A 71,450-nucleotide genomic window follows, 5' to 3' on the forward strand; every position below is an offset into this window, starting at 1 on the left:
GCAAGCAGAACATTCACACTCTGCTGCTTCCACAGATGTAGCAAGCCCAGATGGTACCCGGTGCAGATTTTTTTTTTTGTCAACCCCCCCCCAGAACAGTGCCTGTGTGGCACCCCATATGGACTGCGCATGTGCAGCATCCCATGCGTGCACACTCCATATGTAATGCTGCACATGCGCAGTCCGTGCGGGCCGCTGCTTGCACGGTGGTTGTACAGGCCGCCGCGTGAGCAGCATCCTATTCAGAGTGCGCATGTGCAGCGACCGTATGGGATGCCGCACATGCGCAGTCCGTACGGGATGCTGCTTGTGCACGGCGGCCGTACAGGCTGTTGCGCACAAGAGCGGCAGCCTGAATTGATGCTGCGCAAGCTCACGCCCTCGGCCGCTGTGCAGCTGGAAAGAGGCAGAGGCCATCTTCTCACCCCTCCCAGAGTGGAACCTGGGGCGGCCCACCCCCTCCGCCCCTCCCTTCCTAAGCCACTGGCTGCTTCAACCCAAAGTTTGCACTGTTTATAGAATTATGCAGCTCCTTGCCAAATCCAGTGCTTCCCATAGTGTGCTGTAGCACCCCCCCCCGGGGGGGGGGAATTACCTTGCGGGGAGCAAAGAAGCGAGGGGGCAGCAAGAAGGTGCTGGAGGCGCGAATGACTATCAGACTTCGAAAAGCTGGCATCCCTTGAGTTAATTAAAGTAAATAGCTTTGCTTTTGAATAAATGTGCTATTAATTGTTACCGTTCTGAATTTTATTGCATCAATATCTTTCTAAGTAGGTTGCGCAAGTTGGTGGAACCATGATAATAAAATTATAACAACAGCCAAGGGAGCAGTGCCTCCTTCTGTTTGTCCCCTGATTTCTAGTCACAAATCCAAGAGGTTTTATCCCGCCACATCCTCCTGGAAAACCCACAGCTTACTGCTGAATCAGAACAAACGTCAATCAAGTTTTCTGCGTATTTATGCCTGCTCCGATTCAGTAGTAAGAAGAGGGTTTTAAAGGGGAAAGTGGCCAGAAAATAAAAGAACATCTCAGACCCATGCTTAGCATCTAGATCAAGGGAAGTAATAGTACCACTATATTCTGTTCTGGTCAGACCTCACCTGGAATACTGTGTCCAGTTCTGGGCACCACAGTTCAAGAAGGATACTGACAAGCTGGAACGTGTCCAGAAGAGGGCAACCAAAATGGTCAAAGGCCTGGAATTGTATGTGAGCTGGATCTGGTCTGTGACTGAAATTAATAAATTGTATTCTAATTGTGTACAGCTGAAAACGTTGGCAGCATATTCAACAGTGTAAATAAGCTACAATGGATGCAATAAGGCAATTTGTTGTTGCTGTTCAGTCGTTTAGTCGTGTCCGACTCTTCGTGACCCCATGGACCAGAGCACACCAGGCACTCCTGTCTTCCACTGCCTCCAGCAGTTTGGTCAGACTCATGTTAGTAGCTTCGAGAACACTGTCCAACCATCTCGTCCTCTGTCGTCCCCTTCTCCTTGTGCCCCCAATCTTTCCTAATATCAGGGTCTTTTCCAGGGAGTCTTCTCTTCTCATGAGGTGGCCAAAGTCTTGGAGCCTCAGCTTTCAGAATGCTGAATGGTATATAGTTTTTGTAAAATATGCAGGGATTTATGATATGTAAAAGGAACCATGGAAAGAGAAGAAGGGAATTCACTGATATTTTAAGGATGTATAAATGAGTCAGTGATCCATGAAGGGGACTTCAGATATGCTGATGATACAACCTTGATGGCAGAAAGTGAGGAGGAATTAAAGAACCTTTTAATGAGGGTGAAAGAAGAGCACAAAATATGGTCTGAAGCTCAACATCAAAAAAACTAAGATCATGGCCACTGGTCCCATCACCTCCTGGCAAATAGAAGGGGAAGAAATGGAGGCAGTGAGAGATTTTACTTTCTTGGGCTCCATGAGCACTGCAGATGGTGACAGCAGTCACAAAATTAAAAGACGCCTGCTTCTTGGGAGAAAAGCAATGACAAACCTAGACAGTATCTTGAAAAGCAAAGACATCACCTTGCCGACAAAGGTCCGTATAGTTAAAGCTATGGTTTTCCCAGTAGTAATGTATGGAAGTGAGAGTTGGACCATCAAGAAGGCTGATCGCCGAAGAATTGATGCTTTTGAATTATGGTGCTGGAGGAGACTCTTGAGAGTCCCATGGACTGCAAGAAGATCAAACTTATCCATTCTTAAAGAAATCAGCCCTGAGTGCTCACTAGAAGGACAGATCCTGAAGCTGAGGCTCCAGTACTTTGGCCACCTCATGAGAAGAGAAGACTCCCTGGAAAAGACCCTGATGTTGGGAAAGATGGAGGGCACAAGGAGAAGGGGACAACAGAGGATGAGATGGTTGGACAGTGTTCTCGAAGCCACTAGCATGAGTTTGGCCAAACTGCGGGAGGCAGTGGAGGATAGGGGTGCCTGGCGTGCTCTGGTCCATGGGGTCACGAAGAGTCGGACATGACTGAATGACTGAACAACAAATAAATGAGTATTTTAAATTGTAAAACAGAAAATTTAATAAGATTATATACCAAAAAAGAAAAAGAAAAAAGGAGATAAGTAACTACACAACCCTTAAGTTTCTTAATGTTTAATGTTTTATTATGTTTTCATATATGTTGGAAGCCACCCAGAGTGGCTGGGGCAACCCAGTCAGATGGGCAGAATATTATTATTATTATTATTATTATTATTATTACATAGGGCGTCCCTATTTTGATGTTGAAGGGTATGCATATAGATACGGCCAAAACGAACAAAGAATGGATATACCTCTTTCAAATTCCCTCTTTCCCCTTGTTCTCTGTAGCAGTCCTGCCATTTTTCAGGGGTGATATGGATTCCGCCCCCCCTCCCCTTCCACCCAAAATAATAATTTGCAGCTAACAAACGGCTGCTGTCAGGAGACCTCATGCCATTATTTGCTCCCCTGCCCTATTTGCATCCAATTTCCATACCAATAGATCAGGTCAAGTTGAAAGTTGAAAGGCTTCTGTCTGCTGATCCTTGGGGGGGGGGGAGTGTGCTTTTGCCGAGGCAAGTCAGGAGGGGACAAAAGGCGGTGTGGTCCCCGGGGTGCTGGCCTGCCCCTGCCCAGTTGAGTGCCTCATCTTAGCTTCTCAAAAGAGGGTCTTTGCAGCCCCGACTGTCAGCAGGCCGCTCAGCCATCTGGGGGGCGAAATGAAGAGGGTTTTTTGGGGGGAGGGTGGGTGGGGGGTGCAGGGAGGGAAGCTCGCTTCCCTAATGAACGAAAACCATTGCGCGGCAGTCGCCGGCCAGAGACAAAAGCGCCGTACCCCTGGGGGAACCCCGGTCCCCACCTTCCAACCTGACGGTAAATCTCCATCTGTCATCGAGATGGGGGGACGCCGTGGTCAGCGGACGGCGCAGACCAGACCTTGGCCTCTGACCCGGCAAGTGTGCCTCACGTCTAATGATCATGCCAGGCGGGGGCAGCCCTCAGACCCATTCTGGCTGGGATCTGTGGGGAGGAGAGCATTGTGCCCTTCGGGCTCCTTGGGTGCCACTCGCGGGTCGATAGTTTGGCTTGGGGTGGGGTGGGGGGTGAAAGGGAGAGGGAGCAGGGCTTCACCCTCCAAATTGTGCAGTGCTTGGCTACATCTGTCGATTTCACTTTCTCTCCTTCACCCCCCCCCCTCCATCTTAAATTCAGTTATCACAATTCTTCATGACTATGATATTTTGGTGGTGGTTGTTTTTTTTTAATATAAAAAATAATAATTAAAAAATCGTCCTCGTCGAAATTCGCCGGCCTTTTGCTTCTTTGTGTTACTTATTTAAAAGCATTTCTATACCACTCTGTATTGCAAAAGCCTCTAAGCAGGGAGCATTCTGAAAAACAAACATGGTTGAAACAAAAAAACATGCCACCTTGAAAAACATGCCACCTTGGGAACCCAGCCAGATGGGCAGGGTATAAATAAATTATTATTATTATTATTATTATTATTATTATTATTATTATTATTATTATTATTATTATTATTATTATTATTATTATTATCTCACTGACACATCCAGCACCCCCTGTCACCCCTTGCCTCTCTTTTTAAAAATTAGTTTGGTTTTACAAGTTCATTCCCCCAAAAAATTATTCTTGCAAATATTAAAATTTTACACGAGATTCTCTTGAATCCTAGGACTTTTCCAAGTGCATATTATAAGTCCATCCAGTTTACAGTCCTCCATTATATCCAAAGTCTATATATCATTGCAAGAGTTATTTAAAGTCTGCCAAAGATTTCAAGCGCTTACAGTGGTCTTTCAAATACAATCTATATTTGTCCCATTCTCTGTTGAAGTTTTGTTCCTCCTGATTTCTGATTTCCCCAGTTAATCTTGCAATCTCTGCGTAGTCCAATAGTTTCACCTGCCAGTCTGCCCTCATAGGTATCTTATCGTCTTTCCAACTCTGGGCAAGCAACATCCTTGCAGATAGCCACCCCCTTGCCTCTTAGCGCCCCCGCCCCCACCCCCACCCCACCAAGAGTCCCACCACCCACTTTGGGAACAAATTGAGCTAGATCAGGGGGTGTCCAGCTTCCAAGAGACTGTAATCTACTCCCACTATAAATAAACTGGCAGCGATCTACCCATTGGATTGACCAGAGTTGTTGAGCGTTTGGGGGGGGGGAGGAGAGGATGACCAAAGTTTTAATACATTTTTAGGGGGAGAGACCAGAGTTGTTGAGCTTTTTTTCGGGTGGGAGATTGCAGTTGTTGAGCTTTTGGAGATCTCGCGATTTACCTGGATCGACCCTGGACAGCCCGTGATCGACTGGTAGATTGCAATCGACTGGTTGGACTGGCCTGAGCTAGATGAATGGATGGTGAATGAGTTCTCCCACACTCATTTTTGCTTCTGCATGTTTCATGCTTCCCTATCAGCACTGATAGCGAGTGTCTATTAGCTGATGCCGCCATTCCCAAGCTGGTGCCCTCCAGTGGTTTTGGCATACAGCTCCCCAAGCCCTAGCCAGCTTGGATGTGGTCATTCGGGGCTTGTTTTAAGCAGGGCCGACGCGTCCATTAAGGCGAACTAGGCAATTGCCTAGGGCGCCAAAATGGAGGGGGCTCTGGCCAGGCTTGGGCGGGGGGCGGGGCGGGCCGGGCCAGCAGCAGCTTCTCTGCTACAGTGGAGAAACTGCTGCTTGCCTCTACACCCCCCCACCTCCCGCTAAAGCAGGCTTTGGCGGGGGGCGGGGGTGCCAGAAGGTGGTCTCGCCTAGGGCACAAGAAGCCCTAGCACCGGTCCTGGTTTTAAGAGCTCATGTTTCTCACCTGAGCAGACTGTTGTGGCAGATCATCCTAGAGATGTGAGAATACAGAACCCCCTCAAAATCTGTGTTCTTATGCACACTTACTTGAGAGCAAGCCCTACTGAGCCCGCTAGCTCTTACGTCCAAGTAAACATGCCTACACCTCTCAGCTGCGCTGGACTCTTGCAAAAGGAGCTGAGAGGTTCTTCAACTTCCAGGGTGACTTATTCAATAAACCCAGAGAAATCCCCATTCTGTGGATTGTCACTTTGCACATTCTCAGAGGTACCATCTCTTCCCCAGCGAGCCGGTAGGCGTAGCCAGAAACAGCGAGAAATCATTTTGTGGCGCTTTCAAAATGGAGTCACAGACCTGGCACCAGGAAACGTCAGTTTGGTGAGTCATGTGCAAATCTTGCTCCAAGAGTTATGAGGCAGCTCATGTTTCTTTAAGGTTGCCTGACCAGCTGCAATGATGAGAGACTTTGCAGCAACATTCCCGGAGGGCCCAATAATGTCACAGGACCTGCGCTGGTTGTTTTTAATTTCTGGATATGAAACAAAGAAAAGGTCAAGCTGGCCGGAGCTCACTGGGGCGAGACGTGACTTAATGACTTGAAAGTCAGATGGAAAAGGGAACCGGCTTTCGATGCTGCAATGGACAGAGCTCACTTTGCGGCAAAATACGATCACTTTCCTCGCAGAGATTATCTCCATTTGCATGGAGCTTTTATCCAATGCTTCTGCTGAAGCCCACAGGAGGAATCTTGCTTTCTTGGGAGCAATTTCCATGGAAAATCCATTTGTCTAATTGAATTTCAGATGGCTCTGTTTATCCTTTTATTTATTTATCGATGCATTCATTCATTCTATTTATAGCCTGACTTCATTTCCTCTAGGCCTTTTTCAGTTGCACACTTTGAATAAAGGCTCTGAATGTTTTCACCCCTGCAGGTGTTCCGCTCGCAGGTGCACTGCCTATTGGGTTTTAGAGTCTTAAAATGAAACACCCGAGCATACCAAACTATCTTGCAGTGAGTCACATTGTTTGGCAGTGACTCTCCAGAGTTTCAGACAGGTGACATACACAGTCTTACCAACAGATGCCAGTATACCTGAAGAAGTGTCTCCACCCCTATTGTTCTGCACGAACTCTGAGGTCCAGCTCCGAGGGCCTTCTGGCGGTTCCCTCCCTGCGAGAAGTGAAGCTACAGAGAACCAGGCAGAGGGCCTTCTCGGTAGTGGCACCCGCCCTGTGGAATCAGATGTCAAGGAAATAAACAACTATTTGACTTTTAGAAAACATCTGAAGGTCATCCCGTTTAGGGAAGTTTTTAATGTTTGATGTTTTATTGTGTTTTTAATATTCTGTTGGGAGCCTCCCAGAGTAGCTGTGGAAACCCAGCTAGATGGGCAGGTTGTAAGTAATATAAAGGTAAAGGGACCCCTGACCGTTAAGTCCAGTCGCGGACAACTCTGGGGTTGCAGCGCTCACCTCACTTTACTGGCCGAGGGAACTGACATTTGTCTACCGACAGCTTCCAGGTCATATGGCCAGCATGACTAAGCCGCTTCTGGTGAACCAGAGCAGCACACGGAAATGTCGTTTACCTTCCCGCCAGAGCGGTACCTATTTATCTACTTGCACTTTGATGTGCTTTCGAACTGCTAGGTGGGCAGGAGCAGGGACCAAACAATGGGAGCTCACCCCGTCACGGGGATTTGAACCACCAACCTTCTGATCGGCAAGCCCTAGGCTCTGTGGTTTAACCCACAGCGCCACCCGCGTCAAGTATTATTATTATTATTATTATTATTATTATTATTATTATTATTAAACTTTGGACCTTCTGCAGGTACTCTGCCACTGAGCTAAGTGGCAGATAAATGAGCAGGGGAATAAAATGTATGCCATATTAAACTGGCCTTGTTTTACAACTAAAGCGCTGCCTGATTAGACGAAATTACAGGAAACGATTTGGTGTGGATACGATTAAAATGTTGCAATAGGCGATATGTGGTGAAGATACCAGGCAATCATTGTCAGGCTGCTCAAACCACAAGAGGCTCTGCTGCAGTAAATCTGAATGAGACGTCAGAGGTCCTAGGAAGTCTGCCAGCGGTTTGGGAGCACAGTCCTGCTTTGATTCCAAAGCAAAACACACATTCCTGTTTATCCTTCCTTGATCCTATTTCCAGCTTACTTCTGAAACCCTGCCAAATTTAAATCTCTGGTGCAAAAGGGAGCACGAACACATCCGAGATTCCCAGGCTGGTTGATTTTGGGATTAGGAGCAACTAAACGGGATGTGGGTGGCGCTGTGGGTTAAGCCACAGAGCCTAGGGCTTGCCGATCAGAAGGTTGGCGGTTCGAATCCCCGCGACGGGGTGAGCTCCCGTTGCTCGGTCCCAGCTCCTGCCCACCTAGCAGTTCGAAAGCACATCAAAGTGCAAGTAGATAAATAGGTACCGCTCCGGCGGGAAGGTAAACAGCGTTTCCGTGTGTTGCTCTGGTTCGCCAGAAGTGGCTTAGTCATGCTGGCCACATGACCTGGAAGCTGTCTGCGGACAAACACCGGCTCCCTCGATCTACAGAGCGAGATGAGCGCCGCAACCCCAGAGTCATTTGCGACTGGAGTTAACAGTCAGGGGTACCTTTACATTTACCTTTCAACATGAAGAAGATAACCTGAGTGACTTGCTGAGGAATTTCAATAGACCTGGCTCCTAAATTAAGAGCCTAGTCTTTCATTTCGCCAGTGATATGATATTTTCTGTTTCCTCCATTCTGGGAGTAAAGGGACCCACAGGACAGGCCATGGGGAGACGTATGTTCTCTTGTTTGCTTTCAGTGACAGCTCCCCTCTTCTTCTTTCCAAGGGAGCGCACAACAAGCAGAATGGCAACTGGTGATGATTTTCCCAAGCGCAGAGATGTCAGCATGATGCAAAGAAGAAGAAGAAGAATGAACATAAAACGTCTCTGACCTAGAAAAGCTCATCAAGGCACAGATGCCAAGCCTGGAAAGGAAAAAAAAAGGAAATTGGCAGTGATCATTTAGGAATCATAGAATCTTAGAGTTGGAAGGGACGTGAGGGTCATCTAGCGCAACTCAATAAGAAATTATGATTTAAATTTTACAAAGATTTTGACAAGGGCAAATCAGTGACGTACGAAGCCGCTCGGGCACCCAGAGCGGCAAACACGATGTGCACCCGGGGGCGGGGCGTTGCTACACAGTGCGCATGCGCAGACTGCCACATATGACGCATGCGTTGTACGCAGCGATGCCGCACATGCGCGCTATGTAGTGGGTAGCTGGCGGCGCCGGGATCCTCCCATGAAATTCACCCTTAGAGAGAGAGAAAGAAAGCCTTGTTGTATTATATAAGTTACTGGACATTGCAATGAGGGCTCCCTATCCCACCCCCCACCCCCCAACACATCTATTCCTCCTACAAATTCCGGGATCAGAAACCAGGACAACTTCTGTAAACCCAGGAATGTCCCTGGAAAATAGGGACACTTGGAGGGTCTCCTTTATGCAGGGCCGTCTTAAGTATATCAGGCGCCCTGGAGCAGCCAGCGAACTCGCGCTCCTGTGCTCCGCCAGGCAACCGGAGGGTGCGGCACGGCCAGGCAGCTCACGCTCCGCTGGCCCTGCCTTTATATCATCAAGGGCCTATGTCTTATACCCAGTAGAAAGGCTTCGGGTTTCCCCCCCCCCAAAAAAAGAGATTTTAAACATCTTTTTGAGCTCATTATATATTAAGTCCCAAAATTCCCTTATTTTCCTATAATTCCACCACATGTGTATCATGGTACCCGCCACCTCTCTACATCTCCAACAAATGCTTGACCGGGTTCTGTAAGTATTTGCCAACTTTGATAGTGTTAGATGTGGGAATATACTTTTCAGGTGCGCTCACACTGTGGTTATTTGTGTTTATTTGTGATTATTTGTGCTTAATTTTACTGTATCCTTCCACCTGGAAGGAAAGGTAGCAATAGAATCCGGCAGGAGATTCACTGCTGGGATCCCTCCATGGACAATTAGTGGCTCCAAACTTTGAATTAGGCAAAGGTCAGTTAATCTGCTTCCCGCCCAATTTAGGGCAGCAACAGAGTTGTGATTGGTTCATGTATTGATTATGACATTGGTTATTCACTCAATAAATAGCTGCCGCTCCCTGTTTGTGGTGTGGAGAACGCGCGGAGAAGCCCAGTGAGAAGAATGTTGCGTGACAAGCCTAGGCAAAGCAAAAGCGAAACCATCCACGCAGGGCAGCCAAAGCCATTTTCCTCCAGACTGCAGTCTCAGTTGTTTTATTTTCACTTTTGCTTTAAAAGTCTTTTATTTGGCTGTTCAGTTTTGGCCACCTTTAGCTTTATTTTCCTCTTCGGAGCTTTTTCGACCAGACAGACGCTTGCAATCATCTACGAGGCAAAATCTTCACGGACTCAACAGAAGTCAACCCTCAGATTGCAGCTGGCGGATCCCTTTGTTCACGGCGTGGTGGGAGCAGGCTCCAGGATTACCGGCCGTCCCATCCGCAGGCTGCCCCAGCAACTGGTGCCCCGTGTACAGCTACACGTGAGGCGCTGGCTAATCCCTACAACTGATGCCCCGTGTGAGGCTCCAAGTGCGAGGCTACATGGGAGGCATCAGCAAGAATCCCCACAGTTAGATGCCAACGATAAAGCAGTTTCATGAAGTTCTCTTTCAGGGTCTATCATGCCATAAACTTCAGGTCTTCTTTCCATAATCTTTCCCATGCATCCGTTGGAATATTATAACCAAAGCCTCTGGCCCATTGAACCTTTACTGATTTAACTTCCGCTTTAACAAGCAGGGATGTCCCCCAAAATAAGAGGAAGATCTTCCTATATGCAACAGTGGCAGCAAGAATCTTAGTAGCCAAAAATTGGAAAGGAGATTCCATCCCGAACAAAGTGAAATGGCAGACAAAATTACTAGAATTTACAGAATTAGCAAAGGTAACAGGAAGAATTAGAGATAATACAGATCAGACGTTTATTAGAAAGTGAGATATTTACAGAAAATATCTTAGAATAGAATAGAATCATAGAGTTGGAAAAGACCACAAGGGCCATCCAGTCCAATCCCCTGCCAAGCAGGAAACCCCATCAAAGCATTCCTGACAGATGGCTGTCAAGCCTCTGCTTAAAGACCTCCAAAGAAGGAGACTCCACCACACTCCTTGGCAGCAAATTCCACTGTCAAACAGCTCTTACTGTCAGGAAGTTCTTCCTAATGTTTAGGTGGAATCTTCTTTCTTGTAGTTTGAATCCATTGCTCTGTGTCCGCTTCTCTGGAGCAGAAGAAAACAACCTTTCTCCCTCCTCCATATGACATCCTTTTATACATTTGAACATGGCTATCATATCACCCCTTAACCTTCTCTTCTCCAGGCTAAACATACCCAGCTCCCTAAGCCGTTCCTCATAAGGCATTGTTTCCAGGCCTTGGACCATTTTGGTTGCCCTCCTCTGGACACGTTCCAGCTTGTCAGTATCCTTCTTGAACTGTGGTGCCCAGAACTGGACACAGTATTCCAGGTGAGGTCTGACCAGAGCAGAATATAGTGGTACTATTACTTCCCTTGATCTAGAGACGCTATACTCCTATTGATGCAGCCCAGAATTGCATTGGCTTTTTTAGCTGCTGCACCACACTGTTGACTCATGTCAAGTTTGTGGTCTATCAAGACTCCTAGATCCTTTTCACATGTACTGCTCTCAAGCCAGGTGTCACCCATCCTGTATTTGTGCCTTTCATTTTTATTTTTATTTTGCCCAAGTGTAGTACTTTACATTTCTCCTTGTTAAAATTCATCTTGTTTGCTTTGGCCCAGTTCTCTAATCTGTTAAGGTCATTTTGAAGTGTGATCCTGTCCTCTGGGGTATTAGCCACCCCTCCAAATCTTAAAGAGCATTGTAAAAATGTGAATTCTCTGGCAGGCTTAGAAGGACCCCTGTTGTAACATAGAAAATCTTATAAAATTAAAGGTATGGGATAAGATTGGAGTGGCAACAAAAAGTGTGTTACGTAAAAATAACCCAGGACACTCGATGGTGGGGCTGGAAGTCATAATAGAAGTTGTGTTGTAAGAAATCTATTTACTTTTTGTAATTCGTATTATCCTTTGGTTTTTCGTTTGTTGATTGGTTTTTTTTCTTTTTTTTAACTAATAAAGCAATAATTTTTTTTTTAAAAAAAAATGTCATTGAGGGCCAGGGAGCCCAGGTACTCCTTGTGACAAGCACTGAAAGAGTTAACCTCTTGGCTCTCGTAATAGAAACTGGCTGGGCTGCAATGAACACCCAGATAAGTTGAAATGTGTTGGAGGCATTAACAGGCATTAACACTCAGATAAGATGAATTGGGGATGGGCTTGGGAGAGAGGGGTGTGTGGGGAGAGGGGCTGCGGCAGATCATGCCTTGCCAAGGTGACGCTGTTCCAGGTGGGCCTCAAACTGGGCCATAAATGGTCCCACCCTTTCCCTCTTCTACCCCTATTACAAAATAAATACATAAAGTCCACCTGGGAGTTTCTTTCTGCAGTTCCCTGCTGATAGTAACGCCAAGGTGCCTTGCTTTATGGCAGCCGCTCTGAGAAGGAAAAGGAGCCGAGCTGTAATAATGGCACAGGATGAGGGGCGGGAAGACCTTCAAGAGGATGAATAGGATAAGGTGAGCAAACAGACCTGCCCAAGTATCACCAAAAGGCCAGATTCTCACCCATCTTAAGAGTCTCTGGTTCAAGGAGAGAACTTCGCTGCTCAGCTTACTGATGGATGCATAGGAGGTTAATGGAAAATATATGACTTATCGGATACGGTTGATCTCTTTGCAATCCCCAATTCTTCTTCTTCTTCTTCTTCTTCTTCTTCTTCTTCTTCTTCTTCTTCTCCTCCTCCTCCTCCTCCTCCTCCTCCTCCTCCTTCTGCCATCACTTATAGCCACTTATATATCACTTATATATCTTATATATCTTATATAACTTATATATCTTATATAACTTATATAACTTATATACATCACTTATATATCTGAAGAAGTGTGCATGCACACGAAAGCTCATACCAGGAACAAACTCAGTTGGTCTCTAAGGTGCTACTAGAAAGAATTTTCGATTTTGTTTTGATTATAGCCGAGTAAGATTGTCTTCCATAAACACGGTTTTAACAGTGAGTCCATAAGTGATAAGTGAGTCCATAAGTGAAGAATTGATGCTTTTGAATTATGGTGCTGGAGGAGACTCTTGAGAGTCCCATGGACTGCAAGAAGATCAAACCTATCCATTCTCAAAGAAATCAGCCCTGAGTGCTCACTAGAAGGACAGATCCTGAAGTTGAGGCTCCAGTACTTTGGCCACCTCATGAGAAGAGAAGACTCCCTAGAAAAGACCCTGATGTTGGGAAAGATGGAGGGCACAAGGAGAAGGGGACGACAGAGGATGAGATGGTTGGACAGTGTTCTCGAAGCTACTAACATGAGTTTGGCCAAACTACGAGAGGCAGTGAAGGATAGGCGTGCCTGGCGTGCTCTGGTCCATGGGGTCACGAAGAGTCGGACACGACTGAACAACTGAACAACAACAACCATAAGTGACTGTGGAGGCCAATTCTGGATCCACACATCCTTCCACAGAGGGGACATAGGTTTCTGGGTGGGAGCTGATCATGGTGAGGGTTTGCCAAACATGCCTTCCTCTTAGCACGTTTCTCCCTTTCGTCCTGAGTCCGAGCATCTTCAAAGCCCATGACACCTTTGGTAAAGGCTGTTCTCCAATTGGAGCGCTCACAGGCCAGTGTTTCCCAATTGTTGGTGTTTATACTACATTTTTTAGATTTGCCTTGAGAGAGTCTTTGAACCTTTTTTGTTGACCACCAGCATTACACTTTCCATTTTTTAGTTCGGAATAGAGTAGTTGCTTTCGAAGACGATCATCAGTCATCCACACAACATGACCAGTCCCACGAAGTTGATGTTGAAGAATCATTGCTCTCAGTTTGGTGCCATCTGCATATTTGCTGAGCATCCCCTCAATTCAAGTCATTTATAAAGTTTTTACATGAGTAGAATGTGTGCTTTTATTTAAAATGCATCTCTGGAATATTTGTGGGGCATAGGAATTCGTTCATCCCCCCTGAAAAAATATAGTCCAGCCCCCCCCAAGGTCTGAGGGACAGTGGACCGGCCCCCTGCTGAAATAGTTTGCTAACCCATGCTCTAACAGCTACTCGCTCCTTAGAAATTAGGAGGTGAAACTTTTCCTGGCATGGAGCTAGCATGTTCATCAGCTAAATCTGCTGTTCAAGATGCACAGGATCAAGGTCCAGTTTTGTTTTGTTTTTTAAAGTTGGCAATCCTCTCTCAGCCCTGAGGAAAATCCCTCCTCTGACGGTTGTATTTGTATTAGGAAGAAAGTCCTCTGATACCAATGGGGGATTCCCCGCTCAAAGCAAAGTGCAAGCTTTGACTGCAATCTTAAACTCAATGACAGTAAAAGCATTTTTATCCCATTATTCAGGGGGGGGGAACAAAACTCCCCAGAGCAGCTTACACAACTCAGTGATAAAAGGAAACTCCCTGTCCTCAGGCTGACAACTGAAGAGCCACAACACAAAAGGAAAAGGGACTGGGAGGGAGAAGGAAAAATACAGGTGTAGGCACAATATCTTAGTTGCACCAGCAGCGCTCTTTCAGTGATGGACTGGAATGGAAGGGGAGGAGTCAAAGCTCACAGGTTTTTCAGCAGAGCCAATCAAGAGCTCCTGCAGTCACATCTTTCTCATTGCTGTATGGCAGTGGTTTTCAACCAGTGTGCCGCAGCACCCTGGGGTGCCTTAAATGATGGACAGGGTGCTGTGGGTAACACTGATCTCTATCCTCTTTCTTTCCCCTCGTTCCTCTGATGCCCTCTTGCCATAGCTGCCCACAAAATTCCCCATGAAGGGGCCGGGCACCCACAAATTTCAGTGCCAGGGCCATGCACACTGCATGGCACCCACGGTCGCAGGGCCAAGATGGCATTCCCTGCCTCTTCCGTCTCTACCTCCCAAAGGTTTGCGCAGCTGTTTGTTGCAGCAGCCCTGGCTGCAAGGTCCCCAGGCGAATGGTGCCCCTGGGGCTGGCCAGGGGGTGTTTCCAGGCCCCTGTGGGGCAATGGGAGGAGACACCGCTTTTTGGGGTGGGGGGAGGCAGCTCAGAGACCAAGGGGGGGGCAGTAGCTGCCCAAAGCACTCCCAAGCAGAAGGGAGAAGAGAGGAGGCTGAGGGAACACTCCACAAGGGAGGGGGTTTGAAAAGGGATGAGGGGCTGCAAGCTCTGAAGGCAAGACACCCACAGGGGTGTCACAGAAAGAAGGTAGTTGGTCAAGGGAGCCATAGACCCAAAAAGGTTAAAAGCCTCTGCTGTATGGGATTGGTAGAGAAGAGATTTCCATAGAATTATAGAGTTGCAAGGGACCCCTAGAGTCATCTAGTCCAACCTGCTGCAATGCAGGAATCACAGCTATCCATCTAACTGCTGCTTAAAAACCTCCAGTGAAGGAGAGTCCACCACCTTTTGGGGAAATCTGTTTCATTTTTGAACAGCTCTTGCCACCAGAATGTTGTTCCTGGTGTTTAGTCTGAATCTCCTTTCTTGTCTTTTGAATCCCTTGGTTTCGGATCCTACCCTCTGGCACAGGAGAAAACAAGCTGGCTCCATCTTTCCCCATGACAGCTCATCTCGACTGCAGCTGGGGAGTAAAGTGGAAAGATCTTGCCCCAAATGTATAATGCAGGTGGGGTCCTCCATATCTACCCCCCCACCCGTGCCTGCACTAATCCTGTTAATTCAGTCCACCCGGGTGATGCAATCTGCATTTTTAAAAAATAAATAAAACCCAACCATCGCATCTCGTTCAGGCCTGCCTTAGCTGCAAGATCTCAGAGCAGCTCCAGTCCTGCTCTCAGGAACGTTGCCAGCGTGTGTGTGTTTGCGTGTGTTTATTATTGTGTGCATCTGAAAGTTCCTCTGCAGGGTTTGGCCACGCTCAGTCATCCCGGGGTTATTCCTAGGCTGGGCGAGGCTGTTTTGGGCAGCACCGCGGCATGACGAAAGGCTCTCCAGAGCTCGAAAGAGGACAACTCGGATCCAGGAGAAGCGTGTCGGGGCAGATCCCTCAGGAAGTGAGTGGCAGACAGGCCGGAGCCCCGCTGGCGAGGTCGCCCCATGGACAGTGAGAACAGCTGCACCTTCTACCAGCCGGCTGCTTCCGGAGCAAGCTCACCCCAATAGGTGGGAAAGTGCAGTCAGGGGCAAAATCAGGCCAGGCTATTTTGGAGCAAACAGATCCAGGCATGCTTTTCTGCCTGGCTGAGCACAGATTTCGTATTTTGCTTGAGGTGGCTCAGGAGAGATAAAAGACAACACTTCTTCATCAACGCAGTGCATAGGGAACTCTCTGCCACAGGAGGCTTTAAAAGATGAGGCAAATTCGTGGAGGAGAGGGCTTGTTGTTTAGTTGTTTAGTCTAAGACGTCCCCATTTCCCGGGGACAGTCCCCAGATTTACAAAGTCTCCATACAAAATCCATTGAAGTTGAAAAGTGTCCCCAGATTCATTGAAAAAAAATCTGGTAACCTTAGTTTAGTCGTGTCCGACTCTTCGTGACCCCATGGACCAGAGCACGCCAGGCACTCCTGTCTTCCACTGCCTCCCGCAGTTTGGTCCAACTCATGTTGGTAGCTTCGAGAACACTGTCCAACCATCTCGTTCTCTGTCATCCCCTTCTCCTTGTGCCCTCAATCTTTCCCAACATCAGGGTCTTTTCTAGGGAGTCTTCTCTTCTCATGAGGTGGCCAAAGTATTGGAGCCTGAGCTTCAGGATCTGCCCTTCCAGTGAGCACTCAGGGCTGATTTCTTTGAGAATGGATAGGTTTGATCTTCTTGCAGTCCATGGGACTCTCAAGAGTCTCCTCCAGCACCATAATTCAAAAGCATCAATTCTTCAGCGCTCAGCCTTCTTGATGGTCCAGCTCTCGCTTCCATACATCACTACTGGGAAAACCATAGCTTTAACTATACGGACCTTTGTCGGCAATGTGATGTCTCTGCATTTTAAGGTGCTGTCTAGGTTTGTCATTGGCTACCGATGGCTTTTAGGCATGATAGCTGTGCTCTGCCTCCGTAGTTTGAGGCAGCAGCTTCAGATCATAAGGCGAACAAATGTGGCTCCTTACTGCTCACCCCTAAATCTAAAACCTTTCAGAACAAGTTGAAAAGCACAGGCCCCAATACCCGTTCTGGGGGGGGGGGCAGGTTCTACTTTCTACATCCCTCCATTGGGACCATGTTTACGGGTGCCAAGTAAAGCCCTGGTGGGTGCATATGTGGCCAGGGGAACCATGCTGGGGACCCCGGGGGGCAGGAGTCCTTGGAAGTGGGAAATGATGGGGTCTCCCAGGTTACATGACTCAGTGAGGAGGAGGAGTCTGCCTGTTGGGCCAGGGTGCCAGGAGCTCAAGCCCTTGAAAGGAAGAGCCACAACTTGGTGTTTGGGCAAATGGTTTGTGTGCATCAGATCCCAGGCACCATAGCGTCAGTGGAGAAAGAGCTCTCTGCCTGAAACCTAGGAGAGCAGCTGCCTGCCAGAGCAGTCTTAATCATGTCTCTGTAGCAGCTGGTTGTAGGAGCCTGTGTGGCTTCATTTTTCAAAGTAATGAGTCTTGTTATCAACAACGTTTTAGGTTAGCTAACCTCAGTTCAACTAACATAAAATAGTTTGGGAGTACCGTAATTTCCCCCTACTGCTCTTCATTCTTTTTTGCAGCTTTGTTAGTTGGTTTTTGCAACTTTGATAGCCTTGTCCTACAGTCTCTATAATTAATTTCCCTCTGAGGAAACAGACTATATCCAGTGAAACGAGAAAAGAGCCAGCATCTCGTTAGGGTTTTCGTTTGGAGGGTTTTCATTTTACTTGGATATACAGTGTTGTTAAATTCCATATATAGCTGTTTAGGGGCCCTCACCCCGATTTTTTGAATTTGAGTTTAGTTTATTTTGGTTTATATCTTCGCAACTTCTCCATCTCGTTTCAGGAATCGTCACGGCTGAGTCTTTGTACTTTTGTTCTTTGGTTATTATATCCTGTGACTGTCTTTTTGTCTTCTCGCCTGCTAGAGCAGGCAATACTAGCCAAGATGGATCTGAGGTCCAACTCAACGTACGGCAGGCTCATATAGGACAAAGTCAGCTAGGACAGCTCAGTCAGTAGAGCAGGAGACTCTTGTAATCTCAGGGTTGTTATAAGAAAAACAGCTCCCTTTATCTTATGGGGTATTCCGGAGCCCCTATAGAGTCCTTAAGTGGGTTCCCTATTGGTAGGAGAAAGTAACAGAGGCCAGCCGGAGTATACTGAGAAACAAAGCATCTAGCAAGCCTGATCTTTATCAAAGGAACTGTTGCAACACGGTCCCCACTCACCACACACAGGAGGGAGGTAAAGGTAAAGGTAAAGGTAAAGGGACCCCTGACCATTAGGTCCAGTCGTGTCCAACTCTGGGGTTGTGGTGCTCATCTCGCCTTACTGGTCAAGGGAGCCGGCGTACAGCTTCCATGTCATGTGGACAGCATGACTAAGCCACATCTGGTGAACCAGAGCAGCGCACGGAAAACTTCCCGCCAGAGCGGTACCTATTTATCTACTTGCACTTTGACGTGCTTTTGAACTGCTAGGTGGGCAGGAGCTGGGACCGAGCAACGGGAGCTCACCCCATCACGGGGATTCGAACCGCCGACCTTCTGATCAGCAAGCCCTAGGCTCTGTGGTTTAACCCACAGCGCCACCTGGGTCCCAAGACACAGGAGGGAGGAGAACCCTGAACAATGGTGCGCAAGCCCTTATATAGACTTTTGAAATTGCCCACCCTGTAGCCCAAGAACACCCCCAAAACATCATACATACATCACAGAAGGAGGACATCCACCGCAGAGGAGGCGGTCTACAGCAGAAATCCTGTCCACCAGGATATCTGATAATGGTCACTGATTACATTACCTGGGCGGCCTGGCCATTCTTTTGTGATGGTTAAAACTTATGTTCCTGAATCCAGGCTCACCCTATTCATGCACAAATATGCCCTTAAGACAGGATTTGCAAACAAAAAGACAATGGGATGGCTTTGCCCATTTGCCTCCCTTACTGCAGAGGAATATTTGAGGTCATTGGGAGAGTACAAATGGCTTCAAGATTGCTCTCCCATACCATTTCAGGAACATCATGGTTCATATATTTAGATATGTGGCGCTGTGGGTTAAACCACAGAGCCTAGGGCTTGCTGATCAGAAGGTTGGCGGTTCGAATCCCCGCGACGGGGTGAGCTCCCGTTGTTTGGTCCCAGCTCCTGCCCACCTAGCAGTTTGAAAGCACGTCAAATTGCAAGTAGATAAATAGGTACCGCTCTGGCGGGAAGGTAAACGGCGTTTCCGTGCGATGCTCTGGTTCGCCAGAAGCGGCTTAGTCATGCTGGCCACATGACCCAGAAGCTGTACGCCGTCTGCCTCGGCCAGTAAAGCGAGATGAGTGCCGCAACCCCAGAGTCGGACACGACTGGACCTAATGGTCAGGGGTCCCATTACCTTTACCTTTATGAATATTTATTCTATACAGTATTTGAGACCTTGAAATTATTATAACAGGGTTGTGGGTTCTAGCCCTACATTGAGCAAAAGTTTCCCTTATTGCAGGGGGTTGGACTAGATGACCCTCGTGGTCCCTTCCAACTCTATGAGTCCGTGAATTCTATGAATTCTACTGCTCTTCCCATAGCTTCAGCAAGCTTGGCTCCAAAGCAGCAGCCAGTCTCAGCTCCTGGTTTCTTAGTGCATCCTCCAAGCCAAGATGGGTCTGTCCAGCAGCTCATGGAGAAGTGGCATTTGCCCTCCCTCTTTTTCCCAGCACACCTGCAGTAAAAGGACACTTTTCCTGTCACCTCACACCTCACACCTCTCTCTCTGTTGCCTTGGCAACCCCTGTTTTGCACAGACCTTCCTTTGATGTGCAAATGCATGGCCATTGTTTTATAATAGCTTGCCGGGGTGGTTTGCATAAAGCAGCCCAGGAATTTCTTGTCCGGCACAGTTCTGTAGCTTGCATTTCCCTTTCCTCTCCCCAATATTACCTAGATTCTGACACTCATTAACTTCTTGGGTTCAGGGTTGTCTCCCCCACAACGCAGTAAAATTCAAACCAGTAGGAATTAAGCAAAGTCCAGTTCAAACTGCTCCGTTTAAGTCATGCAACAAAACTGTTGAACTTCAACTAGTGACGCCAGCTTCTCAAAGTCTGATAGCCATTTGCAGGGCCAGAGCCCCACTGCAGCCCCCTTGCCTCTTGGCACCCCACCCCACATAATCTCACCCCCCCAATCCCTTTGGGGGTGGGGAACTTCCCACTTCGGGAATCACTGGTGTATACTAATTCACTCCTGGGCACGGCCTGAAAAGATGTTGGAGAAGCAGGATTTTGCTCTGAATGCTTTGATCAACCCACTTATAATGGGGACCAGGGCCGGCCCACCCGAGGCAAGGTGAGGGGACTGCTTCCGGTGGCAGAATCCACCAGGGCAGCAGTTTCCAATGCAAATCTCTCTTGCCCCCACTGTTCCTGATGTAGATCTTCCCTCACCCCTTCTTCCCTGGCCAGAAGTGGGAGTGGGACACCATTTTGGAGTCCACCTCAGGTGCCAAAATGTATTGGGTCAGTCAGCCCTGCTGGGGACTCCTATGAGAGCCAGTGTGGTGTAGTGGTTAAGAGCAGTAGACTCATAATCTGGGGAACCGGGTTCGCGTCTCCGCTCCTCCACATGCAGCTGCTGGGTGACCTTGGGCTAGTCACACTTCTCTGAAGTCTCTCAGCCCCACTCACCCCACAGAGTGTTTTTTGTGGGGGGAGGAAGGGAAAGGAGAATGTGAGCCATTTTGAGACTACTCCGGGTAGGGATAAAGCGGGATATCAAATCCAAACTCCTCCTCCTCCTCCTCCTCTTCTTCTGTTTGTTCCAAGTTGCTTGTTTTGGGTTTGACAAATAAAAAATGATTGATGCACAACCGTTTCTTACAAGTCAAGACCATTCTTGCACAAGGATCCCTCCCTCTCGCTCGCTCTTTCCCCAGGTTTTGCAATGCTTGCTTTGCTGGTATTTAATACTAAAGATCTTTCAGAGGAGCCTAAATATTCCAAAGTGTCTGACACCTGCAAATATCACCTCGCCATGATCTCGTTTGAGAAAGAAAGCCATGCTGGCATTATTATTATTATTAATCATCATCATCATCATCATCATCATCATCATTATTTAACAGCAATTAGAAGGAAGGCTAGCTAGAACAAAACCCCTTAAGCCCATTAGGTCCAGAGGGCTTTGAGGCGGGGGGGGGGGTCTTACTCTGCAAACACGGAATCATAGAATTGTGCAGTTGAGAGTAACCCCCTCAAAGGGTCATCTAGTCCAACCCCCTACAATTCAGGAGCCATGTATCACATACCGTATTGCGAACGGGCCACTGGCAAGGCAGAGCATCTGCTCTGAATGCAGAAGTCCCCAAGCTTAGTCGCCAGCATCTCCAGGGTGGGCTGGGACCGGGAGAGATCCTAGCCTGGAATCCTGCCAATCAGTTCAGAGTACAGTGATACCTTGGTTCTCAAACACCTTGGTACTCAAACAACTCGGAACACAAACACTGCAAACCCAGAAGTAAGTCTTCCGGTTTGCGAACTTCTTTCGGAAGCCAAATGTGCTCCATTTTGAGTGTCACGCTTCCGATTTGAGTACACTGAGGTCTGTCTGTTTTTGCCATTTATATTGTGTTTTTGTGGCTCTTTTTCGTTTGTTTTTGTGACTGTGTGGAACCCAGTTTGATTGAGATTGTGTGACTGCAGTACATTGTTTATTGTTTTCATTGTATGGATCAATGGTCTCGTTAGATAGTAAAGTTCACGTTAAATTGCTGTTTTAGGGATTGTTTTTAAAAGTCTGGAACGGATTAATCCATTTTGCATTGCTTTCTGCGTGAAAGCGCGCCTTGGTTTTGGAACGCTTTGGTTTTGGAACGGACTTCTGGAACGGATTAAGTTTGAGAACCAAGGCACCGCTGTATACAATACTGATCTAGATGGTCTGACTCAATATAAATAACTTTAATTTGTTGCAAGATGGCTGGGGGGTGAGTTGATGCTGATAGCAGTAGCGGGTGGGTGGGGATCAGTGGTGAGTCCTTCGGGGAGGGGGGGGCTGGCAGCTGACCAAGAATGAACACACCAAATTCCAGTGCAGATTCGGCACATTCTTAGTCCTTAGAGAAAGCGTCATTAGCCTTGAGTTGGGGGGCCTGATTGGATCCCCACTGATTTTTTTTTCCTGCGCTGGTTCCACCAATTTTGCTAGCAGTGGCACTCGGGGGGGGGGGACGGACACAACCACCTTTATTTATTTCATAGAATTTATATGTTGCTTTTTTAGGAAAACAAAACAAGAAACAGTTTACAAAAAGAATAAAACATGGAAGTTCTCAGTTTAAAAAAACACTCATTTACAACATTCAAAAAATAATTAAAATCAACGATTAGCTAAAAGCCTGGTTAATGTCAATATCCCACAGGTTTGGATAGGCTTGTCTGAAACCTTTGGGAGCTGCTGCCGGTCAGTGTAGGCGGTATGAGCTAGATGGAAGAACGGTCTGGCTCAGCATAAGGCTTCCTACGTTCTAATAAACAGCCACTCCTGAAGAAAAGGGTGGTGGACGTGGCAACAACTCATCATCGTAATCACAGTGTCCCGATCCTTGACATTCCTGTGCGTGGCGGCCATGAGGACTAGGAACTTGCACAATCCATTGAAATGTAACCAAAGCAGGATGGTGCTCCAGGTAATGGATTCTGCGCTTGCAGAGGAGTGCTGCGGAGGCTCAGAAAACATGTTGCGCCCTATGAAAGCACCCTTGTGCAGTTGTCTGCGAACCTTTGCATAGCTTATCATTTTGTCAGCAAAGGGGATGATATGAAAAGAGTATGACGAAGGGAGGATGACCGAGCTGTGTGTAAAAAGAGTGGGGCTGGCTATAAAGATAAGACCCACCCCTGCAAAACCCACAGAGCTCCCTTCCCCTCTCTTCCTTTTGCTTGCTGTTGCTCAATGATTATCATTCACCCAAGAACCATTTCCAACTTTGAAGTTTCAACACTCCAACTTGAAGCAGCATTTCTGACGGGCACAAATGTTCCTTTGATTGGGGAAGATTTTGAGCAGGCAATCTGGGCCTTCCATGGCCAATTTGCAGTGGAAAGCGAAGAGTGGCAACACAAGGGCAGAAATTTGAGGCAGGAGCAGCATGCACTGCCGTTAACCATTTGCTAGCCAAATTCACAATTTCCAGTGGCTAGAGAAAGTTCTCATAACCCCAGAACTTGTGCATGTTCAACGAAGCTGAACGTCGGGAGATTCCAGACAGATAAAAGAAAGGGTTTATATATATATATATATATATAACACAGAGCATAGTTAAACTGTGGAACTCACTGCCACAGCAGGCAGCAATGACCACCATGGCTTTAAACAAGGATTAGATGTGCTCTTCCACATTCTCAGCATGTTTGCACTCCTGTCTACACTGGCTTGGTCATGTCCACAGAAGGAAAGATGGCAGGATACCCAAGGACGAGCCGATTTCAGGCACCAGGCCTATTAACAGACCAACTGCGTTACAAAAATGTCTGCAAACGCGACTCGAGCCAGTTTGGTGTAGTGGTTAGGAGCGGCAGACTCGTAATCTGGGGAACCGGGTTCGTGTCTGCACTCCTCCACATGCAGCTGCTGGGTGACCTTGGGCTAGTCACACTTCTCTGAAGTCTCTCAGCCCCACTCACCTCACAGAGTGTTTGTTGTGGGGGAGGAAGGGAAAGGAGAATGTTAGCCGCTTTGAGACTCCTTCGGGTAGTGAAAAGCGGGATATCAAATCCAAACTCTTCTTCTTCTTCTTCTTCGAAGGCCGGCAACATCAGCCCTGCCGTGTGGGAATCCCTTGCAGACGACCCCAGTGCCCGGAGATGGGACAGAGTAGGAATGACTGCTGGGAGGAGCGCAGAGAGAAGAAACACCCCAGCTGCAACAAAACATGTCTCTCCTGTATCAGTCTATCCACGCAAGAACATGCAGTTGTCTCATACATGGATCGAACCTGCAACCTTAGCATTATCAGTACCATGCCCTAACCAGCTGAGGTATCCAGTTGTCAGGGATTCTTTGGCTGATATTCCTGCATTGCAGGGGGTTGGACTAGATGACCTTTGGGTTCCCTGCTAGCACTACAATTCTATGATTTCAAGGTTGTGTGTTTTCATGCTAAAAGGGAAAGCAGCGGTTTCGATAAGTTTTACAAAACCCATAATAATAATAATAATAATAATAATAATAATAATAATAATAATTTATTCTTTATACTCTGCCCATCTGACTGCATTTCCCCAGCCCCCACTCTGGGCGGCTCCCAAGAGAATATTAAAAACACAATAAAACATCAAACATTAAAAAACTTCCCTAAACAGGGCTGCCTTCAGATGTCTTCTAAAAGTCAGATGTCTATTTCCTTGACATCTGATAGGAAGATGTTCCATAAGGCGGGTGCAGCTACAGAATAGGCCCTCTGCCTGGTTCCCTGTAACTTCACTTCTCACAGGGAGGGAACCGCCAGAAGGCTCTCGGATCAGAGTCTGGGCTGAATGATGGGGGTGGAGACGCTCCTTCAGGTATACTGGGCCGTTTAGGGCTTTAAAGGTCAGCACCAACACTTTGAATTGTGCTCAGAAACATACTGGGAGCCAATGTAAGTCTTTCAGGACCAGTGTTATATGGTCTCAGCAGCTGCTCCCAGTCACCAGTCTAGCTGCCGCATTCTGGATTAGTTGCAGTTTCCGGGTCACCTTAAAAGGTAGCCCCACATAGAGCCCATTGCAGTAGTCCAAGCGGGAGATAACTAGAGCATGCACCACTCTGGCGAGACTGTCAGATGAGCAAAACCCCTCCTGGGATACATTTCAAAGTGCAAAACAGAGTGGCCCAATTCATTCCCCCCCTTCTTGCTGTGGCTGCTCAGAGTATTCCCATCTTAGGGGTTATATGGACGGGTTTTCCTCTCCCTCAGCCTAACTCCCCCCCCCCCCACAGCAGCAAAGACGCCCCCTCCAAGCATTCAGTGCGATAACGGCTGCGTTGTATTCGATTCCCTGAACAAAGGACTTATTTGTAGGACTCTTTGTCGGACTGAGCACTGGGTTGTGGGCTTGGCAGTTGGTGCCAAGGCTGGATGCCTGCCAGGGCAGCAGGAATGTGGAACAGTGTGTGTGTGTGTGTGTGTGTGTGTGTGTGTGTGTGTGTGTGTGTTGTGTGTGCCAAAATGGAGAGTCTTATTTTCCTCCTTGCTGAAACCATCCCCCCCTCCTTGCCACACACACAAATGTTCCTAGCAAGGCCAGGTGGGAAACCCTCTTGAAACACACCATTCACTGCCTGCCAGAGGCCACGACAAGAAGCTGAGGAAGGGCTGTGGCTCAGTGGTAGCACACATGCTTTGCACGTAAAAACTCTCGGGTTCAATCCCTCACAGGATCTCCAGGTAGGACAGACTCCATGCAGGAAAGTATGGAGTGCTGCTGCCAGCCTGTGTGGGTAATACTGCACAAGACCTCACCTGGAATACTGTGTCCAGTTCTGGGCACCACGGTTCAAGAAGGATACTGACAAGCTGGAACGTGTCCAGAGGAGGGCAACCCAAATGGTCAAAGGCCTGGAAACGATGCCTTATGAGGAACAGCTTAGGGAGCTGGGTATGTTTAGCCTGGAGAAGAGAAGGTTAAGGGGTGATATGATAGCCACGTTCAAATATATAAAAGGATGTCATATGGAGGAGGGAGAAAGGTTGTTTTCTGCTGCTCCAGAGAAGCAGACACGGGGCAATGGATTCAAACTACAAGAAAGAAGATTCCACCGAAACATTAGGAAGAACTTCCTGACAGTAAGAGCTGTGTGACAGTGGAATTTGCTACCAAGGAGTGTGGTGGAGTCTCCTTCTTTGGAGGTCTTTAAGCAGAGGCTTGACAGCCATCTGTCAGGAATGCTTTGATGGTGTTTCCTGCTTGGCAGGGGGTTGGACTGGGTGGCCCTTGTGGTCTCTTCCAACTCTAGGATTCTAGGATTCTAAAATGGACCAATGGTCCGGCTCAGACTTGTGGGTCCAAGCCTGTCTTGTAGGGGGTTGAACTAGATGACCCTTGGAGTCCCTTCCAGCTCTACAATTCTATGATTCTATGAAGGCAGCTTCCAATGTTGTCGGTGTTGTTATTTATTAAATTTATATCCCGCCTTTCATCTGAAGACGATCTTCTTCTTCTTCTTCTTCTTCTTCTTCTTCTTCTTCTTCTTCTTCTTCTTCTTCTTCTTCTTCTTCTCTATTGATCCCTCGTAGTTGAATAAGATTGTCTTCCATGAACAAGGTCTTAACAGTGAGTCCATAAGTGACTGTGGAGGCCAATTCTGGATCCACATGTCCTTCCACAGTGGGGACATAGATTTCCAGGCAGGAGTTGATCAAGGTGAGGGTTTGCCAAGCGTGCCTTCCTCTTAACACGTTCCTCCCTTTTGTCCTGAGTTCGAGTGTCTTCAAAGTCCATGACACCTTTAATAAAGGCTGTTCTCCAACTGGAGCGCTCGCAGGCCAGTGTTTCCCAGTTGTCGGTGTTTATACTATATTTTTTTAAGATTTGCCTCGAGAGAGAGTCTTTAAACCTCTTTTGTTGACCAGCAGCATTATGCTGTCCTTTTAAAAGTACAGAATAGAGTACCGGTAGTTGCTTTGGAAGACGATAATCAGGCATCCGCACAACATGACCAGTCCAACAAAGTTGATGTTGAAGAATCATTCAACACTGGTGATCTTTGATTCTTTGCTGGCACTAGTTCTCCTGTCTTCCCAAGCGATCACAGGGCAGTTGGCAACATAAAACCACGATGTTATTATAATTGTAATATATTATTAGAATCATAGAATTGTAGAGTTGGAAGGGACCCCCAAGGGTCATCTAGCCCAACCCTCTGCCCATCAAGCCTTGTATTGTTTGCACTGACCAACAGTGACTCTTTTGAGGCTCCTGCAGAAGGCTCTCCTGGCCATGCCAACTCATGGTCTTTAGCCCTTGGAACTTCCTTCCTAGAGGAGCTGGACTGGCTTCTTCCTTGTTGTCCTTCTGCCGGCAGGTGAAGAACTATTCCTGCAGGCAGGCTTGGAGGGCTCTTGCAAGAAAAGGACTTTTAAATAGGGCTTTTATTATCTGTAATTCAACAGGTCTGTTTTTATCTTAATTCTGTAACTGTTTAATTATTTTCTAATGATGATCTTTTACCGCTTATTATTCATCTCGTTTTTAATCTGCGCAAGCTGCCTTGAGCCCCAGTCCAGGGAACAGGCAGGATATAAATAAAATAAGCAAAATAATAACCACTAGATATGCCACTTTGAACTCCTTGGAGGAAACTCAAGCTATAAATGCAGCAAATAACTCAGATCAATATACTAGCAATATACTATAGGCTAATAAGAATCGTATTAACTACCCAAAGCCTGTTAGAAGTTGGTGTGAATTTTTTATTTCATTTTTTTTTTACCCTCCTTGATTTTAATGTCTCTGTGGTTGGTTGGAAGTCGCTTTGGGTTGCCCTGGGTAAGAGAAAGCGACTGACAAATTTAATAAATAAAATAGTAATTAATAATAATAATAATAATAATAATAATAATAATAATAGCACCCATCCGCTGAGCTGATTAGGCGCCCCCTTCCTGGCAGGGCGCTGAAACCAGCTTGCCTTTCGCTCCGCTGCGCGCAAAGGCCACGCGCGCTTCCCATTAGCCAGCCCGGCTTTCCGGACGTCTGTCTCTCCCCAGATCCCCGGGGATGGATGTCGGAGGGGCCATTCCTTGTTGCGCCCGGGATCTGCCTTCCTCCTCTCTCTTTCTAGGTCACGCTTCTCAATCCGCCCAGGGCAAAGAGGGAGCAGGAGGAGCAAGAGGCGGAGGTGGGGAGAGGCGGGGGGTCAGGCCGTCTGTCTTTTAATGTACAGCTTGTCTGAACGCATCAGCTGGAGAACGAGGCAGGCGCGCCCCGCAGATCAGCTGGCGGGGACCTCCCCCCACCCCCGGGGAGCCTCCTCCAAAGTCCAGCCCCTTTGACCCCACGGGCGCGCGTCCCCGCAGGGCGCAGGGCGCTTTCCAGGGAAGCTGAGCCTAGGTGAGCTTGGCTACGCCACGTGGGGCCGCCCCTGGCGTACCGTCTCGTGGGAGCGGGCGGCCACTTGGTTCCCCCTTGCGCGGAGGAAGGCTGCTCCCAGGCAAGAGAGAGAGAGAGAGAGAGAGAGAGAGAGAGAGAGAGAGAGAGCACAAAACAGGAAGGGAAATTCCCCAGGTGAGTGTAAACAGGAAGTTGTGCAATGAGGTTACCTGAGCCCTCAGGTCAGCTGGCTAAGTTTAACGCACGCCTGCACCGAAGCGAGCAGTTTATTACTGGGAAGCTCCTGGCTGGCTGGTCGGTCGGTTCTCTGGAATCCAAGAGCCTCACCTGGGAAAGGTAAAATGCCAGCCCTTGGAGGACTCTCTCTCTCTGGTTGATCAGTTTTGAGAACTAGGTATAATCTGGGGAGGGGAAGGAGACCGGAAGGGCAGCTGTCCGAAGAGGCTCGAAGCCAGATGGTTCTTTTGAGTAGCACAAGGCTCCTGGTTCCTCAGTCCACGCCCCCACGCCCCCCCCCCAAATTACATCTCGCGCAGGGCTTCAGCTGCGGCGCGGCAGGCAGAAATTCAACAGATATAGCGCAGGCGCTTTCTTTAGTGGTGGCGTGCGCTCCGCCGGTAGGAGGTCGTTCCCAGGTTCGATATGCATCGCCTCCAGTGAACAGGCTGGGAAAGATCTCTCTGCAAGAGACCCTGGAACTGACTTCGTATCTTTTAGGGCAGCTCTAGACGTTTAGCCTTATTTTGTTCTGTTTTAATTGCTTTCATTTTCCAAAGCAAAGGCATGCAGCTTCTTGGTTTACTTAGGGAATAGCCGGATATGTATGGTGGACTGGGGAAGCCTCAAAGGTGGACAAGGGAATAAAGGAATGGATATTTCCCAGGGTTATTTCCCACGAGGCGGGGTTGTGTGTTGTGGCACCAGAGTGTGTCCTTTTTGACGTGCAAAGGAGTCTCTCTCTGTCACCACCTCTGAGTCGATATAACTGGTGAAATAGCGCCCGTCTTCCCTTTGGTACGGGATCTAAAAATTCTGCTTTACTGATGATTGAAACCCTGCAGACATTATTACTGGTGCATGTTGTATAGAGGCACACTCTGAAGCATAAAATGCTGTGTATTTGAATGTGTGAGCTGAGTTTTATTTATTGTGTATAAAAATATTTGTATACCTCTGTATGATTTTTTTTTTTAAATCACAGCGGTTTACTGCAATAAAACCTATTTTAAAAGTTTAAAAATGGACTTTCCCAAGTAGATAAGGAAATATATTCTGCAGTGGCGCAAATCTGCAGCGTTAGGACCCCCAAAACGGGGGCTTGTTCCTTTGTTTGTCCAAGGAATATGAGAGGCTGTGCAGGTTTTGTTTTTTAATTAAGCATTACTGGTTCAAGAAGTGTGTTGTTTCCTCTTTCACACCATAGATCTTGTAGGTTTCTAAAAGAGGAACCTCCTGAGGGAGGGAACATTTGCTCCTTTGTTTGTTTTGGCCGTGTAACTTGGCTCACTATTTAAAGTTACCTATGTTGCATTATAAAGGTTGTTGTTGTTTTAAAACAAGCCAGCAGTTCTGGCATGATGCACCTCAGAGGTGCTCTTCTTGAGCCACACTATAATTAGGATAAGCCGGGCAGATGTAGGACAGAGGAATAATTGCTGAGCAACACTGTTATTATCAAATCCATAGAAGAGCATAAGACAAGACTGTCAGATCAGGCCAATGGCCCGTCTAGTCCAGTATCCCGATCTCACCAGCCGTCACTGCCTCCTGTGGGAAGGAGTTCCATAGTTGAACTGGATGCTGTGTGATTACACCAAAGCTGCAAGCGTAAACTTACAGGGTGTGTTGGCCCATTGAGAACAATGAATAGCATGCATGAAATTGCACTGTGGAGATGGAGCAGCAGCAGCAGCAGCAGCAGCGGGGAGCCTGCGAAAGGATTTTCTCAAAGAGGGCAACATGCAGAACATCCCGCAAGGGTGGGGTTGATCTAGGGGAGAACCATACAGTGAGTGCATTTATAATTGTCGTTGTTGTTGTTCAGTCGTTCAGTCGTGTCCGACTCTTTGTGACCCCACGGACCAGAGCACGCCAGGCACTCCTATCTTTCACTGCCTCCCGCAGTTTGGCCAAACTCATGCTAGTCGCTTCGAGAACACTGTCCAACCATCTCGTCCTCGGTCGCCCCCTTCTCCTTGTGCTCTCCATCTTTCCCAACATCAGGGTCTTTTCCAGGGAGTCTTCTCTTCTCATGAGGTGCCCAAAGTGCTAGAGCCTCAACTTCAGGATCTGTCCTTCCAGTGAGCACTCAGGGCTGATTTTTTAAAGGATGGATCAGTTTGATCTTTTTGCAGTCCATGGCACTCTCAAGAGTCTCCTCCAGCACCATAATTCGAAAGCATCAATTCTTCGGCGATCAGTCTTCTTTATGGTCCAGCTCTCACTTCCGTACATTACTACTGGGAAAACCATAGCTTTAACTATACGGACCTTTGTCGGCAAGGTGATGTCTCTGCTTTTTAAAATGCTGTCTAGGTTTGTCATTGCTTTTCTCCCAAGAAGCAGGCGTCTTCTAATTTCGTGACTGCTGTCACCATCTGCAGTGATCATGGAGCCCAAGAAAGTGAAATCTCTCACTGCCTCCATTTCTTCCCCTTCTATTTGCCAGGAGGTGATGGGACCAGTGGCCATAATCTTAGGTTTTTTTTTTATGTTGAGCTTCAGGCTTATAATAGGAAGTACAATATGGTCAACCCACACAGAGCAGATGTAGGGTTGCCCGTTCTCCTGAGATGCAGTGGGAGGAGCCTGGGAGCTTATGGGAGGGGCCAAATGAGACTGGGGTGGAGTCTAATATTGTCACAGTGGCATTGGATGGCACCTGGTGGGTCAGGGCAGGGGCAAAGCTAGGAGTCAAAGACCCAGTTTGGCAACCCCCCACACGCGCATTTGTGTGCGCGCGCACAGGCTGGGAGCCTCAATGGCGCCATTCTTTACCCAGGGCAAAAAACCCGGCTGGCCCTCCCCAGTAGCTATGGCACCGTGTAAGGGGACAGTCTGTTAGTGCCTTGTGCTTCAGGGTGTAGCATGATGTCTTGGAGAAAGTGGGCAGAAATGCTTTTCTCCTTCTCTCACAACACTAGAATTCCTGGACCTGCAAGGAAGCTGAAAGTTGGGAGATTCAGGAAGGATAAAAGTGTATAGTTACCCTGTGGAACTCCCTGCCACAGGAGGCAGTGATAGCCACATCAGCCTAGTTGGCTAGATTCGACAAATTCATGGAGGAGAGGGCTGTCAGTGGCCACTAGCCACGATGGTTATGCCCCGCCTGCAATGTTGGAGGCAGAAATGTTTCCGGTTGCTGGTATTCAGTGTTCTTGTGTCCAAATCCTGCTTGCATGTTTCGTACAGGCATCTGGTTGGCGGCCCCTGCGCGAACAGGATGCAATTGGTCTGATCCTGCAGGCGCTTCTTATGTTCTGACGTCCGGAGTGCCAAGAAAATAGGAAAACAGAGCTGTGAAAATAGGCTGGTGAACCGTACTACCACCCCTGATTCCGATTTATTCCTGCATTGCAGAGGGTTGGGCTAGATGACCCTTGGGTTCCCTTCCAACTCTACAATTCTATGATCCTTTACTTTGAGATCTTGTTACTTCCCCTAAAAACCACGAGAAGGAGCCTAAGCACGAGGTAGGGAGAATTAGAGCTAATGGGTTGCATCCAGCGTTACTCATACTCAGAGTAGGCTCATTGAAATTAACAGGCATGACTCACTTAGGCCCACTGTAATTAGTGAATCTAACAAAACCTTAGTTTCCTGCGTCCCAGCGTCTTTCTGTTATTTGCAATAATTCCAGGCTGACGAAATATGACCCGTTCCTCACCCATTATTTGACTGTGGTCAAACATTCTCAGATACTCCTTGAAGCCAAAACCTCCCTGATGTAATAGGTGACGACCTCTCTCTCTCTCTCTCTCTCTCTCTCTCTCTCTCTCTCTCGTTCCAACATTCTTCTATCTGATAGCAAAGATGGGTGTGTGGAGGCCTCTTCTCTCCCACCATCCTGAAGCAGTTGCCCCCCCCCCGAGTTTCCAGACTTCCTTGCTATTTTCGGGTGAGATTCCGTCACATGCTGGGAAATTCAGGTTGCACAATTGTGATTGGTTTGGAGTGCTTGCACAACAAACCCGATTCATAGAATCATGGAGTTGGAAGAGACCACAAGGACCATCCAGTCCAACCCCCTGCCAAGCAGGAAACACCATCCAAGCATTCCTGACAGATGGCAGTCAAGCCTCCGCTTAAAGTCCTCCAAAGAATTATGCTTTTTAGCAACAAGGAAAAAGGATACACTGGAAAGTGCAGGATAACACTGGCTTTGACATAGCATCATCTAACCTCCCTACAAACAAAGCAGGGCAAATGCCCAATGAAAACATTGTGAGGACTCCGGGGGGTCTAACTTAACCCCTAAAGCTAAAGTACCCTTGACCATTAGGTCCAGTTGTGTCCGACTCTGGGTTTGCGGCGCTCATCTCGCTCTATAGGCCGAGGGAGCCGACGTTTGTCCGCAGACAGCTTCCGGGTCATGTGGACAGCATGACTAAGCCGCTTCTTCTGATGAACCAGAGCAGCGCACAGAAACGCTGTTTACCTTCTCGCCGGAGCGATAACTATATATCTACTTGTACTTCTGACGTGCTTTCGAACTGCTAGGTGGGCAGGAGCAGGGACCGAACAACGGGAACTCACCCCGTCGCGGGGATTCGAACCGCCGACCTTCTGATCGGCAAGCCCTAGGCTCAGTGGTTTAGACCACAGCACCACCCGTGTCCAAAGGTAAAGGTACCCTTGACCAAGTATTTAGGGTAGGATACAAACAGGGACACGGGTGGCGCTGTGGGTTAAAACACAGAGCCTAGGGCTTTCCGGGTCAGCGGTTCGAATCCCTGCGATGGGGTGAGCTCAGTCCCTGCTCCTGCCAACCTAGCAGTTCGAAAGCATGTCAAAGTACAGGTAAATAGGTACCGCTCCAGCAGGAAAGTAAACGGCGTTTCCATGCATTGTTCTGATTCGCCAGAAGCGGCTTAGTCATGCTGCCACATGACCCGGAAGCTGTACACCGGCTCCCTCGGCCAATAAAGTGAGATGAGCGCCGCAACCCCAGAGTCGTCCGCAACTAGACCTAATGGTCAGGGGTCCCTTTACCTTACGAGCAGGGAAATGAAGGCAACAGGCTTCCCCTTTTGTTTGCCTGCAGCATCCTATTCCCAGTGGTAGACTGCTTCTGCACATGGGGTTTCCTTAATTAATGAATTAACAAGAGTTTTCGACAACTTAATAATAATAATAATAATAAAAATAATAAAAAAGTGCCTTTAAGCAGTCAGAATAATAAGTCTTGAACTTTCATAGCTAATAGGTATTGGTAGACCTGTCCTCTGAATTTGTTCCCCATGGATTTAATAACCTAAGCTATCGTTCCATTTGCTCGGGTCTTCTCCATCCAGAACATTGGTGCTGCTTCCCAGGACATCCCAACTTCAAAAATTCAAACAAATGCAAGTCAGGATCAGAAAAGAGCTTTCATATCTAGGAAATGGATGCTGAGACAAACACTTAAAAAAAAAAAATCAATGTTACTGATTAACAGTCTTTGTTTGGAGGGCAGCAGTTTGTGATTTCCCAGCACCGAATTTGAATGATCCCTTTCTGTTTGCACGAAAAAGAACAGGAGTCGGGATGTCTCTCGGACAGTCAGATAATGAGGCCCAGCACAGAGTATTCAAACACAATGAAGGCCAAAGGACCTCCTTTCAGCAGTCGGATGTTGTGGTAGCTTGGGACCCTGTTTTCTGGGCCGACCGTCTTCCTTGGAGTATCTTCCTAGCCATGCCTGACAGTAGGTGGCACCTAGGATGGGCACCTTTGCCAACCTGGTGCCCTCCAGATGGTTTGGACTACAACTCTCATGAGCCCAAGCCAGGACTGGGGGGTTGTAGTCCGAAACATCTAGAGGGCACCAGGTTGGCAAAGGTGCCCGTCCTAGGTGAAAGGACCGGTCTCTAGAACACACAGTTTGCCAACGAGAACTAGGAATTGAATCCTGTGCTGAAGCACAGTGACCACATTTGCACACACATCTATTTTGCAAACCCCATGTCTATATTTAAACGGTGTGTGCTGTTTTTAATCATGTTATAATTTCAGGATTTATTTAGCACCTTGGCTCACCCTGTTTGAAAGACACGGTGTTTGCAAAATAAGGAAAAGATGTGGGAGGCACGGAAACGCAAGCTGCACCTAAAGGAGCTGAGGGTGTGGAAAGTTTAGAGGTGTCTCTGGAGTGGCTCATCAGAAACTTCTCTGCCTCCTCCGTAGATTAGATCTTGCCGCCCAGCTCCTGTCGCTCTGCTCTGAGCCTCTGCAAGAGATGCTCCTTGAAGGCAGGGGGGAGTTGGGGAGAAGATGGGAAGCCTCTGCCAATGGCTGCATGGATGGTCTTCCTGGACGGCAGGTCTTAAGGGATGCTGCGGGGCGATCATGAGGGCCAGTCACTTGGAAAGCACACCTTCTGCTTCCTATTCATTTACTCAAGCGCATGTCCCACCCTGTCCCAGAGGCTCGAGGTGAACAGCAAAACATCTATTATGAAAACAGAAACGAAACCCATAGTATATCCTAAGAGGCCGCTCTAGGCTCCTTTGGAAGGACGGACAGGATATCATTAATGTCATGGGACGAATGGCGAAAGTGGGACATGCAGTAAAGTTTTGCAGCGGTGGATTTTGGGCTCTCCAATTCCAGCGGCGCTCTGTGGGACACTAAAATGTGGCGCCCCGCGTTTTGCACTCCGTTCCACAGCATTGTTGGGGTGCCCCCGGCAGTGTGGCCTTCCTTGAGGACAAGCGTTCAAGCTACCCCCAAACTGCCTCTGCAAAGTGCTCCTGATCAGAGTTCCTGCCAGCCACATCGGGAAGCTCCATTCCATATGTCCACCCTCCTGGTTTTCCACCTCCCCTGCCTTCCCAACAAGGAGTTGCGTTCAGACCCCATTTGGCTAATTCTGTTCCCTTATGTGTTTGCACAAAGTTTTGGGGAGGTTAGACAGACACAGGTTTTTGGGGGGAACATCGGTTCTTATTTGTTTGCAGGGAGGTTATATGACAGGGCATCAAGCAAGCCTTATCCCAAACTTCGTATTTCCTTGTCACTTTCCTTTACTGCAGAAATTGATTTGTTGAGCAAAGGCACGAAATTAACTCTTAATTATGCAACCTGAGTTTGTCCGTATGTGATTGTATCACACCTGAAAATGCACCCCCCCACACACATCCCTTTTAGTGGGTTCTCTCTCTCTCTCTCTCTCTCTCTCTCTCTCTCTCTCTCTCTCTCTCTCTCTCTCTCATCTATCTATCTTTCCTTTCTTCCTTTATTTCTTCTGCAAATACTGGTGCTTTCCCGAGGCTGCTGATTCCTCTCTCTTTGCTGCAGAAGCGGGGATGGCGAGGCTTACGAGTGACACACATTATTGCCTTTCTGTTTTTCTGAAACCAAAAACAGTTCAAAAGCAAAACACCAACTCCTAGTCTCCACCCAAAAAAACCAGACAGGAGGAATTTCAAACCAAACAAACTTTTGTTATGCAGATTAAAAAATGCCGATGAAATTAATCACCTCTATTTTCAATCTGCGAACCGAAAAGCCTTCTGACCATAAGAGCTAATCACCAAATCATTCATTGGGTATGGAAATTCCAGTGTTGGTGTTTTACAGCTCCTTTTTTTGGAAATGTGACGTTGGTTGGGTTTTTTTGGCCATTAAAATAATAATAATAAAAGCAGAGAAGTCGGATGACCATCTGTCAGGAATTTCAAAGCTGTGTTTCCTAAATCACAGTGGGTTGGACTTGATGATCCTTGGAGTCCCTTCGCATTCTATGATGTTTTAAAGGTGGAAGTGATTCCAAAACGATTCCAAGATCAGTCGTTCTGCCTTTCTCCGCTGTCAAGAAGCAGGGCTGCTACAGAATGTGTGGAGCAGAATCGGGGAGGGGGGCTTCATTTACAAAGAGACCCCACATGTGTGGAGTTACCATGCTTCCCCTCCACAATACTGGTATATCCCCCATACTCTTCCATCATAAAAAATCCAAGTACCTAGTCCTCATGGTTTGAAATATTTCTGTTGAGAAACACTAGTGAAATACCTGGCTCCCTTCTGTCCCAGGCAGGACTTGTGCAAGTTAATTATCACTTTCTAGAGCACATTTGTTCTTCCCACCCATGGCACGAGCTCCTCCTGGGCTCCCCTGATAACAAGTTTAACTGGTTGAGAGGCCTTGAGGTGGAGGCTATTCTGGGCAGAGGACAGGCAAGAGAATTGGTTGTGGGGTGTTTGTCGCTGCTGTACTGAACCTTCCCAGGTTGTGCGGGGGAAGGAGAAAGGCGTGGCGAATTACTACGTATACATGGCACTTTTCAGAGTGACATAGGCAGGATTTTTTTTTAAAAGGAGACGGAAAAAGCAGTATCTGCCCCAAGGCGCTTCCAGTCTGAGGGCTGGGATGACAGCCGAGGACAGAGAGAAAAGCAATGATAGCAACTTATTCTCTGAACAGATGCGGTGGAGAGGTCTGAATATTCATTTCCGCTGGAGACAGAAGGGGCGGGTGCCCTTTGGGAGCAGTGGGGAGGAAGGCAGGGAGTCCAAATAGTGGGTGGAGCCAGAGCCAATGAGAGGCGGAGCCAAGGAAGTAGTTTTGCCCCCATCCTTGTCCCTGCCTAGTTCTCCAAGCATGGCCTGCCCACTCGTGAGACAAAGTGAGGCAATTGCCGCAGGTGGCAGATTTGGGCCAAAAAAAGCTGGCCGCCACTACACTTCTTCCTCTGCAGTTGCCCCCTGACCCCTCCGCTGACTAAACTTCAGGAAGAACTTTCTGGCAGTAAGAGCTGCTCAGCAGAGGAACAGTCTCGCTCGGAAGGCGGTGGGCTCTCCTTCCTTGGAGGTTTTTAAGCAGAGGTTGGTTGGCCATCTGCCATGGATGCTTTAGCTGAGATTCCTGCGTTGCAGGAGGTTGGGCGAGATGACTCCTTCCAACTCAATGTTTCGACTCATTTCTTGTCCTGACTTCTCCAGTGTTTCGCCGGTTGCTCAATCTTTTCCTGAACAGCCTGTGCTTGGATCTGGCTTCTGCGGTTTCCCCTTTTCTCACCCCTTTTGGGACTTCCTCTTCCATATTTCGTTCACCAGATGCCGTGCAGGTTAGGCACTTGAGTCATCCTAGGACATGCCCACGCCCCAGAGGTGGCGTGGCTCCTCCTCAGGAACTGGCAAGCTGTCATTGGGATGTGACGAAGGATTTGCTGTTCTGAAGAACTCTTCCCTCGGCTTCTCATTTCATCCCAACGCCGGTCCTGCGAGGTGGGGTTGGCCGAGGAGTGGTGCAGTGGTGCTGAGGACATCTGCCTCACCTTCATGGCTAAGTGAACATTTGAACCTGGATCTCGGCATCCAAAACCACCACCCTAGTACCAGTAGAACACGGAGGGTGCTTTGAGGTGGGTGTTTAATATGGGATCAGGACTTCTCGAACCTTCATTGCTTTTAGCAATGTCTGGCCACGCAACATTTGTTGTTGTTCAGTCGTTCAGTCGTGTCCGACTCTTTGTGACCCCATGGACCAGAGCACGCCAGGCACGCCTATCCTTCACTGCCTCTCGCAGTTTGGCCAAACTCATGCTAGTAGCTTCGAGAACACTGTCCAACCATCTCATCCTCTGTCGTCCCTTTCTCCTAGTGCCCTCCATCTTTCCCAACATCAGGGTCTTTTCTAGGGAGTCTTCTCTTCTCATGAGGTCGCCAAAGTACTGGAGCCTCAACTTCAGGATCTGTCCTTCTAGTGAGCACTCAGGGCTGATTTCTTTGAGAATGGATAGGTTTGATCTTCTTGCAGTCCATGGGACTCTCAACATAGAAGTCATCAAAATGCCAAGCCATATTTAACCCCCACCCCAATTTAATTCAAATTCACTTCATCAGGAACCACCCGAAGAATCAGAACGCACAGCCAGTAGCTTCATACAATAGGCAGATTTCTATGTTGCAACACACACAGGCCAATGGAAAAATGCTCAAATTGAGAAACAAAGACACACAACTGCGTATATCCCGCATGTGGTTTTGGGCCTAGAATTCACCTTCCTGGGAACAGCGGTTTTTCCTCCCCTGTTTCAAGTTGCTAGTCCTGGGTGTGGAAACAGAAAGACCATCCCTGGTGAGCTGTCAGAAACCACAGGCTGGCTGAGCCTGACTAAGACCTCCCCCAGCAGCCAGGTGTGATCAGTTTATAATGGATTATTGTGAGAATCATTGAAACTGGAAACGTCCCTTGTCTAGAAACTATGGAGATCTGCTACCAGTCAGTGCAGACAGTATTGATCTAGATGGGTCTGACTCAGCATAAGTCAGATGCATCTGCTTAGGGAAAGGCCGTAGCTCAGTGCAGAGCATCTGCTTTGCATGCAGAAGGTCTCAGGTTCAACTCCCAATGGCCGCTCCAGATTAGGGCTGGTCTTGTCCCCTGCCTGGAACCCTAGAGAGCCTCTGCCGGTCAGTGTAGACAATACTGAGCATGGTGGACTGTTGATCTGACAGTATAAGGCAGCTTCCTGGAGGTCAGCCTCATTCTAAAACAGATGGTTGTGCGAATTGCTGGTGGCGTGGCACGACCTCGCAAATGCCTCTGTAGATAGTTGAGTCTTCCCAAACCCCAAGGGCAGGATAGTTTCAGCCTCCCACGTTGCAAACACCCTTGCGGTGACACGTAGACATTCTTCTCCTGTTGCAATCTTAGACTACTGTATATCCCAGGCTTTAACCTCTTACTAAACCACAGGTTTTTTTGGGGGGGGGTGTTGTTGTTTTTGCAATAATTAATTGATGGATTCCGGGGAAATCCTTGCTTTTGGACTTGAGGAACACCTACCCTCCACCACCCTTTCCAAGCAACTTGCAAGTAGCAAGTTGGGATGGGACCATACCGCAGGGGTGTTGCTAGATACTTAAAAGATTTGGGGCGTTGGGCAATAGGCACAGATTTGCATATAGTTTGCAAGTGTTAGCTTCTAAGGTATAGATGCATATTTCCAGTGCAATCCCATTTATATCTACTCAGAAGTAAGTCCTGTTGAATTCGGTGGCACTTGCTCCCAGGTTGTTGGGGTTAGGATCACATACCATGAAATGAATCGCAGAAAGCCTGCTAATTCCCCAGCCAGATCTCCCTGGGAAAATTCCTCAGTTAATTTGTGCCCCACTCCAGATTGCCCAAAATCCTTTCCCCTTCAGCATATACTGTATACCCCAATGTATTTCCCTATGGAAGTGAGAGTTGACCATAAAGAAGGCTGATCGCCGAAGAATTGATGCTTTTGAATTATGGTGCTGGAGGAGACTCTTGAGAGTCCCATGGACTGCAAGAAGATCAAACCTATCCATTCTCAAAGAAATCAGCCCTGAGTGCTCACTAGAAGGACAGATCCTGAGGTTGAGGCTCCAGTACTTTGGCCACCTCATGAGAAGTACATGAGAAGAGAAGACTCCCTAGAAAAGACCCTGATGTTGGGAAAGATGGTGGGCACAAGGAGAAGGGGACGACAGAGGATGAGATGGTTGGACAGTGTTCTTGAAGCTACTAACATGAGTTTGGCCAAACTGCGAGAGGCAGTGAAGGATAGGCGTGCCTGGCGTGCTCTGGTCCATGGGGTCACGAAGAGTCGGACACGACTGAACGACTGAACAACAACATTTCCCCAGGAGATCCTCTTTGAAGTAAATTAAATTCTCCTTCAGTTCTCCCCATTCATTCCCCCACAATCATCTGTAGCTAAAACCAGCTAAAATTAATTTCCCCCCTCCACCCAAAAATCAATGTCTTACCCACTAACCACCACCCCCCCAGTTCATTTCCCCCAGATTTAATTACTCACTCCCCAAAACTCGGGTGACTTGGAAAAAGATTTGAGGCCCATGCTTCTTAGGACCATTCCTAGCAACACACCAGCAGCGCGGTTCTATTCTGTTGCCCAGATGCTGACTCATAAACCATGCAGAGAACAGCACAAGGAATTGGTGGCCCCACCTCCAAGGTTATTACAATAACAAGCCAACCCAGGATAGTCACACCTGAGCCATATAGTTATTATATTTTATGCACTACCATTATTTCATCACGTGTTTATCTCCGCTTTCCCTCAAGGCACTCGGGGTTGGCATGCACTCAAGGGTGGTTTCCTCACAACAACCCTGCGAGGCAGGTTAGGCGGAGAGGGAGGGAATGATGGGCCCCAAGATAACCAAAATAAGTGGTCTTTATGGCAATGGGGTGGGGGGACAGTCTGAGGCTAACCTTTTTAGACCCAAGTAAGGCCGCTCCGTGGTAGAGCCTAAACCACAGGGCCTAGGGCTTGCCGTTCAGAAGGTCGGCGGTTCGAATCCCCGCAATGGGGTGAGCTCCCGTTGCTTGGTCCCTGCTCCTGCCCACCTAGCAGTTCGAAAGCATGTCAAAGTGCAAGTAGATAAATAGGTACTGTTCCGGCGGGAAGGTAAACGGCGTTTCCGTGCGCTGCTCTGATTCCCCAGAAGCAGCTTGGTCATGCTGGCCACATGACCCGGAGGCTGTACGCCGGCTCCCTCGGCCAGTAACGCGAGATGAGCGCCACAACCCCAGAGTGGGACACGACTAGACCTAATGGTCAGGGGTCCCTTTACCTTTACCTTTAAGGCCCCTCCATGGTAGAGCATCCAGGTTGAATCCCCAAGTGCACCTCCAGCTTCTGCCACTCAGTGAAGACAATACTGTCTGACTCAGTATAAAGCACGTACTATGTTTTCTGGTCTAACAGCACCAGTGCCGGATTTAAGTATAAGCTAAACAAGCTATAGCTTAGGGCCCCACTCTCTTGGGAGCCCCCCAAAAATTTAAAGGGAAAAAATGGATGTACGTTTCCAAAATATAAGATAAAAAACAAATAAAATAAAACCTACATACAGCAACAGTGTTTTGTTTTGTGTAGGCTCCTATTTGTTATGTGTAAATGGCAAAAACATGTTTAATAGGGGAAAGTATACAGAAAAGGGACGCACAGAGCCTAGGGCTTGCCGATCAGAAGGTCGGTGGTTCGAATCCCCGCAATGGGGTGAGCTCCCTTTGTTCAGTCCCTGCTCCTGCCAACCTAGCAGTTCGAAAGCACGTCAAAGTGCAAGTAGATAAATAGGTACCGCTCTGGCGGGAAGGTAAACGGCGTTTCTGTGCGTTGCTCTGGTTCGCCAGTAGGAGCTTAGTCTGGCTGGCCACATGATCCAGAAGCTGTCGGCAGACAAACGCCAGCTCCCTTGGCCTATAGAGCGAGATGAGCACCTCAACCCCAGAGTCGTCTGCGACTGGACCTAATGGTCAGGGGTACCTTTACCTTTGTTGTTGTTCAGTCGTTCAGTCGTGTCCGACTCTTCGTGACCCCATGGACCAGAGCATGCCAGGCACCCCTATCCTTCACTGCCTCTCGCAGTTTGTCCAAACTCATGTTAGTAGCTTCGAGAACACTGTCCAACCATCTCATCCTCTGTCGTCCCCTTCTCCTTGTGCCCTCCATCTTTCCCAACATCAGGGTCTTTTCCAGGGATTCTTCTCTTTTCATGAGGTGGCCAAAGTACTGGAGCCTCAACTTCAGGATCTGTCCTTCCAGTGAGCACTCAGGGCTGATTTCCTTGAGAATGGATAGGTTTGATCTTCTTGCAGTCCATGGGACTCTCAAGAGTCTCCTAATTTAGGTCCATAAATTACCATATAGCATATATGCAACACAAAAAACAGTAACAATTTGTTGTTGAGAAAGGACAGCTGGACATTTAAAGGGCCCCATTACCTTCAGTAGCTGAGGGCCTCATCAAACCTAAATCCGGCCCTGAACAGCACCGTCCTAACAATGTCTACCCAGAAATAACTCCTGTTGCATTCGGTAGCAGTTGCTCCCAGCCAAACAGGATTAGGATCGCACCCGCAAATCTTCTTCAGCTGAAATTCTCTGGTTCCCAGAAGCAGCTGCTACAAACTTTAGTTCCTTGGAGCGGGGTCACAGAATTATAGCTCTTCTCCGAGGTCGTTTCTTTCCTCTTATTCCTTTCTTCACCTTTTCATTTTGCTTACAGGCTATTCTCCACTGCTCTTTTCCACAGGGGATTTGACAAATTAGTAGCTATCCATGGCTATTAGTTATAATATAGTCCCATCTGCAGGAACAATATCCGCCTGAGCAGGGCTGGCCGGCCGGCTGCACTATTAGGCAGAGTGAGGCAACTGCCTTCGGCGGCAGATTTGTTTATTTCGTTTCACGTTTTGAAATGTTGCAATAAAGCCTCCGGGCTGTTTGCAAAAACACACCCATTAAATTTATCAATGAAAGGCAGTTAAAAACTGGTGCAATAAAAACATCCAAAATATAATTAAAAGCAAAAGTAAGTTAAATAGAGAGACAAATGCATGCCACCTTTTACATGTCCGGATAGGCCCGCCTAAACAAAAAGGTTTTAAGCAGGCACTGAAAATAGGAAAGGGAGGGCACCTGCCTGATGTCAATAGGCAGGGAGTTCCAAAGTGGAGAAGCTGCCCATTGTATGTATGTATGTATGTATGTGTATATATATATATATATATATATATATATATATATATATATATATATATATATATATATCAAATTTTCTGTTTTGCAGTTTAGAATATTCATTTAGACAACCTTAAAATATCAATGACTTCCCTTCTTCTCTTTCCATGGTTCATTTTGCATAGCATAAATCCCTGCATATTATATATTAACTAAACCAGTCCATTATTACTTCCAGAAAAACTTATTTACACTGTTGAATTTATCTCAATGCTTCCAGTGTTTTCAAGTGTACACAATTCCCCCCGATATACTCAATAAACATTTTCCAATCTTCTTTAAAGTAACAAATGTTCTTCTTCTCTTATTCTATAAGTTAGATTCGCAAGCTGCACATATTCCATCAGTTTAAGTTGCCATTCTTCTTTGGTTGGGACCTTGCTCGTTTTCCATTTTTGGGCTAACAAAACATGGGCTGCCGTAGCGGCATACATAAATAACCTTTTTGGACACCTTGGAATTTCAGTCTGAATTATCCCCAACAAAAAGCTCTTTTTTGGAAAGGTGCTTTTAAACATTTTTTTTATAGTATCAACTTTATTGAGATTTAGATTTAACAATTTCACAACGAATTTAAAAACCTTTCGCAGATACAAATACAAAGAAATAACAACAACCACAAAAGGTAAAAAACAAACAAAACAAACAAACAAAAAACAAAAACAACAAAAATAAGAACCACAAAAAGTAGAAAAGGGGGAAGGAAAAAAGAAAGAAAAAAGAAAAGAAAAAGTAAGACTAAGTGTATAGTCATGTAGGTAACTTCTTCCAATGCAAGAGAGATACAAACAAAGGAAACAAAAAGCAGCAATTAATTCTAGTTACACATTATTCAACTTTTTTATCTTTCCTATATTCCTCCCTGCATTGCTGCAGTTCCATACAAATAGTCTATACAGTGACTTCCACCTTCCATACAGTACTTTACTTCAGATTCATCCTTCCGTCTGTTTTAAATCATTTTCCTATCTTTTATCTTTCTTAATTTTAATTCAAAATAAATCCTCCTACTTTCTTTCCTTTCTTCACAAATTTCTTTCACTCTAAACTTAAACATTTTTTTTCAATTCATTATAAATTATTTCCCAATACTCTTTTTACCCTTTTACAGGTCTACCACATATGAAAGAAGGTACCCTCAACCTCATTGCATCTCCAGCACTTATCTGATTCAGTCTTCTACATCTTAGCAAGGCTGCTTGAGTTAAATACCATCTGTAAATCATGTCCAAGTACTGGTAGTTCTCCTTCAGGGGGCAGCGCCTACAAAAGCCCTGCCTTTGGAGAATCAAGCGACGGCCTTCACTGTACGGTCGTACCTTGGTTCTGGAACCGAATGCGTTCCGGGAGTCTGTTGGACTCCTGGAACCGGACGTTCGGCTTCCGAAAATCATTCAAAAACCAGAACACTCACTTCCGGGTTTCGATTGTCCGGAATCGATTTGTTTGGGAGCCAAGGCATTTGAGATCCAAGGTATGACTGTACTCTTTTCAGTGCCTGCTAAAAACATTCTTCTTTAGACGCGCCTACCCAGATGTTGAGAAAGGGGAGGTGTTTTTTTAACTTATTTTAACTTTTGCGTGTTTTAAAGCAGGGTTGCAGATTTTTCTTGATTTTATTACTTTAGCTGTTTGTAAGCAACTTCGCAGCTATGGTGCTGGAGGAGAATCTTGAGAGTCCCATGGACTGCAAGAAGATCAAACCTATCCATTCTGAAGGAAATCAGCCCCGAGTGCTCACTGGAAGGACAGATCCTGAAGCTGAGGCTCCAAGACTTTGGCCACCTCATGAGAAGAGAAGACTCCCTGGAAAAGACCCTGATGCTGGGAAAGATGGAGGGCACAAGGAGAAGGGGAGGACAGAGGACGAGATGGTTGGACAGTGTTCTCGAAGCTACCAACATGAGTCTGACCAAACTGCGGGAGGCAGTGGAAGACAGGAGTGCCTGGCGTGCTCTGGTCCATGGGGTCACAAAGAGTCGGACATGACTGAACAACTGAACAAAAGCAACTTTGAGGGTTTAAAAACATTGTTGTTGGGTTTTTTTTTACAATCCCGCAATGTCCTGCTTGCAGTCTTCCCACAGGACTCTGGTCGGACCAGTGTGAGAACAGGATGCTGACTCAGGATGGACCTTTGGCCTGATCCAGAGGGGCTCTTCTGATGTTCTCACATTCTTCACATGGGGTTCCCTGCGGCATGTGACTGACTGCCGTGGGAAACCGGATGTTGCAGTGGTGAATCTTCAGTCTGATCTGGCAGTGCTCTTCTCGCTGCTCTTAACAGGCTCAGGAGAGACAGTGTGGTGTAGTGGTTAAGAGCGGTAGACTCGTAATCTGGGGAACCGGGTTCGCATCTCTGCTCCTCCACATGCAGCTGCTGGGTGACCTTGGGCTCCCAGCCCCACTCACCTCACAGAGTGTTTGTTGTGGGGGAGGAAGGGAAAGGAGAATGTTAGCCGCTTTGAGACTCCTTCAGGTAGTGATAAAGCGGGATATCAAATCCAAACTCCTCCTCCTCCTCCTCCTCCTCCTCCTCCTCCTCTTCTTCTTCGGTCTTCCACCTGCCCTTTCATAGAATCATAGAGCTGGAATCAATTGGCTCCCAGTACGTTTCCGAGCACAATTCTAAGTGTTGGTGCTGACCTTCAAAGCCCTAAACGGCCTCGGTCCAGTATACCTGAAGGACCATCTCCATCCCCATCGTTCAGCTCAGACACTGAGATCCAGCGCCGAGGGCCTTCTGGCGGTTCCCTCCCTGCGAGAAGCAAAGCTACAGGGAACCAGGCAGAGGGCCTTCTCAGTGGTGGTGCCCGCCCTGTGGAACGCCCTCCCATCAGAGGTCAAGGAGATAAACAACTACCTGACATTCAGAAAATACCTGAAGGCAGCCCTGTTTAGGGAAGTTTTTAATCTGTGATATTTTAATGTATTTTGGTATTTGTTGGAAGCTGCCCAGAGTGGCTTGGGAGACCTTGGGTTGCCCCAGCCACTCTGGGTGGCTTCCAACATATATAAAAAACATAATGAAACATTAGACATTAAAAAACTTCTCTGTACAGGGCTGCCGTCAGATGGCTCAGGGATCAGATAACTCCATACCCTCCAATATTTCTCTGATGAAAATAGGGATGCCCTAAGGAAATAGGGATGCGGGCGGCGCTGTGGGTTAAACCACAGAGCCTAGGGCTTGCTGATCAGAAAGTTGGCGGTTCAAATCCCCGCAACGGGGTGAGCTCCCGTTGCTCAGTCCCAGCTCCTGCCAACCTAGCAGTTCAAAAGCATGTCAAAGTGCAAGTAGATGAATAGGTACCGCTCCGGCGGGAAGGTAAATGGTGTTTCCGTGCGCTGCTCTGGTTCGCCAGAAGCGGCTTAGTCGTGCTGGCCACATGACCCGGAAGCTGTACGCCGGCTCCCTCCGCCAGTAAAGCGAGATGAGCGCCGCAACCCCAGAGTTGTCCGCGACTGGACCTAACGGTCAGGGGTCCCTTTATCTTTAAGGAAAAGCAGGACATTCTGGGATCAAATCAGAAACCGAGACGGCTTCTGTAAATCCGGGACTGTCCCTGGAAAACAGGGGCATTTGGAGGGTTTGATAGCTTAAAACGTCCCCCCAAAGGATCGATAACCCAAGGCCACTCATTCCCTAATCTCTCATGTTCATGGATTCCTGCCGCTGCTACAGGCTGTGCCCTGTTCAAAGTCCTTAACTTTTCCTGTTTGTTGAACAGACAGGTGAGCCTCAAAAGAGGGTAGTGGGTTGTGTGTTTCTTGAATCCCTTCTCTTTTCTTTGGATTATTTTATTGCAGGGGTTTAGACTAGATGACTCTCTGGTTCCCTTCCAACTCTACAATTCTATGCTCCTTCCTTCTATGAAAAGATGAAAATTCACAGTGTGCCATCACACCCACTCCGTCGCGGCGGGTGCTGTCAGATTTTCCCAAAAGTGTTACTCACCGATAGAGTTGCACAGATCCTTTCCCGGACATCAGATAAGATGCGGCTTCTGGTGGAGTTGGGGAAGAAAGCCTGTTGTTGAAGGCCTGATATATTCTCCGTGGAGGCTTGCTAAATCAGACTTAAATCAGGCTTAACAGCAGCGCAACATCCTGGCTCTCCCAGCCGCTACCGAGTTTGCTTTGGGGCTCCCTCTCCAAAACGCCTTTGGGTGGAGGTGTAAGCAAAATGAGCTAGATCCACGGCTGGCAGTTTGATGGACTGTCTGCCACTCGCCCTTATGGGAGCCAGGGCGGTGTGGCTGTTAGACCGGGGGTTCGCTAACTCTTTCAGGTCCCTGCTACTTTGGTTTGTTCCGTAAACTCGCCCCAGTGTCCCCTGTCCTACCTAAAAAGCATTAGTATTCAAAAGAGCTGTTGGCATAACCATAGAATCATAGAATCCTAGAGTTGGAAGAGACCCCAAGGGCCATCCAGTCCAACCCCCTGCCAAGCAGGAAACGCCATCAAAGCATTCCTGACAGATGGCTGTCAAGCCTCTTTGGTGTAGTTTGGTGTAGTGGTTAAGAGCGGTAGACTCGTAATCTGGGGAACCGGGTTCGTGTCTCCGCTCCTCCACATGCAGCTGTTGGGTGACCTTGGGCTAGTCACACTTCTCTGAAGTCTCTCAGCCCCACTCACCTCACAGAGTGTTTGTTGTGGGGGAGGAAGGGAAAGGAGAATGTTAGCCGCTTTGAGACTCCTTCGGGTAGTAAAAAGGGATATCAAATCCAAACTCTTATTCTTCTTCCACTTAAAGACCTCCAAAGAAGGAGACTCCACCACACTCCTTGGCAGCAAATTCCACTGTCGAACAGCTCTTACTTGTCAGGAAGTTCTTCCTAATGTTTACGTGGAATCTTCTTTCTTGTAGTTTGAATCCATTGCTCTGTGTCCGCTTCTCTGGAGCAGCAGAAAACAACCTTTCTCCCTCCTCTATAGGACATCCTTTTATATATTTGAACATGGATATCATATCCCCCCTTAACCTTCTCTTCTCCAGGCTAAACATACTCAGCTCCCTAAGCCGTTCCTCATTTTGGTTGCCCTCCTCTGGACACGTTCCAGCTTAACCTACTAAAGAAGACAATAACACAATAAAATTCAGAACAGTTGCACATCAATTGCTCATTTATTCAAAATCCAGTTAAAACTATTTAGTTTAATCAATTTAACCAAACAGGAAGAGCTGTTGGACAGTGGAACGGAATCCCTCGGGAGGCGGTGGGCTCTCCTTCTTTGGAGGTTTTTAAGCAGAGGTAATAATAATAATAATAATAATAATAATTATTATTATTATTATTATTATTATTATTTTATTTGTACCTCACCCATCTGGTTGGGTTTCCCCAGCCACACTGGGCGGCTTCCAATAGAACACTAAAAACAGAATAAAACATCAAACATTAAAAACTTCCCTAAACAGGGCTGCCTTCAGATGTCTTCTAAAAGTCAGGTAGTTGTTTTTCTCTTTGACATCTGAAGGGAGGGAGTTCCACAGGGCGGGTGCCACCACCGAGAAGGCCCTCTGCCTGGTTCCCTATAACTTCACTTCTCACAGCGAGGGAACCGCCAGAAGGCCCTCGGAGCTGGACCTCAGTGTCTGGGCTGAACGATGGGGGGTGGTGACGCTCCTTCAGGTATACTGGACCGAGGCCATTTAGGGCTTTAAAGGTTGGATGGCCATCTGTTATGGATGCGTTAGCTGAGATTCTTGCATTGCAGGGGGTTAGACTGGATGACCCTTGGGGTCCCTTCCAGCCCTAATATTCTCTGATTCTCTGATGGACCTGATCCGGCGACACTAGCTTCTCAAAGTCTGAAATCAAGTTCAAATCCTCATTAAGATATGAAGCTCACTGGGTGATCTTGGGCCATCCACTCTCTCCTTAGACTGGCCTACTTTGCAGGGCTGTTGTGAGGATAAAAGGGGGAGAGAGAAGCATACATTGAGCACATTGGGGGGAAAGCAGGACAGAAACACAACAAATGAATGAAAACATAATAATGGAATGGAGCCTCCTGGCAGTGGCGGAGCTTCATGCTCTGGCACCGGGGGGGGGGCGGAGAGCAGGCATGGGCGTGGCGTGGCGTGGCGTGGCGCGCATCTGCTGGGGGGATAAGCTGCCCCCGCACTCCTCTTCCTCCGCCAGTGCCTCCTGGTTCACAGGCAGTCTATCTGGTTATCCATAGCCAAGGAGCAAATAACAGGGGGAAAGGGGTTCCCTCCCTGCTCTCCTTGGTAGCATCTGCTTGTGGCCACCGTGGGAAGCCAAACGTTGGGCCGCACGGTTTTTGTACTGATCTGAAAGTGTTGCTTTTATAGGGCTAATTGTTCCTGTGAGGGTACAATCCTGTTTTTCTTTGCGAAGGCACCCCAGAGACATTAGGACGCATTGCATCTCATTGTCACACAATACAGTAACTTGGCCTTGGGTTGTTGTTGTTGTTCAGTCATTCAGTCGTGTCCGACTCTTCGTGACCCCATGGACCAGAGCACGCCAGGCACTCCTGTCTTCCACTGCCTCCCGCAGTTTGGCCAAACTCATGTTAGTAGCTTCGAGAACACTGTCCAACCACCTCATCCTCTGTCGTCCCCTTCTCCTTGTGCCCTCCATCTTTCCCAACATCAGGGTCTTTTCCAGGGAGTCTTCTCTTCTCATGAAGTGGCCAAAGTACTGGAGCCTCAACTTCAGGATCTGTCCTTCTAGTGAGCACTCAGGGCTGATTTCTTTGAGAATGGATAGGTTTGATCTTCTTGCAGTCCATGGGCCTTGGGTACATGGCGTTTTTTTTTTAAAAAAAAATACTGTTGGGGGGAAAGTGGAAACTGTGCAACCATGAGGACTAGCACCATTCTCTTAACAATAAAAAGCCAAATTCTTTGGGATTATGTAGGGGGCATCTCCATTGTGTTCTACAACCTCTTTTGCAGCAATGGCCAGATATCTTTTGGCCCTATGTAGGCTCTCTCTTAATTGCCTTTCTTTCTTTTTTTGTCGTGGGGTGGGGGCAGAGCAGCAGACACCCCACTCCCTCATATGGGGAGAGCCCAGCACTGCCTCCCAGCCATTTCCTGAGCTTTTGATGAGCCTCTCTTCCCCCTTGCCAGACATTTGAGCAACCCCTGCTGCTAATCCTCCTGGCTAATGAGGTACCCAGAGCAGTTGCAAACTGTTTAAAATGCCCCTCTTGTGAGGATTAGGGCGGGGAGGAGAGGGAGGAGAAGGCAGAAGTCTCTTTGGGTTAAAAAAAAAAAAAAGGCTCCAGGTCTGGCTGGGCTGTGCTTTTGTGTGCGATTCACTATCACATATGCGAGAAGGTGGGGGGGGGGTGCGGGCAAGCCTTTGGGACTTCCTGCCACCCTGTGGGTAGAAAACCATCTTCTCTTTCTTCTTCCTGATCCATGACTGCCTCCATCCCTTCTCCCCCCTTTTCTTTCAAACGCTGGCTTTTTTTTTTAATGCAAAAATTGTGCTGTAATCTTCTAGCATTAAACAGAGAGTGTCTTTGGGGGGTTGGGAGAGCAGCTGGGGCTCCCAAGAATTGCCATTGATGTTGTGAATTGATTTTTTTCCCACCATGCCACCCCCCCCCCCAGCCACAATTCAGGATGAATACATTCATGAATATGAATACAGAAAACGCCACGGATCTGTACCTGTGTAGCCACGTAACAAAATCAAAATCCTGATTTGAAGAGGGGGGGGGTTACCCAAGAGAGGATTGTCTAGAAAAAAGGTGGATTTCGAGTCTTCCCCGTTCCCCTCTTTGTTTCTAAAGCAAGCTCCCCCAACGTGGTGCTCCCCCTAGCTGTTTTGAACATAGGAACGCAGGGAAGCTTCCTTATAACGAATAAAACCTTTCGCCTATGTAGCTCAGTATTGTCTACACTGGCTGGCAGCAGCCCTCCAGGACCATAGTCTCTCATAGACCTCCCTGGAGATGCTTGGGATTTTGGACCGCAAGGATCTGTCTTGCCACTGCAAGAACAGGGTGCTTGAGCTCTTGGCGGCCCTCTGGCCTGTCCCTGCAGCCATGCTTGTCTTGGGTACTTAGCAGGGAGCGTGCCACTGCTGCCTGAGGGACTGGGAGATGCTGCCCCCCTCCCCACGTGGGGTGTTATTCATTTCCCCTCCTTAGCTGCGGCTGATCTTCGGGGAGAACCTTGCTCTGCACGATGCACTGGGAGGTTGGCAGATAAGACCTACACGCATCTAGTAACATTTGAAGGGAGCAAGGCTTTATCCTTGCATGATGACGCTTCCTCCTCCGCTTGTTCTTCCCCTCTCTTAAAGCTGTCGGGTCCTAGTATGTGGGAAGAGCACAGGTGATGTTGGGAAGGGGGGGCAGGAGGAAGTGGGAGGAGGAGGAGGAGGAGGAGGGTAGGGAATCCGCATAATAATGGCCAAGCGGAGGCTGGAGCTGGCAGGAGGTCCAGACGGGAACTGCTTTTCTTTCTCCAGGGCTATTTTCATTCAATGAGTTCTCCTCCCTCCTCCCTCCCTTTCCCCTGGCTCCTCCTGATAGGCCGAGGCCCCCATTTGAAGTGCCTCTCTCCTCTCCGATTGGCCGGCGGGGGCAGCCCGGTCTGAAAGGGGTGGGCGGTCCCTCGCCTTGAAATAGGCAGCTCAGCGCTCAGCTCCCTCTGCCCAGCGCCAGCTCCTGCCTTTGTCTGCCGTGTGCTGTTTGTCTGAGGGACAGCACAGAAGCACCCCCGGCTCTGGAGCTGGAGCGGTAACAGCAGCACTCGGGGCCGTCAGAGGAGAGCTGTGCCAGGAGGGTTGGAAAAGCCCCGCAGGGGCAAGGAAACCCGCACTGATTTTGCCCGTCTTTTTCCTTCTCCACAGCAAAGTGTCAGGTGGCAGCTGACTCCTGTTGATCGAGAGCGGGGAGGCAAGCCGGAGTGACGTTTTTCCCAGGGCGGGCTGCCCTCTGTGGCATGTGACAACCCCCTCCCCGCCACGGGACACAGCAGTGGTCTAGAAGCGTTGGGGTGAGTGCCATGCCAGTGGAGACCCTCCAAGCCAGCCACGCCATGAAAGGCGTCCCGGCCGCTGCGCCCTTCACCTCGGCCATGCCGTTCCGAATCCTGAACAAGGGCCCTGAGTACTTCCGCCGGCCGGCTGCTGGCACTGCCGCCAAGAAGCCCAGCGCGGTGGAGAGGCTGGAAGCGGACAAGGCCAAGTACGTCAAGAGCCAGCAGGTGGCCAGCACGCGGCAGGAGCCGGTGAGGGCTCTGCTCCTCAAGCAGCCCCTCTTCACCCCAGGGGTGCGGAGGGTGATGGTCACCCCCAGCCGGAAGACCCCTCAAGGAGGACGCCGGGCAGAGGCGCGTGGCGCCAAGACCTCCCTGAACCTGGAGATCCTCAACAACCTGATCAACTTCTGCGACAGCCCGCTGTCGTTCCCCAAGCCAGAGAAGAGCCCCGCAGAGCACAAGTGGGGGGCAGGGGGCCAGGGCTGGAGCCCCGGGAGCCTCCCGGACACCCCAAGGAAGAAGGGCCACCCGGCGGAAGGCATGAGCAAGCTGTCCCAAAGCTCGGCCTCCTCCAAGCCGCCCAGCACGGTCGCCGTGCGCAGGGTGGACGTCCGGCCGTGCGGGGCCCTGAAGGCGAGGGTCGTCCCCAGCATCCAGCTCACGCCGGTCCCCTCCTCCCCTGCGCAGGCCAAGATCCTGTCCGCCGGCCCCCTGAGCTCCCCCAGCCCCCGCGGCGAGCTGCGGACAGACAGCGCCAGGCGCCAGACCTTGCTTCACCGCTCCAAATCGGACCTGAGCGACCGGTACTCCCGGGCGACGGCTGACCTCGAGCGCTTCTTTAACTACTGTGGACTGGACCCGGAGGACATGGGGGACGTGGAGGTGGAGCGCTTCACCCGGGCCAGTTCGGACATTGTGTCCGTCAAGTTCCACAGCGTCAGCACGGCCAGCTCAGAGGGGACCCGCTCTCGCCGCAGCGCCGTCACCTTGGAGGAGAGGCAGGCCGAGCGCATCCCTTACGGCATCTCCATCATCGAGCGCAACGCCCGGGTCATCAAGTGGCTGTATGGACTACGGCAAGCCAGAGAGTCTCAAAAGGTATCCAACGTATAGGGGTACTTTGGCGGGCTCCAACAGGAAGCGAGGAAAACAAACAAGAACACTTTCTCCCCCCTCCCCACCGTTTGTTTCAGTGTGTGTTTGGGATATTTACTGTCGGAGGGGAAAGGTTGGCAACTGTCGCGTGGGTTTTGTGCGTGTTCCTTTGGAGAAATGTCTGGTCTTCCTTGGGGCAGCGGGGCTGTTCTGATGAGGGATCCCATAATCTAAATCCGTGCCGAAAATCCACCTGGGGAAGAAGTGTATCTGGGCTCCTTCTGAATCTCCAAGAAGTCCAAAAGTAAGAGAGTTCATTAGAATGTTTTTTTTTTCCAGGAGTGAGAAGCCCAGAGCAAGCAGGTTGCTAGATTCTTGCCAAGTCCTGTAAGGAATGCATAAGGAAGCAGCCCCCTGAATATGTGGGCATTGTTACAACAGGAGCCAGCAACCCATTGGAGGAGGGATCTGCGAACTCCCAGGTGTTGCTGGACTCCAGCTCCCATCCACCCTGATCGCTGACCACGTTTGGTGGTGCTGGTGCTCTGGAAATAGGGGGGTCCATTACTGGTGGTTACTGTGCTACCAAGCGCAGTCAATTCTTAAGCCAGACATTGCTGTTTTAATTCCCAAGGTCTTGATCGCACCCGTTTGTGTGCTAAGCCTTGGGAATCTGTGCGGCGCAGAGCAGACAGGGATAAGCTTTTGCAGAAGCAACAATGGGATTGTTAACAATGGAAATCTTAACGGCTGAGAGGGCTGTTAAAAACAAAACCAAACCTGGCCTATTGTGAGAGAGGCGGAAGAATGCAAGCTGTTTCTGCAGGCACCCAGGAAATACCTGCTTGGGCCTGCAAGTCCAGGAAATAGCCAAGCACCCATTGACCTTTGGTGGCATTCTGCCCTGGAAGTCGTCCCCCCTCCCCAAAAGACCCAAACTTGGCAATCCAGTAGAGTCTGGTCCCAGGGGGTCCAAAACAAATGGAAGTGAATGATGGGGTGCTGCTGATACCATTGTTGAGGATGTAGCAACTGCTTTTGCAACCCTTTGGTAATGTGGAGGTGTCTTCCGGGTTCGGGGGGGGGGTCTGTGTTGTTAGCCAGGAAGGTGTGTGGACCTCTCCCCCCCCAGGCTTTAGGGGAAAACCCTTGTTTCCAACAGCCTGTGCTTGGAGACACGTGGCGCCGAGTCTTCCATCAAACAACCGCCGCCCGTGATGCAATCATCCACGTCCATATCCTATTGTTTCTGATGCTTGCCAAGCAAGAGCTCTCTGCCAGGGTGGATAACATGGAATAAACTGGCAACCATGGTTTCCCAAAAATCCTGAGCCATCCTAAACCTTTGCAGAGGTGATTTGGATCATGCATGTCTTCTTAAAACCCCTTTTAAAGAAAGATAATTGAGAAATGCATTTGGTGATTAAACCAGACCATGGACCCCTCTGGATTGTTTGCAGAAAACAAAGGGTCCCTTTCTGTCAACGCTCTCCTGGGAGGAGGATTTTCTCTCCCAGTCACCAACTGAGCAATAAAGGGAAATGGGGGGCATTTTCTGAATCTCCCCAAGTTTTGGGGAGACTCGCTGTCCTGCCTGCTCCTTGAAGGATGCAGCTGGCTAACACACAGCTCTTTTGACTCTGTTCCAATACTCCGAACCGTTTGCAGGTGTGCTTCCACCTGCCTGGTTGTTTGTGCATCTATTCTCCTCCGAAGGCTCGAGCTCAAAGCAGGTAATAGCTCTCCTCTGCTTCCACCACCCTCCCATAACTGGATGTGTGATTATCTCACCTCTTCTTCAATATGAATGGGGGGCTGTGAACTTCCCTTTGGAGGGTTGAGCTGAAGAACGCACTGGGAAAGTGTTGGAATCCACAGTTTCTGGTAGGATGGTATTTGCACACACACAACTTTGTCTCTAGTCTTGTTCAGCCATAGGATTTCCTGTTAGGAAGGGGAGTCCATCCTGGTGCTCATCCCTTTGGCTAGAGTGGGTCTTCTGTCTAATAAAGAATAGTTGCACCATCCCTTACAGGTGGCACGCAGGGAGCAGGAGAAGGCTGGAGGGGAACGGGTGAAGACCTCCAGAGACTGAGAAATGAAACAAGCAATTCTTTTTGTCCAGGACCTAACGCAGAAGCTAGCCATCAGTAGTGGATTTATACCAGGCAAACCTGCCGCTCTTCTGATGTTCCCAGGACTACAACCCCCATCATTCTTCCCCTGTAGCCATGCTGGCTGGAGCTGATGGGATTTGTAGTCCTGCAGTCCTGCAATAACTTGATAGCCACAGGTCTCCTGCCTCTGTTGGATCCAGATCTGTAACAGTCTGGCAGGAACAGAATTTTGCCAGGATGTTCAGCAGTTCGCCCACCCACCTCTAGTCACCTTCCCCAACTTTGGCCATGTTTTTATTGTGTGTGTGTGTGTGTTTGTGTATGAGTGCAACTCCTTCCCTTAGTATTTCGAAACTCTGAGCCTCGCCCCCTTTGCGATCCCTGTTTGCATCGAAGTTGCCTAAACTTGTTATTTATAATGTTCATTTGTATTTGTTCTTTCCAAGTTTGTATATTATTTTGTGCCGGCGGTTGTGAAGTTTAGCTAGCAAGGAAAAGGCGGGGGAGAAAGAACAAAACAAAGCAAAAAACAAAACAAAAACCCTGTCAACTTATTTGTATTAAAGTCTTGTTCTTTAAAGAATGGTCCGCTGCCTCTCTCTATCTATTTCTCTCTTCCCGTCGGATAGACACACCCGGTTGAACGCATGTAACCTCAGCAGGAAAAGGGTATATTGGAACTGACTTGTAGTGGAAGGATGCTTTTGTGTTTAAAAATAAGCCCTCTTTGCAGGAGGGAGGGGGGGCGGTTCTGGAGCCAGCCTGCACAGCTGGGATTGGAATCTGTAAAGAAAATGGATGAATGGATAGTATTTGGAGAGAGTACAACTCTCAGATGCCACCTCTACTGCGGAAAAAAAGCAAAAATCCTTTGGACTTCTTCTCTATGTTATGGAGGGGTGCAAGCCTAACTGTTCACCTTTGTACATCCAGCATGGCAAGCCTCTAGGCCTCCTGCTGTTGATATGCTATGCTTCTTAACAGGGGCGTACCCAGGATCAAAACTGGGGGGGGGGCAAGCCATGGTCATTCAGGTTGTGACATTTCAGCACGGAAAGGCGAATGAAACCAAAATTTTAGGAAAATTATATGTAATTATAGCAGTGCTTTATTACGGTAGTTATTACAATTATTTGCTTGAAATTTATTTTTATTTTTATTCTAGTTACATGTCTTATACCAGGGGTGGCCAACTCCCAAGAGACTGCGATCTACTTTCAGCAGTGATCTACCCCCGTTTTGGGGGGTTCAGCTCAAAGTTGTTGACCTTTTTGGGGATGAGGTTTTAGGGGTTTGGTTCGTTTTTAGATTGCTAACCACATTATGTAAACAGCAAACAAAAACAGCTTCAGAAGACAGAAAAAACTTTCCCCCCCAAACAGAAAGCCCCAAGTGGCTGAAAAACTCAGTTTCCCAGGATCCTCAGCCCTTGCAAAGGAACTACTCACCATGCAAGGGAACTCAGTTTCCAAAGCTCCCTTGCAACGATCAGCCAGTGCAACACACACACACACACACACACACACACACAGAGAGAGAGAGAGAGAGAGAGAGAGAGAGAGAGAGAGAGAGAGTCAGCCAAGAGCTCAGTTGTTATTGAGATTTTGGGAGGGGGAGAAAGACCAGTAGTTCAGCTTTTTTAGGAGAGCTTTTTTTTCCTTTTAGGCTGCCGATAACCTTTTTTTCTGGGGGGGCAGTTGCCCCCCCTGCCCCCCTGGGTACACCCATGCTTCTTAGGATTGCCAGAAGAGCTTGCTGGATCAGGCCAATGGCCCATCTAGTCCAGCATCCTGTTCTCACAGCGGCCAACCAGAAACCCACAAAAGCCCCTCTCCAATCCTGTAGTTCCCAGCAACTGATATTCAGAAACATTGCTACCTCCACCTGTAGAGGCAAAGCCATTGCTAACGATGAATTTGCCGAACCCTCTTTCAAACTCATCCAACTTGGCGGCCTTCGCTGCAAGTTTTCCAAAAAAAAAAAAAAAAAAAGCACAGTGGCCCAAAGAAATTGGTGCTAGCACAATCACCCCAACTTTGCTGCATTAATTCACATTATGAATCAAAATGCATAGCAACTCTTGCTATGTTAGAATCATAGACTTGGAGAGCTGGGAGGGACCCAAGGGTCATCTAGTCCAACCCCCTGCAATGCAGGAAACTCGGCTAACAAATTTGTTAACTAACAAATGTGGTGGAATGGGACATAATATTTCATTATTATTTGACACCCCTCATTTCTGTACTTTTCTTCTCTGCTCTAAATAAATATGAATTATAACCTGCCTTTCAGGGCCCGTTGCCCGTCCAAGGCAAATTAATTTAAAGCAATAATAACAATGAATAAAAGTAGCCATCAAATCCATCAACTGAGAAGAAGCATTAAAAAATAAATAAGTTAAAGGATGTTTATGGTGGATGTTTATAAACAGCATCTTAAAAAGCAGAGACATCACCTTGCCGACAAAGGTCCGTATAGTTAAAGCTATGTTTTTCCCAGTAGTAATGTATGGAAGTGAGAGCTGGACCATAAAGAAGGCTGATCGCCGAAGAGGACAAAATGGAGGGTCACCTGCACCTTCGAGATCACTGTCCATCCATCTCATCCTCTGTCGTCCCCTTCTCCTTGTGCCCTTCATCTTTCCCAACATCAGGGTCTTTTCCAGGGAGTCTTCTCTTCTCATGAGGTGGCCAAAGTATTGGAGCCTCAGCTTCAGGATCTGTCCTTCCAGGGAGCACCCAGGGCTGATTTCATTAAGGATGGATAGGTTTGATCTTTTTGCAGTCCATGGGACTCTCAAGAGTCTCCTCCAGCACCATAATTCAAAAGCATCAATTCTTCGGCGATCAGCCTTCATGGATCACTGCCTTGTCGTGGCGAAGGGGCTTGAGTGACTCAGGGAAGCTATGAGCTATGCCATGCAGGGCCACCCAAGATGGACAGGTCATAGCAGAGAGTTTAGACTAAATGTGATCCACCTGGACAAGGAACTGGCAAGCCGCTCCAGTATCCCTGCCAAGAAAACTCCATGGACAAAGGAAATGATAAGCTCCCCCAAATCCAGGACAGGACACATAGTGAGGCAAGGAAAAGGGGAGGTGTGTGTGAATGTCTCCTTTGTGCCTACAGTCCTTTAGCTGTGATTCTTGCATACAGGGGGTTGGACTAGATGGCCCTTTGGGGTCCCTCCCGACAACAATTCTGTGGTTCGGTTGGGAAACGCTTCTGTCCCAAGAGCAGAGCTTATAGGGGAGACCAAAATACGCCTGGGATCCAGCCTCGTACGAAATCTGCTAAGTGCGCATTAAAAAGAGCAAAGCCTGTTTTGCCCTCTGCCTAATCCTTTCTGTGCCAGGCTGCCGGCGTGCCCCCATTTGAAATTTCCAGCCGCGGGCCTCCGGCAGAAACCCGCTTTTGGGGAAAGAGAAAGGTTTTCCCTGGCTCGCTGTTGCTGGAGAGGCATTAGCGGAAAAGGTCAGGCTGTGAGAAGCAGCCCTTATGATCTCATTTCTGAGAATGGACGGGGGGGAGCGCAGAGAGGGAGGGAAAGAAAGAGGTGAGGGCAAAAACTCCACCACCGGACAATTTGAAATCAAATTAAACAAAAACCAGCTTTTGTTTAAAAACAAAGAATAAAACAGAGGCAGGGTTGTGTAGTATTTTTGCAGCGTTTCTCAAACTTGGGTCTCCAGCTGGACTACAACTCCCATCATCCACAACCACTGGCCAGGCTAGCTAGGGATGATGGGAGTTGTAGTCCGGCAACCGCTGGAGAGCCAGGTTGGAAAAAAAAACCACTGGATTAGAGTGTCGGATTAGGACCTGGGAGACTAGAGTTCACATCCCCACACGGCCATGAAGCTGATGGGAGTTGTAGTCCAAAACATCTCCAAGGAGCTCAAGGTGGCAGGCATGGTTCTCCTCTTACCCATTTTGTACTTACAGTGAGGGAGGTGAGGCTTAGAGTGAGCAGCTGGCCAACGGCCGACCAATGAGCTTCATGGCTAAGCTGGGATTTAAAAAATAATTATTACTGATACATATTCAAAAAATGTACAAAAGTTGATGCTCATTGCAAAGTATATTTTTATATTACACTACTTACCTGTAATCTAGTTAAGAACAAAGGAAAAACGGAAAAAAGGAAAGAGAGACCAAAAGACAGAAAAAACAAAAGGAGAGGAGGAGAGAGAAGAGATCAAATAAAGATAAAAGGATTTCCTCTATCCTTCACCTAAATATAGTATTCAACTCATTTAAAAACCCACCATTCTATCTCTTGTGAACCAGTATTTTTTCAATCTTCAAATACCAAAATTGCAGGTTTTTCTCTTTCGTGAAAAAAGCCCATGGGAAGTTTCCAATCCTGAAAAAACGTCAGAAATGATTTTTTTTCTCTATTTAAGCATGTTAACTGTGCCATCTCAATCGAGTCCAATAGCTTTTCATCAGCCATTCCTCTATAAGTGGGTGTCTTCCCACCATGGCTGAGTCGGGATTTGAACCCTGGCCCCCCAGGGTCCCAGCCCAGTGTTCTAACCACTACACCACACTAGCTTTCGGAGGGGCGCTTGCAGAGGCTTGGCTTGTGAGTCAGAGCCGCGTGGGAGCTCCGCAACGCAGCTTAGCACCCTCCCAAGACCTCACCCTGCTTTGTAACCCAGCCCTGAGATTTTGCTCGGGCGGCTTTTCTCCTCTGCCCCTGCCTGGGCCAGCAATCTGCGTCCCCTGAGCTCCTTCGTAAAGGTTGGCTCGGCTCGCTGACCACTTGCCAAGTATGACTTGGCCACGGTTGCAAAGCCAGCCGAGGGAAATCCTGTATTAATGCACTCAGGGCGTATTTGGAGCTAGAAACACATTAGAGCTTCCTGCAGCCTCGCTTTCCCTCTCCCCCCCCCCACACCCTCCATCCTCAGAGAAGTGCTGCACAAGTCCCAACAGTGCAACAGCTGGCCAGGAAGCGATACACACACACACACACACACACACACACACACACACACAAACAATGTGATTTCATTGAGTTGATTTTCTGCCAATCTCTTACCAAGCCAAATCTGAAGTGCTGGTGCAAACATACAGCTCGGGGCTGGGTTACTTGAGAGACCACCTTGCTCCTTAAATGTAATTAATCAGTCCATCAATTGTTGTCGTTCAGTCGTGTCCAACTCTTTGTGACCCCATGGACCAGAGCACGCCAGGCACGCCTATCCTTCACTGCCTCCCGCAGTTTGGCCAAACTCATGCTAGTCGCTTCAAGAACACTGTCCAACCATCTCATCTTCTGTCGTCCCCTTCTCCTTGTGCCTTCCATCTTTCCCAACATCAGGGTTTTTTCCAGGGAGTCTTCTCTTCTCATGAGGTGGCCAAAGTACTGGATCCTCAACTTCAGGATCTGTCCTTCCAGTGAGCACTCAGGGCTGATTTCTTTGAGAATGGATAGGTCTGATCTTCTTGCAGTCCATGGGACTCTCAAGAGTCTCCTCCAGCACCATAATTCAAAAGCATCAATTCTTCGGCAATCAGCCTTCTTGATGGTCCATCAATTACGTCCCACCTTTTCCCCAGATGGGAGCTCGAGGCAGCTTGAACGAAGTAAAACCCCGTCGATAAAAACAAAAACAAAACTAACGACATATAAAAGGGAAGAGTTTAAAAGTAAATACAGGTGAAACTCGAAAAATTAGAATATCATGGAAAGGTTCATTTATGTAAGCAATTGTTTTCATTAGCTACTGGAGTTTAAGATATGAGATAGACTCATGACATGCAAAGCGAGATATGTCAAGCCTTTGTTTGTTGTAATTGTGACGATCATGGTGTACAGCTGATGAAAGCCCCAAAGTTGAGATTGTTAATTTGGGGTTCTCATCAGCTGTACGCCATAATCATCACAATTATAACAAATAAAGGCTTGACATATCTTGCTTTGCATGTCATGAGTCTATCTCATATATTAGTTTCACCTTCTAAGTTGAGTTACTGAAAGAAATGAGCCTTTCCACGATATTCTATTTTTTTGAGTTTCACCTGTAAACTCTGAGCCGCCCAGAGTGGCTGGGGCAACCCAGTCAGATGGGAGGGGTACAAATTATTATTATTATTATTATTATTATTATTATTATTATTATTAGATCAGAACAACGTAAAAAGCAAATCTATTAAAGTATAGATTGCAAAACAGCACTATTTGAATCCCTTTCCTGAAAAAACAGAGTTCCCATTGGAATAAGAAAGGCTTCACCTGCTGGTGGAAGGAAAAGGAGGGAGCCAGTCTGGCTTCTCCAGGGAGGGAGTCCCAGAGTCTGGGAGCAGCCACCGAGAAGACCCTTTTTTGCATGCCCACCAAGCGTGCCTGTGGTCGGACCAAGAGAAGGGCCTCCCCTGAAGATCTCAGAGCCCAGGCAGTTTGTATATACCCAGGACTGACTGCGTTCTCCGGGAGATCGCCTCCTAAAGTCTCAAACTTTTCAGAAGCCCACTGCATGTTAACTTGGAGCTGGGCTTTTAGGGAGGCTGTCCTGGTTCTGTGGAATACCATCCCTGCTGAGATGTGACAGGACAGGCACCTATTTATCTGCACTCTGGAAATAACTGAAGACACTTTTGTTTCAACAAGCTTTTCCAGCCTTTTCGTCTCTGTTCTTAAACCCATCTCCACCTGTTTCTTGTACCGTTTTTGAAATCATTACTCCCCCTCCCCCCCAAAATCAGAGGAACAGTGCCTGTACATTTTGATTGCTTGATTGGATTTCCCTCCCACCCTTTTCTCCAAGGACCTCGATGGGATGTGCATGGTTCTCTCCCTCCATTTAACCGAAACAACAACCCTGCGAGGTAGGCTAGGTGGAGAGGCAGTGACGGGCCCCAGGTCAGCTGGTGAGCGTCATGGCTGAGTGGGGATTTGAACCCCGGTCTCCCAGGTCCTAGCCTAACACGCTGACCACTACACCACACTTCCCCTCTCCTCCAACACATTGGAGAGGGAAGCTGGCAGTTGACACCACCAGCCCCTGGACTGACAGGCAGGTGAGGCTGTTTGAGAGCCGGCTGAGACTGACAGGCCAGCGCTCCACTTACCCTGATGGGACCCGCCTTCACTTGCTTGAAATTATAAGGAACACAAAGCAAGGTTTTCCTCCATCCTTTCTGGAGGGCAAATCCCAGAGCTCTCCCAATCCTTTCTTTGCTTTCATAAACTCAGGAATCAAGGCATGGATGGAAGAGGGAAATCTGTGCACCCCAAAGAGGCAACTCCACTTTGGACCGATCCCCAATATTTGCAGCCGAAGTTGGCTCAGAGAATGCGTTGGGCTGGGAGGGGAGCTTTGAATGAGCCTCGCTGCTCTTTGCTCCCGTTGGCAGCGAGGCAGAAGTGGCAGGCCAGGAACAGGAGACAAGTCCGGGCCTTGAGCTTCAAGACAGCAAAACAAGCTGCAACGGAATCATTGCCCTCCAACTGATCCACACCAAGTGAGCTGCCTCTGTCCTTAGCATAATGAGCTCTGCCCGCTCCGGTTGCCAAGCAGAACAGTGCCAGCAGGGAGCTTTGGAAAGCAAGGGCTGGGCATCCTCGTAAGGGCAAGTTCCCCCTCCCCTCTCTCCATCACTTGCTGCTAGGACTGCAAGGAGGCGGCATTCGCTGCAACCAGAGCTGTCTCCCTGCAGCTGCAGTTTCGGAATCTGCTAAAACCTTCATCGTTTGTCTCCCTATCCCCTATCATGTACCCCTCAAGTGTCCCAATTTAACCAGGATTGGCAGAAGCCGCCCCTGCTTTTGATCCCAATCCCAGATGTCCTGCTTTGGCTCAAGTGCTCTGGCCATGGCAGAGTTTGGTTCCAAAAGACAGGTGTTGGCTCACACCAGAGCGCAGGACCAAGAAGTGGAAAGAAAACGTGCCTTGGCCCTGCACATCACCACTCCTCTTTCTCGTTGTGTTGCGGCACTTCTGGATGAAAGTACTATATTTTTCTGTGTATAAGACTATAAAGGTAAAGGGACCCCTGACCATTAGGTCTAGTCGTGTCCGACTCTGGGGTTGTGGCGCTCATCTCGCTTTACTGGCTGAGGGAGCCGGCGTACAGCTTCCGGGTCATGTGGCCAGCATGACTAAGCTGCTTCTGGCGAACCTGAGCAGTGCACGGAAACACCGTTTACCTTCCTGCCAGAGCGATACCTATTTATCTACTTGCACGTTGACGTGCTTTCCAACTGCTACCTGGGCAGGAGCTGGGACCGAGCAACGGGAGCTCACCCTGTCGCGGGGATTCGAACCGCCAACCTTCTGATCGGCAAGCTGTAGGATCTCTGGTTTAACCCACAGCAACACCTGCGTCCCGGTGTATAAGACTATATCCCCCCCTTTGTTTAAGTTTAAAATTGGGGTTGTTTTATACATGAAATGTTGTCATTATTTAAGTCTTAATTTTGGTCTCAAAAAATAGGGGTCGTCTTATACATGGGGGCGTCTTAAACATGGAAAAATATGGTATGTCTGTGGCGCCAGAGAAAGAGATGGAGGCTGGTTTGGTCTCTGTGGCATCTCCCAGCCTACTGTGCAGGCTGGGGCAATCTTCCCCGGGCCATGTGGCAGCTCCTGATGCTGGGCAGGTTGGGCCAAACTTCCGGCAGACTGTTCCGGGCCACATGGAGCAGGAGGCAGAAACAGCAGAGAAAGGTAAGAGAGGGGAGGGGGGAAGCAAGCTGGTTGCTGCAGCGAGCAGGTGAACGAGGAAGGGGTCGGCGGCAGGGAGAGGCCGAGCGATGGGGTCGGCAGGATGGTGCCCCAATTTTCCCTCTTAAAATGTTGTGGGATAACCAGAGCAGCGCACGGAAACACCGTTTACCTTCCCACCTATTGATCTGCTTGCACTTTTTGGCGTGCATTTGAACTGCTAGGTTGGCAGGAGCTGGGACCGAGCAACGGGAGCTCAGAGGCATTCTCAGAGTTCCAGGATGCAACAATGGGGACTAGTCGCTTGACGTTTCTGTTTGATCCCTTCTATGTCGTCAAGACTGTCCAGGAATTCAGACTCATCTTCCCAGTAACATAGCTAGGCTATGGGGTGGAAACATGGTGTCATTGGTAAAGGGAGGAGGCTGTCAGAAATCCTAAGAATGTTTATCCTTCATCCACGCTCCTTCTAAGACAATGTTTGCAGATGACTTTGTTCTTTCAAAGCGCTGATTGCACGAGGCCGCATCATAAACCCAAACAACGCAATTAGCCTTCCTGGCATGCGGCAAGAGAAGCCGTCCAGAAACCACGTCATGCGATCAGTTCAAAACATGTTGCGTTGTTGGGAAGAATGAGCTCTCGCCTCTGGCCATGGGGAGGAAAAGGTGTTGAAGGATGCACATCACTCTCCCTTTCCCTTTGAAGTCTCCTGTTGCCCGTAACTTGGGGACTTTCAAAACAGGTCCTCCTTCCTGTGGTAATTTAAGAGCTCCTGAGGAGGGGGAAGAGGCGGGCGGCCATGTGAGTTCTGCAAAGGTGAGATCAGAGATACGCATTGCAAAACTCAGCAGGTCTTGGTGCAAAGTCCCTGCTTACAGCAGGGGATCGCAGAATCGTTTTCACCCACCCGTAGAGCTGATAGCAGTTTGATGTGTGTCTCTGTGTGAATTTGGTTGAGCAAATGGGGTGGAAGGAAAGGGTTAAAACACACACACACACCAGTGTCACAATCCCCTCAATACACAGAGAGGAGTTTTTGAGTTTTTTAAACAAAAACAAAAAAAAACTGGTCAAAGCAATCATGGATCTTGCACTTTTTATATCCTCCAAATTCAGGGAGGACAGGAATAAAAGATATATATATAATGTGTGTGTGTGTGTGTGTGTGTGTTAATTTTGGTTTCTCTCTCTTTTAATTTCCAATCTTAACACCATTTTCTTAAATCTTAAACTCAGCCTTAAACTATTTTCTGCGTAAGTGTGGTTTTTTTTTTTTTTTTTAAGAAAAAAGTAACCTGCATTTTATTCTCTTAACAAACGTATCATAACGTAAGTACAGCCATGGCTTTTTTTATTCAACCGGAACTCAACGGAGATCAATTCTGGCACCTCTCAGGTGGGCGCCATCGCTATTCTTTTTCTAGAAAAATAGCACTGAGAATATCTCTTCTGGATCAGGCCAGTGGCTCTTCTCGTCCAGCATCCATTTCTCACAGTGGCCAACCAAAAGCCTGTGGGAAACCTACCTATTTGTGGTGTGGTTTTGCCCAATAATTTTTTACAAGCAATTTCCCCTACTCTAACACAGTTCTGCATATTATTATTCACTAATATATGCATGTGTATACTCACTGCGCCCACCAAATATACACATTTTTGTCCACATCCTTTGCACATTAAAAACCCCCAGAGAAGTGCAACGTTCAAAGGATGCCTACATTTGCTTCGTGTTCCGTTTCAGCAAGTGCGTATCAGGCAGCTCAGCGTTATAATGCAGAACAAACCAGATTTCTCCCTCTCCCCTGCTCCCCACTGGGCTGCAGACCTTCCCCATCTCCCCATCACCTCCTTAGGCAAAAGCAGAGCCTGGATCCATGTCTAAAGAGGTGACCATCCCATAAGGCAAGGTGGATTCCGGGTGCCTTTTGCAGATTGAGAAACAGGCTGGTCTCGAGCACAGAGCTAAACCTGGCAGGATCTGCTGCTAACGTGGTTAGGGAAGGCTGCTGTGCTCCTGCTTATTCATCTGTCGCAGTTCTTTCCAAACCACAATTTCAAAAAATAACAATCCGCAGGGCGATTGACATAACAAGAAAGCGGAATTGCCCTTTTCAACTGGGACTCCTTGAGGAGAGCACTCCACCTGGATTCACCCTCACGGTTTGTGTAAAACATTTTTTGCATGTCACCCCCATCACTGAGTGATCCTGTCCTGACTAAATCCTGACTAAATCCTGTCCTGACTCCCACCCCACTGACCAGACAGTGCATACATTCCTGTTTGACCCCCTGTGCAGCATCCCCAGATGCTGTTGAGGGATGGAAAATTCTTCCCAGACTTCCTCGGAGATCAGTTTACTGCTGGGTTGGAGCCTAAGGATCAATGGGTCTAATTTTAGCAACCAGCCACGATCTCTGCTGGATACAAATATCTACTTTCTTCATTTAAAAACACACCCACTCTCCAAGGCCCATTGACTCAAAAGCATCCGATGGAGCTCCTTGTCTGCAAGACGGACAAAGAAATCTGGGCGTTTGGTGTGCTGATTTAAAATTTACTAAGTCGGCAAAGGTTCGTCTGCATTGATTGGGAACAACCAGAACGTTCTTCTACACACAACTCATACATAAACTATGGAAGTAGAAGGCTTGGCCCTGGCAGGAGCAAATAAATAATAGTTAACTTATGGAACTCACTGCCACAAGATTTGTTGAGGACAGACGCTAACTTGGAGTATGTGGGGTGTTGTTGTTTTTTAAGGACTAAAAAAATTCACTGAAGTTCGTGTTTTGGTTTGAAGTTGGCATTCTACCCTGCAATAGCCAATGAATGTGACGACATTTCCGAGGTGTTTGACACCCAGTTTCTGTTTAAGGCTCAGGAGCTGGCTGGACCAGATCTTCCGATCAGTAGCCAATCTCATCGCCTCCGGAGGAGACTGAACGCTGGACAGCAAAAACAAAATTCCTCACCACACCCCGCCGGGCCGACCGCACAGGACTCCCCGGCTGTGGGATGGCAGTTTGTACCCTAGATCACTTTCCCTCGCACCTGTTGGCATCTCAGGATTGGGTTTCGGATTAAGGAATGAGGACAGAGGCCCTTCTCTCCCCTGCCATCAGGAATCCTTCATTTCCTGGGGCCTAGATGGTTGCAGCAGGCAATTTCTTTCACAGGGAATTTGCAGGGTTTATTTGAGGGCTACGGGCCTGGGGGAAAACCCCCTCTAGAGGAATGCAGTTTGGCATAATTATTATTTAAAGTCCAGTTTTGCAGGTTGACCCTGGAAGCTCATAACTCAGCTCATCCACAAACTCTTTGGAGGACCCCAAGACAAGGCAGTTTTCCTCATCTGTAAAATGGGTGTGCTAACGCACCACCCATTTCTCTGCGTTGTCATTCTGCTGGCCTCATCCTCTGTCTTGCCTTGTTTGTATTTTACATTGTGTCCTTTTGCTTCTTTGTTTGATTCATTACACATAAACCAAACCTCTTGTCCTTTCTGATCTGAAGAAGCCTCCATGTGAGCAGTAATAATAATAATAATAATAATAATAATAATAATAATAATAATAATAGGGACTTATACCCCACCCACCAGGCTGGGTTTCCCCAGCCACTCTGGGCGGCTCCTGACAGAATATTAAAAACACTATAAAACATCAAACATTAAAAACTTCCCTGAACAAGAAATTTGGAATATATATGAAAAAACAGTGCCCGAATATAAAAACTTGGATCCATTCCTAATTTTCTGTATTGGTAATAAGGGGAAGGGAAGATAAGAAGTCGATAAATTCACATGAAGTTTGGTTAAGTGGCTGGAAAATGCAGTACCGAGTAAATTAAGCAACCCGAGAGGAGGGCAGGCGGAAGCGTAAGTAAAGTTTACAATCAGGTATTATGATTTATGACTAATTTTGATTAGTTATGATTTATTTATTTAAGTAGTGAATATTTATATCTTATTAATAGAATGAATGAATATGTATGACTTGTTTTGTTTAAAAAAATTATTTTGGTGTATTATGGTTTTGTGTGTGTGTGATGTTTGTTTTGTTGTGTATTGTTTTTAATGTATGAATGTTATAATTCTCAATAAAGATTCATTTAAAAAATAAAAAACTTCCCTGAACAGGGCTGCCTACAGATGTCTTCTAAAAGTCAGATAGTTGTTTGTTTCCTTGACATCTGATGGGAGGGCGTTCCACAGGGCCACCACCGAGAAGGCCCTCTGCCTGGTTTCCTGTAGCTTCACTTCTCGCAGTGAGGGAACCACCAGAAGGCCCTCGGAGCTGGACCTCAGAGTCTGGGCTGGACGATTGGGGCCGATATCTTGTGATATCTTCCAGGCCAGTAGGGAGATGATTTGTAAAGCGAAATAACACCCTTCAGTCCCATGGGACTGAAATCAGCCGTGATTCCTGCATTGCAGGGGGTTGGACTAGATGACCCTTCGGGGCCCTTCCAAGTCTTAAGATTCTGCCTCAAAACAAGTCTACGATTCCACCTCAAGACAAGTGCATCAAAAAGGGAAAGGAAAGGCTTTCACCCCACCCACGAGAATTTCACTGAAATTTTCTCTCTCTCCTGATACTTTTTAAAATGCCGTTTCCGTTTTCATTAATTGGTGGAGAATGGTGAAAATAGAATGCCGGATACATGTTTGATTCAGCAGTTGTCCTGACGTCACGGAGGAGTGGGAAGGGAGGAAGACTAGGACTGTGCTGCACAGAAGGATGAGCGCCGAAGGAGGAGGTGGTCCCTGGAAGAAGGGTAGGATTCTGGCAGCCAAGCTGTGAGTCACACAGCTTTGCAGCCGTCCTCTGAGCTCCTGAGTCACGGATCATCATGCCACCCTGCCTTATTTTGGGAGAGGCAGGAGAAAGAGAGAGAGAGAGGTGCCAGCCACCCAGAAGACAACCCTGAGTCAGAATTCCACCCAATACACCCCCCCTATCCATAGGATTGCTTGGGGGGGCAACTTTCCGTGTTCTATATTATGTAATTAAAAGGTACATTTAATAGTAATCATAACAGCGCTAGACAGGTTCACACAATCTATGCTTAAAGCACAGAAGGAAGAATCATAGAATCATAGAATCCTAGAGTTGGAAGAGACCCCCAGGGCCATCCAGTCCAACCCCCTGCCAAGCAGGAAACACCATCAAAGCATTCCTGACAGATGGCTGTCAAGCCTCTGCTTAAAGACCTCCAAAGAAGGAGACTCCACCACACTCCTTGGCAGCAAATTCCACTGTCAAACAGCTCTTACTGTCAGGAAGTTCTTCCTAATGTTTAGGTGGAATCTTCTTTCTTGTAGTTTGAATCCATTGCTCCGTGTCCGCTTCTCTGGAGCAGCAGAAAACAACCTTTCAGCCTCCTCTATATGACCTCCTTTTATATATTTGAACATGGCTATCGTATCACCCCTTAACCTTCTCTTCTCCAGGCTAAACATACCCAGCTCCCTAAGCCGTTCCCCATAAGGCATCGTTTCCAGGCCTTTGACCATTTTGGTTGCCCTCTTCTGGACATGTTCCAGCTTGTCAGTATCCTTCTTGAACTGTGGTACCCAGAACTGGACACAGTATTCTAGGTGAGGTCTGACCAGAGCAGAATACAGTGGTACTATTACTTCCCTTGATCTAGACACTATACTCCTATTGATGCAGCCCAGAATTGCATTGGCTTTTTTAGCTGCTGCATCACACGGTTGACTCATGTCAAGTTTATGGTCTACCAAGACTCCTAGATCCTTTTCACATGTACTGCTCTCAAGCCAGGTGTCCCCCATCCTGTATTTGTGCCTTTCATTTTTTTTTTTTTGCCCAAGTGTAGTACTTTACATTTCTCCTTGTTAAAATTCATCTTGTTTGCTTTGGCCCAGTTGTCTAATCTGTTAAGGTCATTTTGAAGTGTGATCCTGTCCTCTGGGGTATTAGCCACCCCTCCTAATTTGGTGTCATCTGCAAACTTGATCAGGATGCCCTCAAGCCCATCATCCAAATCATTGATGAAGATGTTGAATAAGACTGGGCCCAAGACAGAACCCTGTGGCACCCCACTAGTCACTTCTCTCCAGGATGAAGAGGAGCCATTGATGAGCACCCTTTGGGTTCGGTCAGTCAGCCGGTTACAAATCCACTGAATGGTAGCATTGTTTAGCCCACATTTTACCAGCTTCTTTATAAGAATATCATGGGGCACTTCGTCAAAGGCCTTGCTGAAATCAAGATAGGCTATATCCACAGCATTCCTTTCATCTGCCAGGCTTGTAATTCTGTCAAAAATGAGATCAGGTTAGTCTGACATGACTTATTTTTCAGAAACCCATGCTGACTTTTAGTGATCACAGCGTTCCTTTCTAGGTGCTCACAGACCGTTTGCTTAATGATCTGCTCTAGAAGTAGGAAAACAACTGACTCCCCCAGCCCATTGGCCACTATCTCAACAATATTATTATTATGAATTATTATTTATTTGGAAATAAACTAGATCACACACACACACACACACACACACACACACACAATATTTTCTCTCCTGTTTCTCCCTCCTTCCTTTCCCCCTTCAGTCTCCCACTCCCATCCTTTAACGCCTCGCGAGTAAATCCAGGAAATATGGGTTTTAGCAGAGTCCTTTACACAGACCAAATCCAGAGCCTCAGGCATGGCCAAACTTGGCCCTCCAGCTGTTTCAGGACTACAATTTCCATCATCCCTGACCACTGGTCCTGTTAGCTAGGTATGATGGGAGTTGTAGTCCCAAAACAGCTGGAGGGCCAAGTTTGGCCATGCCTGCCGGACAGCAAAGAAAACCCCGAGGGAACTTTATGAGTAAATGGGTAAAGAAGAGTGTATAACGTGAAGGGGGTGTGGGAAGAGAGGGGCTATGTCTTTCTTGGTTCAGGTCTTGTAGAAAGCAGTAAGACACTCAACAACACTTACACTAAGGAGGTAAATTCCCTCAGAACTACACAGCCAGTCAGAGCCAATCATGAGTTACCTCAGCAAGGATCATGCCATTCTGATTGGTTGCTGGGGATGACCTTCACCGCCCTCTTGGTTGGTTAGAATTAACCCTTAGGTTACTAATGGAATGATCTCTGCTGCTGTGCTTCCAACAGAAACAGCTTTGGGAGGAAAGGAGGTGGGGGAGAGATGCAAATCCCTCTTGGTTCCTGTTCGTCCTGTTCCTACCAGCTGCTTTTGAAGGAAGCAGACAAGAGAGGGGAGGGAGGGAGGGAGGGAGGGAAGAAAGAAAGAAAGAAAGAAAGAAAGAAAGAAAGAGAAAGAAAGAAAGCATTTGTTGCTTGAAAGAGAAGGGTAAACCACTATCTCTCAAGTAGGACCACTCTTGGATATGTGATCCACCTCACTATACAAAAGGGCAAGCTGGAACATTTGTCCTCACAAATGTTCCCAGGTGAGAGCTCCTCTGCAACACCTGACCCAGCAGGCTGGAGGGATGTGTCTCTGTCTACATGTGAGTAAGCGCCGCCCCCCCCCAAGCTCGCTGTTTCAACCTGCAAGGTGGTTAGATCATCTGCCAGGAGAGCCACTTATGAATGAATCTCTCCCCCACCCTGGTTTGTGGGTTGAAACAGCAGGCCGGGGTTTCCTGCTCATGATAAGGAGAGTCATCTTCAAATATCTCAAGGGCTGTCACATAGAAGATGGAGACAACTCCACCCCACCCACCCCCGCTCCAGAGGTTAGGACTTGAACCGATGGATTCAAGTTACAAGAAAGGAGATGCTGCCTGAAACATGACAGAAAGAGCTTCTTTGACATAATAATATCAAATAACAACAACAACAACAACAACAACAACAACAACAACAACAACAACAACAACATTTTATTTATACCCTGCCCATCTGGGAAACCTAGCCACTCTGGGCAGCTTCCAGCAAAATATTAAAATGCAATAATACACCAAATATGAAAAACGTCCCTGAATATGGCTGCCTTCAGATGTCTTCTAAAAGTCAGATAGTTGTTTATTTCTTTGACATCTGGTGGGAGGGTGTTCCACAGGATGGGCGCCACTACTGAGAAGGCCCTCTGCCTGGTTCCCTGTAACTTCGCTCCTCGGGCAGAACGAGGGGGATGGAGACGCTCCTTCAGGTATAGTGGGCCAAGGCTGTTTAGGGCTTTAAAGGTCAGCACCAACACTTTGAATTGTGCTTGGAAATGTCC

General features: G+C 47.9%; 1 protein-coding gene and 1 long non-coding RNA gene across 2 annotated transcripts; one reads left to right on the top strand and one right to left on the bottom strand.

The window, feature by feature from the left end:
• Positions 1 to 27,030: 27,030 nt before the first annotated feature.
• On the bottom strand, positions 27,031 to 27,948 carry LOC117049136. The gene is made up of 2 exons (XR_004426920.1): positions 27,862 to 27,948; positions 27,031 to 27,084 (listed from the first exon to the last, which is right to left on the bottom strand). It is a non-coding gene; the product is annotated as an uncharacterized LOC117049136 (long non-coding RNA).
• Positions 27,895 to 53,219, top strand: FAM110A (family with sequence similarity 110 member A). The gene is made up of 2 exons (XM_033153817.1): positions 27,895 to 27,988; positions 51,225 to 53,219. Exon 2 carries the CDS (start codon positions 51,380 to 51,382, stop codon positions 52,466 to 52,468), a length of 1,089 nt encoding a protein of 362 aa, XP_033009708.1. The 5' UTR covers positions 27,895 to 27,988; positions 51,225 to 51,379; the 3' UTR covers positions 52,469 to 53,219.
• Positions 53,220 to 71,450: the final 18,231 nt, after the last annotated feature.

This window comes from Lacerta agilis, chromosome 6 (assembly GCF_009819535.1).
Source record: "Lacerta agilis isolate rLacAgi1 chromosome 6, rLacAgi1.pri, whole genome shotgun sequence".
NCBI lineage: Eukaryota > Metazoa > Chordata > Lepidosauria > Squamata > Lacertidae > Lacerta > Lacerta agilis.

What these genes read in the sequence shown, in the direction of transcription:
- FAM110A (XM_033153817.1), top strand. Translation starts at nt 51,380, where the DNA reads ATGCCAGTGGAGACCCTCCAAGCCAGCCACGCCATGAAAGGCGTCCCG.